The sequence below is a fragment of the Gracilinanus agilis genome, chromosome 1 (genome assembly GCF_016433145.1).
Source record: "Gracilinanus agilis isolate LMUSP501 chromosome 1, AgileGrace, whole genome shotgun sequence".
Lineage (NCBI taxonomy): Eukaryota > Metazoa > Chordata > Mammalia > Didelphimorphia > Didelphidae > Gracilinanus > Gracilinanus agilis.
Genome location: NC_058130.1, coordinates 132,915,533 through 132,984,268, shown reverse-complemented (window position 1 = coordinate 132,984,268; position 68,736 = coordinate 132,915,533). Strand labels below are relative to the sequence as shown.

The 68,736-nt window shown below is 41.6% G+C and overlaps 6 protein-coding genes across 9 annotated transcripts; 4 read left to right on the top strand and 2 right to left on the bottom strand.

The window, feature by feature from the left end:
• Positions 1-18,281: 18,281 nt before the first annotated feature.
• On the top strand, positions 18,282-26,201 carry CORO1A (coronin 1A). Of its 3 annotated transcripts, none has more exons than XM_044657066.1 (11): positions 18,282-18,362; positions 20,257-20,455; positions 22,400-22,522; positions 22,764-22,893; positions 22,992-23,176; positions 23,583-23,702; positions 24,134-24,235; positions 24,804-24,949; positions 25,043-25,100; positions 25,439-25,654; positions 25,928-26,201. In XM_044657066.1, the coding sequence occupies exons 2-11, from the start codon at positions 20,258-20,260 to the stop codon at positions 26,030-26,032; spliced, it is 1,383 nt and encodes a 460-aa protein (XP_044513001.1). In that variant the 5' UTR covers positions 18,282-18,362; position 20,257; the 3' UTR covers positions 26,033-26,201. The 3 variants fall into 3 exon arrangements, with proteins under 3 accessions (XP_044513001.1, XP_044512999.1, XP_044513000.1); XM_044657064.1 differs by having other exon boundaries at positions 24,131-24,235; XM_044657065.1 differs by lacking the exon at positions 18,282-18,362 and adding an exon at positions 19,044-19,095 and having other exon boundaries at positions 24,131-24,235.
• A 3,647-nt stretch (positions 26,202-29,848) lies between these two features.
• BOLA2B (bolA family member 2B) lies at positions 29,849-30,489 on the bottom strand. The gene is made up of 3 exons (XM_044657028.1): positions 30,358-30,489; positions 30,111-30,208; positions 29,849-30,015 (listed from the first exon to the last, which is right to left on the bottom strand). Exons 1-3 carry the CDS (start codon positions 30,418-30,420, stop codon positions 29,916-29,918), a joined length of 261 nt encoding a protein of 86 aa, XP_044512963.1. The 5' UTR covers positions 30,421-30,489; the 3' UTR covers positions 29,849-29,915.
• Positions 30,490-30,606: 117 nt separating this feature from the next.
• On the top strand, positions 30,607-32,636 carry SLX1A (SLX1 homolog A, structure-specific endonuclease subunit). 2 transcript variants are annotated; one of them, XM_044657018.1, is made up of 7 exons: positions 30,607-30,719; positions 30,984-31,186; positions 31,457-31,508; positions 31,637-31,951; positions 32,078-32,205; positions 32,306-32,396; positions 32,483-32,636. In XM_044657018.1, the coding sequence occupies exons 2-7, from the start codon at positions 30,990-30,992 to the stop codon at positions 32,510-32,512; spliced, it is 813 nt and encodes a 270-aa protein (XP_044512953.1). In that variant the 5' UTR covers positions 30,607-30,719; positions 30,984-30,989; the 3' UTR covers positions 32,513-32,636. The 2 variants fall into 2 exon arrangements, with proteins under 2 accessions (XP_044512953.1, XP_044512944.1); XM_044657009.1 differs by having other exon boundaries at positions 30,607-31,186.
• Positions 32,637-37,307: 4,671 nt separating this feature from the next.
• Positions 37,308-47,393, top strand: LOC123230802 (sulfotransferase 1A1-like). Its single transcript, XM_044656977.1, has 8 exons — positions 37,308-37,435; positions 43,897-44,045; positions 44,264-44,389; positions 44,932-45,029; positions 45,309-45,435; positions 45,528-45,622; positions 46,592-46,772; positions 47,068-47,393. The coding sequence occupies exons 2-8, from the start codon at positions 43,898-43,900 to the stop codon at positions 47,178-47,180; spliced, it is 888 nt and encodes a 295-aa protein (XP_044512912.1). The 5' UTR covers positions 37,308-37,435; position 43,897; the 3' UTR covers positions 47,181-47,393.
• A 101-nt stretch (positions 47,394-47,494) lies between these two features.
• On the bottom strand, positions 47,495-57,911 carry SGF29 (SAGA complex associated factor 29). The gene is made up of 10 exons (XM_044656989.1): positions 57,830-57,911; positions 54,995-55,090; positions 52,651-52,726; positions 52,476-52,548; positions 50,187-50,251; positions 49,175-49,304; positions 48,796-48,942; positions 48,583-48,618; positions 48,248-48,410; positions 47,495-47,742 (listed from the first exon to the last, which is right to left on the bottom strand). The coding sequence occupies exons 2-10, from the start codon at positions 55,067-55,069 to the stop codon at positions 47,626-47,628; spliced, it is 882 nt and encodes a 293-aa protein (XP_044512924.1). The 5' UTR covers positions 55,070-55,090; positions 57,830-57,911; the 3' UTR covers positions 47,495-47,625.
• A 7,153-nt stretch (positions 57,912-65,064) lies between these two features.
• Positions 65,065-67,412, top strand: NUPR1 (nuclear protein 1, transcriptional regulator). Its single transcript, XM_044657000.1, has 3 exons — positions 65,065-65,275; positions 66,754-66,903; positions 67,107-67,412. Exons 1-2 carry the CDS (start codon positions 65,164-65,166, stop codon positions 66,888-66,890), a joined length of 249 nt encoding a protein of 82 aa, XP_044512935.1. The 5' UTR covers positions 65,065-65,163; the 3' UTR covers positions 66,891-66,903; positions 67,107-67,412.
• The last annotated feature ends 1,324 nt before the right edge of the window (positions 67,413-68,736 follow it).

Here is a 68,736-nt window from a genome sequence, read left to right as displayed (position 1 = left end):
TAAGTGAACACAGACTAGTATACTTGTCAGATCTCTAGGAAAGGAAAGATTTTAAAACCAAGCAAGAGTTAGAGAAAATTACAAAATGTAAATTAAATGGTTTTGATTATATCTAAAAACTAAAAAGCTTTTGTACAAACAAAAACAATGCAGCCAAAATCAGAAGGGAAACAACAAATTGGGAAAAAATCTTTATAACAAAAAACTCTGACAGGGATCTAATTACTCAAATATACAAGGAGTTAAATCAATTATATAAAAAATCAAGCCATTCCCCAATTGATAAATGGGCAAGGGACATGAATAGGCAATTTTCAGATAAAGAAACCAAAAGTATCAATAAGCACATGAGAAAGTGTTCTAAATCTTTAATAATTAGAGAAATGCAAATCAAAACAACTCTGAGATATCACCTCACACCTAGTAGATTGGTTAAAATGATAGAAGGAGAGAGTAATGAATGTTGGAGGGGATGTGGCAAAATTGGGACATTAATGCATTGCTGGTAGAGTTGTGAACTGATCCAACCATTCTGGAGGGCAATTTGGAACTATGCCCAAAGAGCGATAAAAGAATGCCTGCCCTTTGATCCAGTCATACCATTGTTGGGTTTGTACCCCAAAGAGATCATAAATAAACAGACTTGTACAAAAATATTTATAGCTGTACTTTTTGTGGTGGCAAAAACCTGGAAAATGAGGGTATGCCCTTCCATTGGGGAATGGCTGAACAAATTGTGGTATATGCTGGTGATGGAATACTATTGTGCTCAAAGGAATAATAAACTGGAGGAATTCCATGTGAACTGGAAAGACCTCCAGGAATTGATGCAGAGTGAAAGGAGCAGAGCCAGAAGAACATTGTACACAGAGACCAATACACTGTGGTAAAATAGAATGTAATGGACTTCTGTACTAGTAGTAATGAACCAGGACAATTCTGAGGGACTTATGGAAAAGAACGCTACCCACATTCAGAGGAAGAACTGCAGGAGTGGAAACACAGAAGAAAAGCAACTGCTTGAACACATGGGTTGAGGCGGACATGATTGGGGATGTAGACTCGAAACTACCACACCAATGCAACTATCAACAATTTGGAAATAGGTCTTGATCAATGTCACAAGTTAAAACTAGTGGAAATGTGCATCGACTATTGGGGGGGGGGTGAAGGGGAAAGTAAGAGCATGAATCATGTAACCATGTTAAATTTTCTAAAAAATAAATATTATTAAATGTTAAAAAAAAATATTAAAATGCTCTTTATAGTTTCTTTTCTTTTTTTTTTTTTTAAACTCTTACCTTATTTCTTTAGAATACTGAGTATGGGTTCTAAGGCAGAAAAAGAGCAGTAAGGGCTGGGCAAATAGACTTGCCCAGGTTCATACAGCTAGGAAGTCTCTGAGACCAAATTTGAACCCAGGTGCTCCTAACCCCAGACCTGGTGCTCTATCCACTGTGCCACATAGCTGTCCCCAGTGTTTTTCATCAATAAGTTAGCTAAAGAGGAGTAAGCTCATCAAATTAATTAATCTCTTTGGGACATAGACTTATCAGGGACACTTAATTTCATTTTTCACTCTTAATTTCAGTCAAATAAAGTCCCTAAGTAGTTTTTCATAGGACTTCCATAGGCAAGTCTAAAGACCATTTGCTCAGTCTTTGCCCTTCTTTCTTAGGCTTGTTAACAAAAAAGAAAGTAAGGGTTTTAAAAAAATACACATCAAATAGGATAAAGTCAAAGATGGACCTCTGCCTGCAACATCTCTCCAGGTTGATACTCTGAATATGATTTTTCAACCAGCTCTGACTATTCCTAGCTGTACTTATGATTCATTGTCCAGACCATATCTCGTTCCCTCGTTCACATGGATATCTTGAGATATTTTCTCATGTCCCTTGCTAGAATCAAGACATATTGTTTCCACAGCATTGGAGAATGACCACATTCTCCAGGTCTACCAATCCAGTAATCTGATAAAAAAGGAAATCAGTTTAGTTCAGTATAACTTAGTGAATCTACAATGATTTCTAGGGATAACACTTTCCTTTCCTTTCCTTTCCTTTCCTTTCCTTTCCTTTCCTTTCCTTTGAGTCAATACTGTGTATTTATTCCAAAGCAGAAGAGCAGTAAGGGCTAAGCAATGGGGGTTAAGTGACCTGCCCAGGACCATACATCTAGGAAGCATCTGAGCTCAGATTTGAACCCAGGACCCTCTCTCTAGGTCTGGCTCTTTATCCATGGAGCTGTCTAGCTGCCCCATACCCTTTCTTTTTCTAAGTGAATTTAAAACATCTGTTCAATTGTCTGCTCTAGAATTTTGCCAGAGACTTACAATAGACTCACTGGTCTTTATTCTTTATTTACTCTTTTCAAAAATTGAAACACTTGGCCCTCTCCAATTTTTTGATACCTACTTCCATTCTCTAGAATTCCCCAAAGTGGTTCTGATTTTGCTGGCTTTCTTTCAGTACTGGAAATGTATTTTGTTGGGCTTGGAAAATTCAACCCATTTAAAGCAGCTAAGTGTCCTCTTCGCCTATTACAATTTTAATTTCTCTTTAACCATGATTGTTCATGCACTCTTTCTACTACATGTCACACTATTTCCATCTTGAAAATCATTCTCCTTGATTAAAAAGAAAAACAGAAGTGACATAAGATTGAGTAATTCTTCTTTTTCTCTGTTGTCTGTTAGCATTACACCATAAGCTCTAAGCAGAGGGCCTATCACTTCCTTGTTTTTATGGGTCTAAACAGAACTTAAAAAAAAAAAGCCATTTTATTGTTCCTTGTTTTCAACAACCATAAATTTTGAGTTTTGGCTTTTTTTTTAACCCTTAGCTTCCATCTTAGAATCAATATTGGTTCCGAGGTAGAAGAGTGGTAAGGACTAAACAATGTGGGTCAAGTGATTTGCCCAGGGTCACAAAGCTAGGAAGTATCTGAGGTCAGATTTGAACATAGGATCTCCCATCTCTGGTCTTGGCTCTCAATCCATTGAGCCACCCAGCTGTCCCCTAGTTTTGGCTTTTCTGACACATTCTTCTAGGACTATTTTTTCCTTAATCCTGTAGGTATTCTTCCAACTTCCATCTTTTGAACTTGTTCTTGTAAAATATCACCTCATTGATAACCACAATGACTTCTTCCAATTTTCTCTCCTGTCAGATTATGTGGTATTGGATTGTCATAGTCTTATTATTGGAGAGTTTTTTAGTTTATTTAGAGTTTATTATTAGAGAAATTTTTAAGGATAGAAATGATATTTTATTCTTTTTTTTTTAGGAGAATCTAGATCACAATACAGAATACAACAGTTTCTGATCACAGTAGTATGGTTTGCTCAGTTTCCACAAGAATGCAAGAGTGGTAGGGAAGCGGATTGTGGCTTTCTTTTCCATTCACATCATAACATCCAAGGTTGCACTATTCACCTTGTATGAACCCATATTCCCTTTTATTGTCCACTAACCACTTTGTCCATGGAATTACATATCTTTTCCTGTGGACTTTCTGAAATCTACTTTTCTAAAATTTCATTTTGATATAAATTCATTTGATATAAATTTTGATATAAATTTATTTCTTTGTACTTATATCCCTGGTGTCTAATACAGTGCCTGGCATGGAGTATGCACTGAATAAACCACTGATTGTTTGGATGACATGTTCCCCCTTCCTTCGCACTTTTAAACTCCAAGATTAGAATTCTCACTTTCACTTTACCAATTCATTCTTCCTTGTATAGAATTAAATTCAGATTAGCCATTCAGCAACGTATGAAATCTCAGTCTTCTAGGGACATATATGCATGCTACTGACATATATGTACATGAAAAAGTACATACAACCAAAGACAGTCTAGAATAAGTGTAAAGTGTATGGTAGAGCATTAAATAGCACAGGATTTCAAAATAGGGAGAAATCCCTTTGAACTAAGATAGTTAGGGAAGGTCTGGATGGAATGTAGAACTTGAACTTAGTTGGTTTTTTAAAAACCCTTATCTTCCTGGGGATATGATTGGGGATGTAGACTCTAAATGATCACGCCAATGCAAATATCAATAATGTGGAAATAGGTCTTAATCAATGACACATGTAAAACCCAGTGGAATTGTGTGTTGGCTATGGGGGGGGGGTGGAAAGAGGGGAGAGAAAGAACATGAATCATGTAACCCTGGGAAAATTATCTTAATTAAAAAAAATACAAAAAACCAAAACAAAACCTTATCTTCCATCTTAGAATCAATACTATGTATTGGTTCCAAAGTAGAAGACTGGTAAGGGCTAGGCAATGGCGATGAAGTGACTTGCCCAGGATCACACAACTAAGTTGAACTTAGTTTTAAAGGAAGAGGAGGATTTAGAGAGCTGGGAGAAATACAGAGGGCATTTGCATCATAGGCAAAAGGGTGGGAGACAGTGAATTAGGAGTAGTGGGCACTAGAAAGTATAGGAATAGAAGGGTCATTCCTCAAAATAATAAACAGTATATATTTAAAACCACCAGAAGTATCATCTGCAATGGGTACAATTTAGAAGCCTTCCCAATAAGATCAGGAGTGAAGCAAGGATGCTTATGATCACCTCTTTTATTCAATATTGTACTAGAAATGCTAGCAGTAGCAATTAGAGAAGAAAAAGAAATTGAAGGGATTAAAGTAGACAATGAGGAAACTAAACTATCACTCTTTGCAGATGATATGATGGTATACTTAAAGAACCCCAGAAAATCAACTAAAAGGACAGTGGAAATAATTAACAACTTTAGTAAAGTTGCAGGGCACAAGATAAAACCACATAAATTATCAACATTTCTATATATTTCCAACAAAACTCATCAGCAGAAGTCAGAGAAACTCCATTTAAAATCACTCTAGACAATATAAAATATTTAGGAATCTATCTGCCAAAACAAACACAGGAATTATATGAACACAACTACAAAATACTTTTTACACAATTAAAACTAGATCTAAACAATTGGGAAAACATTAATTGCTCATGGGTAGGACGAGCTAACATAATAAAAATGACAATCCTACACAAATTAATCTACTTATTCAGTGCCATACCTATTAAACTACCAAAAACATTTTTATAGAATTAGAAAAAATTATAACAAAGTTCATCTGGAAGAACAAAAGATCAAGAATATCGAGAGAAATAAGGGGAAAAAAAGTGAAGGATGGGGGCCTAGCTGTACCAGATCTTAAATTGTACTATAAAGCAGTAATCAAAACAATATGGTACTGGCTAAAAGATAGAAGGAGGGGGAATCAGTGGAATAGACTAAGGGTAAATGACCTCAGCAGTCTAGTGTTTGATAAACCTAAAGATCCCAGCTTTTGGGACAAAAACCCACTATTTGACAAAAACTGCTGGGAAAATTGGAAAACAGTATGGGGGAAATTAGATTTAGATCAACATCTTTCTTACACCCTATACCAAGATAAATTCAAAATGGGTAAATGACTTAAATATAAAGAGTGAAATCATAAATAAATTAGATGAACATAGATTAGTATACCTGTCATATCTGTGGGAAAGGAAGAAATTTAGAACCAAGCAAGTGGTAGAGAACAAGCAAGAGATAGTTGCAAAATGTAAAATGAATGACTTTTATTATATCAAATTTAAAAGTTTTTGTACAAACAAAACCAATGCAACCAAAATTAGAAGGAAAGCAACAAACTGGGAGAATATTTTTATAACAAAACTCTCTGACAAAGGTTTAATTTCTCAAATATATAAGAAACTATGTCAAATCTACAAAAAAATCAAGCCATTCCCCAATCAACAAGTGGTCAAGTGATATGAATTGGCAGTTTTCACAGGATGAAATCAAAACTATCAATAAGCACATGAAAAAGTGTTCTAAATCCCTCCTGATTAGAGAAATGCAAATTAAAGCAACTCTGAGGTACCACCTCATCCCTAGCAGATTGGCCAATATGACAGCAAAGGAAAGTGACAAATGTTGGTGGCAAAATTTGGGCACCAATACACTACTGGTGGAGGGCAATTTGGAACAATGCATGAAGGGCTTTAAAAGAATGCCTGCCCTTTGATCCAGCCACACCATTGCTGGGTTTGTGCCCAAAGAGATAATAAGGAAAAAGGCTTGTACAAAAATATTTATAGCCGCACTCTTTGTGGTGGCAAAAAATTGGAAAATGAGGGGGTGTCCATTGATTGGGGAATGGCTGAACAAATTGTGGTATCTGTTGGTGATGGAATACTATTGTGCTCAATGGAATAATGAACTGGAGGGATTCCATGCGAACTGGAATGAACTCTAGGAATTGATGCAGAATGAAAGGAGCAGAACCAGGAGAACATTGTACACAGAGACCAATACACTGTGGTAAAAATTGAACATAACAAACTTCTTTACTAGCAGCAATACAATGGCTGGGGACAATCCAGAGAAATTTGGGAGAAAGAATGCTATCCACATCCTGAGAAAGTACTGTGGAACCAGAAATGTGTTAAAAAAATATATGATGGACCATGTAGTGTGATAGGAATGTGATTAGGGTGTTGATGTTAAACAATCATTCTACTGCAAATATGAATAACATGGAAATAGGTTTTGAACAATGATACATGTATAACCCAGTGAAACTGTTTGTCGGCTTTGGGAGGGGGGACGAGAAAGCAGGGGGGGGGGGACAGATCATGAATCATGTAACCATGGAAAAATATTCTTAATAATAATTTGTAAAAAGGAGTAGTGGGAGACAAGCTTGGAAAGACAGATTGGAACCAAATTATGGGGCACCTCGGACTAAGGTATTTGGACTTTAGACAGCAGGGATTCATTGATAGTTTTTGAGTGAAATGATGAAAGTGGTGTCAGTCAACTAGAGAGTATCAATAAAATGTTTCTACAGCCTGTATAATAATAAGCACTTAAAATATAGGAAGAAATATAGTTGTTACTGAGTAATATTGACATTGACTTAATATTAGTGATATCATATGATTGCAACATGGGTTTTAAAAAGTAGAAATTTAAAATCATGACTAATATTTCAAGTCAAAATAAATAGGTTTTTTTGTTTGTTTGTTTGTTTTAATTTTAAACCCTTAACTTCTGTGTATTGGCTCCTAGGTGGAAGAGTGGTAAGGGCAGACAATGGGGGTCAAGTGACTTGCCCAGGGTCAGCTGGGAAGTGGCTGAGGCCGGATTCGAACCCTTAACTTCTGTGTATTGGCTCCTAGGTGGAAGAGTGGTAAGGGTAGGCAATGGGGGTCAAGTGACTTGCCCAGGGTCACACAGCTGGGAAGTGGCTGAGGCCGGATTCGAACCTAGGACCTCCCGTCTCTAGGCCTGGCTCCCAATCCACTGAGCTACCCAGCTGCCCCTCAAAATAAATAGGTTTTAAAGTGTTATATTAGAAAATGTCGTGTGACTCTGGGCAAGTCATTTAACCCCAACTGTCTAGACCAGTGATGGGCAAACTTTTTAAAGAGGGGACCAAAGGAAAGGAAATGCTCATCTGTCAGTCTGTTTCTAAGGCAACTCTTTTGAAGTTTCATTGGATTGTATCCTACTACTCATTGTATTCGTTAGATTTATTTGTCCAGTTGTATGACCCTGGGCAAGTCACTTAACCCCTACTTTCTAGCCCTTAATGCTCTTCTTCCCTGGAACCAATTCACAATACTTATTCTAAGATGGAAGGTAAGGGTTTTTTAAAAAATGAATCAAAAGGGGCAGCTGGGTAGCTCAGTGGATTGAGAGCCAGGCCTGGAGACGGGAGGTCCTAGGTTCAAATCCGGCCTCAGCCACTTCCCAGCTGTGTGACCCTGGGCAAGTCACTTGACCCCCATTGCCCACCCTTACCAATCTTCCACCTATAAGTCAATACACAGAAGTTAAAGGGTTTAAAATAAAAAAAAATTAAAAATTAAAAAATGAATCAAGCATTTTTTTTTGAGATCCAATTTTTAATCATTTACATACACACTCTATAAGTAGAAGTACTGCCACTGCCACTCGGATGGTGGACAAGTCCCTTTAACTCTCTGAACTTCAGTTTCCTCCCTAGAAAATGAAGGGACAAGACTATGATCTTTAGAAGCCCATCTAGCTCTAATATGCTATGATTCTATGTAACCATTCCAGTTTATGCACTCCGTCTAAGATAAAAGTTATTTACCACGAAGGTTATGAGAACTACAGGCAAGTGTAGGGGTATGAATGTGTCACACCTAGAAATGTAGCTTCTTCAACAACACAAAGAAATTATTGATGGATTTTGAACATTTGTTTCTAAAAATACCTGCTACATTTTAAAAACATAATATCAGTTGCTGAAAGTACAGCCTTTATTAAGATTGGGTATTAAGATTAAGCAGCCAGGTAGCTCAGTGGATTGAGAGCCAGGCCTAGAGATGGGAGGTCAAATCTAGCCTCAGACACTTCCCAGCTGTGTGACCCTGGGCAAGTCACTTGAACCCCATTGCCTACCCTTACCACTCTTCCACCTTGGAGCCAATACACAGTATTGACTCCAAGACGGAAGGTAAGGGTTTAATAAAAAAAAGATATGAATAGTAGGCATTTTGTGGAAACATCAGCATTATTATTATTATTATTATTATTATTATTATTATTATTATTATTATTATTATATTTTAAACCCTTACCTTCTGTCTTGGAATCAATACTCAGTATTGGCTTGAGAATTTGGGTCCCAGGCTTTTAGAGAGAGAAGAGAAGTTCCTGAATCTTCTGAATCTAGAGGAACAGTAAGAGTCAAATCTACAACATGAGGAAGGAAGGCTTTGCCATCCTGTACTAGTAGAATGAGGTACTAGGAATGGTGCAGGTCTAATGAGAAGAGAGTTGCCCATCGAATAGCTCCAGGTGTGCCTTCTGGGGAAAGCCAAATCATAGGGAATGCTGAAATGACCCAGTGAGAGAGCTAGACATTCACCACAACACCAGTTTTGACCCTATGGCAATTTTAGTTCCTTCTGAGGGAAATCACTACAAATTTATGTTTTCTGTATCTGTTAATGGTCTTCTCTGAGTCTTTTGTTCTTTCTGCAGTTTTGGTGGGATGAAATAAAAGAACCAATATAAATTTGTGACTTGGGATGCTTGTAGTGATCTGGAGATCCCTTTTCCCCATATTCATTGATCTGTAATTGGAGATTTTCCAGAGTAAATATTGATCCTCTGGGGCAGCTCCCAAGATTAGACCCTTTTAGTGTGAGCCAAGAGTCTTGGGGGCTCTGAGCTGTTGGTTCCAAGAACTCTAAAAAACAGATAGAGGCTCATCTGACTCCATCATGCTGGAGACATTCCAGGATCTGAAGAGACCTGAAACGCCTTTAGATAAAGCCTATTGCCATTTGTACTAATATTAACTCTTCTCTCCCAAGAAAACTCCCTGGAGGCCTCCCTTGCCTGACGTCAGTTATATTTGGGGAGCTGGTCCCAGCTTCCTAAAGCAAATTCTGCTTCCCCAGCTTAGCTATGAAAGGTATTCAGACAAAGCTGGATTCCAGGAATGAGTGCCAGGGCAATGTGAAGAAAGGTACCAACTGACATGCAACAGACAGGGCTGCCCCGAACACAAGAGAAGAGGGTTCTACGTCATTTGTCTCAGTCCTTGGAGATTCCATCAAAACTGAAAAAAAATAGTCTCAAACCAGTGTCATGAGGTGGAAAGAGCATTGGGCCAGAAATCAGGAGACCTGATGACTAATCTCAAATTTGTTCTGGGGAGTTGGAGAATAAGAAGAAGAATAGCTCCAATTTATGTAACCTGGTAAAATTTATTAAAGCACTTTTCTCACAACAACTTGGTTTACTTTAGGATACAGATATCATCCCTGCTTTGTAGAAAAAATTAAATGGTTTGTCCATAATCATGTAGGTACCTAAAAGGGAGTCCTAAAACGTGTCACTTAACTTGGCTAGGCCTTATTTTTCTCGTCTGTGAAATGGGAGGAAAGGGTTGAATTAGATGATCACTCACATCTCCCCCAGTTCTGATACTTTAGGGATTTGAAACAAGGCACTGCCAGCTAGGGTCGATAGAGGGCTAATGATCAGGATATTTGTGGAAAATTAGAACCTGCCAATTCTCAGTCACTCTCTATGGTCAGACGAGGACCTAATCTATGGGTTAGAATGCCCCATCTAGTGGCCAGAGTGAATGCTTCCTGGGCTCCGGCTTCCTATATATTATGAGGATGCATCAACCATGCAATGGACCCAGCAGTGGGCAGAAGTATTGACAAGGGGTTAGTGGCAAATAACAGGCTTGGTTTATAATTAGGAAAAGGTCTTTGGTCCCCCGAATGAGGTTCTCCAACCACTTGCAGAGGGTATACTCAGAACTCCCACAAGATTTTTTACTATTTTTCAGTGGCACAGAACTTTTATATTAGAAAAATTAAGAAAATTTTGATTAAACAATAAAGTTTTAAAGATAATAATAAAAGCAATGCACCTTGATGCAAGGTTATTCCAGTTTGTAATCACTGATCTCTGTTAATTGGGCAGTTAGGTAGCAACAGGCAGGCCTTGAGTCAGGAGGACCTGGGTTCAAATATGACCTCAAACACTTCCTAGCTGTGTGACCCTGAGCAAATGACTTAACCTCTTTTGCCTAGCCCTTGCCCTTCTGTCTTAGAGTTGTTCTCAAGATAGAAAGGAAGTTTTTTTTTTTTTTTTAAGAAATAGTAAATAATAGAGGGAAGAGAGGTTGCCCACCAATAACAAAATTTCTTTTTTTTGATATTATCAAATAAGCATTTTCCACTTATGGGTAGCAATTTTTGACTACTATTGACCATAAGAGTCACTTCAGTACTCTATCTCTAGCTAGCCCAAGGCCATTCTACTTTCCACTAGGACATCAAGGCCTAGCTGGTTCAGGCATCATCCCATTCCACTTACTCAGGGAATAATAATCAAATCAATATTACCATCGTTGCTGGAAAATGTATGACAATCTATTGCCTTCTGGTTCCTGTGAGACTTCCCATGCCCCCTCCCCTTACCTCCTCTCCCTGCCCCCAGCTACCACTAATAACATCTAGAACCTGATCCAGTGCCTGGTACGTACTAGGTGTGTGTTAAATGATTGCTGATTGGATCAGCCCTATACTGCATTTGGGAGTGGTGCATTTGGCACCATTATAGGAGGAATGTTAAAGTATCATTTGGAAATGAAAGGATTTGTGTTCAGAAATAAAAACTCAGTAAAACATGGCAAGAATTTTCTCCTTGAAGTATTCTTTAATGGTTAGCCTTAACTAAAATGCTTCTTTTTTTTTTTTTTAATAAGTTTTTATTGGGGCCTTCTGTTTCTTACATAACCCCCTGCGTCTTCTAGAGAGTTATATCACATAACAATTAGTATTTTTTTAGAGAGAAAAAACAACCGGAATAAAATACCTGATGGATACATTGAAAAGATCTGAAAACACATACAATGTGTAACATGTTTGGAGTCCCCACCTCTACAAAGAGGGTGGATTGGGATGTCTTCTCTTTATTCAAATCCTACTTGATTTTTTGAAAAAATTTTACAGTGGTTTGTGATTTTTGTGTGTCATTCTTTCCATTTGCATTGTTGTAGTTATCGTGTATATTGTTTTCTTGGACTGGCTTACTTCACTGCATCAGTTCATATTGATCTTTCCATGTTTCTCTGTAGTCATCACATTTCTATAACACATATGTATGTATATGTATATAATATAGTAAGTAATATTCCAAACCTGAATCCTTCTAGTAATGGGTTGCTCACTATTCCACAAGACAACTCATTTGTTCCATTGTTGGACAAGTCTAATGAGAAAGTTTGGAAGAACTGGTTCTTTCAATGGATAAATAGAAAAATTCTATGAACATCTCTTAAAAGAAGCATTGCAAATAATAAACAGTCATATGAGAAATACTGTTCCAATTCACTAATAATAAGAGAAACAAACATCAAGAAACCTTGAGGTTTCATTTCACTTCACACCCTGCAAATTGTCAAAGAAGACACAAGATGGGAATAGTCAATATTGGAGGAGTAGTGAGAAGGCAGGTATATATAATATAGTGCAGGCATATACAGGTAGGTATATACAGTATTGGTTGTGTTGTGAATTGGTTCAACCATTCTGTAAAGAAATTTGGAATTATGCTAAGAATATGATGATGTCCATACTTTTTGTGCCAGTTAGGCAAATACTCTGAGGACATCAAAGATAGAAAAGTCCCCCACCTTGCAGAATATTTATAGCAATATATTTTTGTAGTAGCAAAAAACTGAAATCAAAGTAGATGCCCATCAATTGAGGAATGATTAAACAGATTGCATTAGATAAATTTAAGATCATATTTCATTATAAGAAACAATGAATATGAAGAACACAGAGAAGGATATGAAGGCACCTGATGAAAAGTGAAATAAACAGAACTAGGGAAACAATAAGAGAAATTACTTTTTGTTTGTTTGAGGGAGTTCCTCAATCAGGAATTTCTTCTTCCATTGAAGAAAAACACTTTTCCTGGAACTTAGAAAGCTGGCTAGGATATGAAGTTAATTAAGACTGAGACAAGTTCCAAACTCTGATTTGAGTTTACGGGTCAGATTTTTTTATTCATTATACCAGTAGTTCTCTAACTTTTTGGTCTCAGGACCTCTTTACATCCTTAAAAATGATCAGAAACCTGTTTACATGAGTTACCTATACAGATATTTATTAAATTAGGAATCAAAATGTCATAGTATTATTATAGTTTTATTATGTATTTCATAGTATTATCAAAATAGTTTTGACCTTGTGGACCCACTGAAAGGAAGGGTCTTAAAGGGGTCTGTCTCCGGGACCAGAGTTTGAGAATCATTATACAAAACTACAACAATGTGAATGAACAAAACTAAAGAAGAAATGGACCATTTGTAATTATGATGATCAATTCTGATCCTAAAAAAAAGAGAAAATGCACCTTCCTTCTTCATAGAGATATGGGACTATGTATGCAGACATTGTATATGCCATCAGACTCAGTTGCTGTGTTGATTAGTTTTGCTGAGCTGCTTTCTTTCTCTTTTTTCTTTTTTAAAATTCTCTGTTATAAGAAATGGCTCTCTGGAGAGGGAAGGAAAGAAATTTGGAAATAAAAAGTGATATAAAAACAAAAGATGCCCATTAAAAAAGCATACAGACAGGGGGCAGCTGGGTAGCTCAGTGGAGTGAGAGTCAGGCCTAGAGACAGGAGGTCCTAGGTTCAAACCCGGCCTCAGCCACTTCCCAGCTGTGTGACCCTGGGCAAGTCACTTGACCCCCATTGCCCACCCTTACCAATCTTCCACCTATGAGACAATACACCAAAGTACAAGGGTTTAAAAAAAAAAAAAGCATACAGAATACAGAAGAAAAATGAAAGAAAATAACAGTTCTCATAATGCCCTCAGGAAAATCAGGACATAGCTAATGGTACTTAATTGAACAGTATAACAATAGTAGAGTAGGTCATATTTGCATTTCATATCCATTATCTCATTTGATTATCAAAATTCTGTGTGAGAGGCCAGGCAGTCATTAGCCTCACTTTACTTTTTAAAAAATCCCTCAATCATAGCTATATGATTTGGCAAAATTTCTCATATTAGCCATGTCTAAAAATGTATGCATATGTACGGTGCATTAGTGTTTCTGTTTCCAGAGGCCTGAACATACAACATTTATCATTTTCCTCTTTTGTCATCTTTACCAGTCCAATAGATGTGAGGTGGAACCTTAAATGATTTAGTAATTTTCTAATTACTAATGACTTAAGAGCATTTTTTTTCATACAATCATTGGGCACTTGGATATTTTCCTGTGTTCATATTCTTTGACCATTTATCAGCTGAGAAAAAGGCTTCCAGTCATATCAATTTAAGTTAGTCCCTAAGGGCATGTAGGTGGCTCAATGAATAGAGAGCCAGGCTTACAGATGGGAGGTCCTGGATTCAAATCAGATCTCAGACACTTCCTAGTTATGTGACCCTGGGCAAGTCACTTAACCTCAACTGCCTAGTCCTCACTGCTCTTTTCCTTGGAACTGATACTTAGTATTGATTCTATGGTGAGGGTATTTTAAAAATAATTAAATCAGTTCCTTATATATCTTAGAATCGAGAACTTTATTATAAGTGAAATGTCACAAAGATTCTACTCCATTACCTATTTCCCTTCTAATTTTACTATTTTGTTTGTGAAAAAAAATTTGATTTTATTTAATTGAAATTGTCTGTTTTATCTCCTGTAATCTTTATTACTTATTTAGTAATGAAATTTTCTCTATCTGTAGATACAAAAGGTAATGCCTTTTTTGCTTCCTTAACTGGTTTGTGATGTGACCTCTCATATCTACTTCATATATCTGTTGGACACTTATCTTGCTTTATGGTGTTGGTCTAAATCTAATTTCTACAAGTCTGCTATCCAATTTCCTCCACAGTTTTTGCCATATTGTGAGTTCTTTCCCCAGTAGCTGAGGTCTTTAGGTTTATGAAACACTATACTATAATGGCAGCTAGATGGAACAAATAGATATAATGCCAGGGCTGTAGTCAGGAAGAATTGAGTTAAAATCTCTATCTCACACATTTTGTAGCAATCCAGGTATACATTAATTGTGATATTATTTTAAGAAGTATTCAAAAACTTAACTCTTATACTGCTAATGATTGATCTCTGCAATCCTGAGTCAAATTGAATGTTGACCTTGCCAAATCCCTAGCCCTTCCCTAAGGCCACACTCCAGAAGAGAGTCAGTTATCTCAGTCTCCTTACTTTTCCTTCAATGATCAATTAACATAGGTATCAAACATCAGTAGATGCCTTAGGCCATATCCACCCTGGATCCTGATCTTAGCTCTACTTATTGTTTTAGGTTTTGGTAGTTTGCATTTTATGATGATTACCTCATAATGTTAACGTATCAGGCCACCAGCCTCTCCCCTTCCCCCCATACTGTTGTAACCCCAATAAAAGTGACAAGACATCAGTTGGCAAGAGAGCTCTCAACCATCAGAGCTCCTAACCATGAAGCTCTTGACCATCAGAGCTTACTCGCTGTCTGTCTACCTTATGCCAAAACTTTCTGTGTCTGTGTATCTTTATTCTCGCCTTATGTTCTCTTTCCATTAATCCTTGACCCGTAGCCCATTTTCACTCAGTCCTTGGTTCCCCTTTCTGAGTGTCCAACCCACTAGGAATCTTCGTGGAGTCGGTGGACGGCTTCACATTTACTAACTGTGTGATCCTAGGCAAGTCACTTAACCCTGTTTGCCTCAGTTTCCTCATATGTAAAATGAGCTAGAGAAGGAAATGGCAAATCCCTCCAATATCTCTGCCAAAAAAAACCCCAAAAACCTCCAAATGGGGTCATTTAGGACATGACTGAACAACTAAATTATTTAGCTCTGTATTTCTGCAAAAAAAGTATTTTATAGGCTTGGAGTCTAGAGCATCTGATTCAAATCTGATCTCTGATAGTTCCTAGCTGTGTGACCCTGGGCAAGTCACTTAATCTTGTTTGCCTGGTCCTTGCCTTTCTATTTAAAGTAGTTACAGAAAGTATTGGTTTAAAAAAAAGGGGGGGGGGGGTTTGTAAATAGATTCCTATAGTCCCTAGGTGAATGTTAGTATATAAGCCCCCATATATTTTATAGCTTCAGTAGTTATTTTGAATGGAATTTGTTTTTTCGGCTCCTATTGCTGGGTTTTGAGGGTTATATACAGGGATGCTCATGATTTGGATCGATTTATCTTACATTGTGCAATCTTGCCAAAGTTAATTTCAATTGATTTTTCAGTTGATTCTCTGGAGTTCTCTAAGTACACCATCATGTCTTCTACCCAAAGTGACCATTTTGTTTCCTCTTTGACTATGCTTATGCATTCATTTTTTTCCTTGTCTCACTTTACAGATGAAGAAATTGAGGCTCAAAGTGGGGAAAGCCATGAAGTAAGTGGAAGAAGTAGGATATCACAGATCTTCTGTTCTAATCCAGTGTTATTTCCATCATACCACATGATTTCCTTGTATAATCAACTGGGTCCTTGTACAAAATTCTGAACTCAGGAGGACCGGGCTAGTTCTGTGTCACCACCAATGGCTATGGGCTGGTTCTTGTTATGCCAACAATCTGTGTTACTTCTCTCTCTACCCTGAGAATTAGCATTATATACTCAGCCATTGGAGAAGATCTCAGAGGTTAACACATCCATCTTCCCTAAGGGCAACCTGAGTCTCTGACAGGTAGTTAGCCTCTTCTTAAACAATTCTAATGAAGAGAAACTCACTACCTGTCATGAGGTACCCCATTTGTTCCTACCTGGAACAGTTCTTTTTCTTTTTTTTTTTTTAAACTCTTACCTTCTGCCTTAGAATTCATGTTATGTATGGGCTAGGCAATGGAGGTTAAGCGACTTGTCCAGGGTCACCCATCTAGGAAGTATCTGAGGTCAGATTTGAACCCAGGACCTCCCATATAATCCACTGAGCTACCCAGCTGTCCCTGGAATAGTTCTGATTGTAAGAAAACCAACCTCCCCCAAAATGACCTGACTTTGAATTTCTATTCTTCTTACTACCAGGGTGATCTCAAGCAGGTCACTCTCTGAGTTTCCTGACCTATAATATAAAGGAATTAGACTAGATGAACTCCAACTTACCTTTTAGCTCTAAAACCTACAATCCTAGGAACTTCTACTAACTGATTCTGCCCTCTGCAGTGACCTGGAAAGAAAAAAATCTAATCCATCTTCTCCCCATTCACCCTGGATACCACCACCAGGACACCTGAAGATGCCCCTAGCTAGCAAGCACACACTGAACTTAAAAAAGGCCCCCCAATCTTTCTCTTGTCAACATTAGACCTTCTAGGTCTCTGCTATCCTTTTTTGTTCTAAGGCACTGCCACAGTAGATAAGTAATCGATAGGAAATGGCACTCCAAGTTTCACCCAGTTTTAACATGGAAATTATCAGACAATAAGAGAGAATTATATTCTATAACTAAATATGGGTGTGAGACTGAACCACTTACCCCTAGAGATAGCCCTCAGCAAAAAATCTCTGTCGAGGCTACTGACCTAGAGGAAATGGACTGGAGATGCTGTCAGAAAGATTGATGATAGGTTTCACGAAAGCCTCCCTGGTTGTGACGGAGTGGCTGTGTGAGGGCAGTACACTTGGGTATCTCTCGGTATAAAAAAGGCTCTCCTCTTTATCCCAACTATCCAGGAGATCTGAGGTGGAGGGGGATTAATCAGAGAAAGGGATAGTATAGCTCCAAGAGTCCCTGGGAAGATAGAGATGAAATTGTTGATCCTACAGCTTTCTGCAGAAGTTCAGGAGCTTCTTCCTTCTCCTTTAAATCTTTCTTCAATCAATCAACAAACCCTTAAGTACTTACCGTTAGTTCCAGATTTTCCTCACTAAGTCAGTGGTAGAGACCTGGAAATTGTTATTTTGACTGCCAGACTAGTGTACTTTTAACTGTACTAGGCTCAGGGCCCAAAACCTGGAGAGCACAATATGTATCTAGGTTAGGGAGATGGTGGAATAAAGACATTCAGAACTCTCTGCTCTCTGGGGAGCAAAGAGGGGTTTGAAAGTGCTTTCCTCTACTTCACATCCTGGGCTGGAGAGGAATAGAACAGGTCCTGTCTTGGGGAGCTTGCTATGCCAACCAATGAAGAAAGGCAGACCAAAGGGTCTCATTGATGTTAAAGACAAGACAGTGGGAGGCAGTATGATGGAGTAGGATGAGCTCTGATCTGTGAGGAACTGGGGTTTAAATTCTAGTTCCATTTCATGTTGAGGCCTGCTTCTTGCACAGCCTTGGTTGAGCAAGTCAACCAACATCTCTGGGCCTCAGTTTCCTTAGTGTTAAAATGAAGGGATGGCTCCAAGGCCCCTTCAGGCTCCAGCTGTAGGATGGTCTATAACAGAGCAGAGCATCCCTGGCTCGCCTAGAAAGGATGGGAGGAAGCTGCCCTGGGGGGAGCGTCCCCAGCAGTTCCGTCCCCAAAGCCCCCGCCCCTCCCCATCTCTTCCACTCTCTGGTGCCCTTTGGCTGGGGCAGGATGGGGGGAACCGAGACCCAAAAACCGCTAAGGAAGAGTAGTGGGCGGGCTCCATTTAATGGCCCTGCCCCCTTCCCTCCCCAAAGGGGTGCTGCCGCTCTTAAAGGGGCCGGCCCAAGCCGTCTGCTTCTCATTCATTGTCTTGACAGGAGCATCCTTATCCGGGCGGGCGGTGGTGTCTCCCTGGCTCCAGCTCCAGCTCCTTCTTCCTCGTCAGGCCTGGCCTTCCTGCATCTCACCGGGCATCAGGTGAGGCTGAGGGACTCGGGAGGAAGGGGGGATGCGCTACTGGGGGAAGCGTGGAGGTGGCTGGGTACCGGACCCTCTTAGCCACCTGTGGGTGTGGGGTGGAGTGTGGGGGGAAATAGAGGCTGCGGGGCCAGCGGGGATGCCAGAGGTCTCTCTCCCTCAAGTGTTTGTGGGATTATTTCTGGGTCCGTGTGGGTAGGGTGTCTGAAGAGCATTCAGTGCCAGCCCCGATTCCCTGTGGAGGTCGAGTTGGGGGGATGGGAAGGGAGGAGCTTGTGGGTGAGAATCTGAGTTCCATCCCCACCCCCACCCCCTTCCATCTCCCCTGGACGAGGCCAAGGGAAGAGGCCTGAGCACAAATCCCCCAGAGCATGGGAGTTGTTCAGCAGGGCCATAGAAGGCATAGGGATCAGCAGAAAGCTCCGAGCTGGGAGACAGGAAGACGTTTCAGAGAAAAACAAGAAAACCCTAAGTTCCCCTTTCTGTGGTTTCTGGGCCCTGCTGGGTACCTGGGGTGGGAGGGGGGACTGGGTGGGGCAGCAGCTTCCTGCCCTTCCCTCCCCCACCAAAAGAACCCATTAAATCAACCTAGGCAGGGGAGCTCTCCTTCCCTAAGCCAGAGACAGACAATCAGGGTCCTCAGCTCTGAGTTGGGGGGAGGGGTGGAAAAGGGGTCAAGATCTAGAGCAGCAGCACCTGTGCCCTTCCATCCATGGCATCCCTGCCCCCTGAGGTAAATAGTGACACAACCTGTTGCCCTTGCTACCTGTGCTCTGGTTCTTCTGGTTCAGGCCCATGAGGCCTAGTTTGCCAAAGCACAGCATCCCAGGAAGAAGATGTAGGCCAGGGAGGGCTGGAGATCTGGGATCATGAGGTGTATGGAGTTAAGGAAAGCAGACTGTGGGTCCATCCCGCTCTGGGCTGAGCAGGTGGCACAAGGGTTTGGGGAAGAAGGCACAGGGTTGTGCTCCAGGGGAGGTCTCGGCCTCAACTGGTCCTGAACCTTGCCTGGCCCAGGAATGGAGGAGCTCTTCCCAACATGGGAGGGCTTACAAGAAATAGGCATCAAATGTAAATGAAGCTTGGCCTCTCCTTTATGTCTAGTCTTCATGGCCTCCTGGGGAGATACCTGCACCCTCTGAGCCCCTGCTCTCTGGAGGACCAGGGGACACAAGCTGTCTGCTGGGAAGAGCTGGGGAGCTGCAAAGGCTATCCCCACTTCTCCCCTGGCCATGGTTATTCACTCGGGTCTCAGAGATCACCCACTTTGGGCCAAGGGCTGGGAGAAGTAGAACGATGCACGAATCCAACCCTAACTCTGCCCTCATGCAGGGTGTCAAGTCAGGAAGATGAAACATGGAAAGATAATTAACAAATGCCAGATGATGCATAAATGCCAGCTGAGTAGCACAGACAGCAACAAGCTGTAGGAGTTGAGAAAAGAGATCACTGTGCATTCCATGTGTGCAGATGGAGAGTGGGGAGATAGATGTCAGGCGGAGGGACGGCACTGGTACGCATGGGACATAACGGGGAATGGAGCCCAGGGTTTCTGCAGTGTGGGAGGTACACAGAGGAAAGCAGTGCGAAATCAAGACTGGAAAGGTAAGCTAATGGAAGGCTTTGGATATCAGGATGAGGAATCTGCATTTGATTCAGTAGTCAAGAAGGAATTATTGAAGGTTTCTGAATAAAGGTGGTACAAGGAGGTAACAGAATCGATGCTGTGCTTTATAGGAATGTTAGAACTGATGGCTAGCATGGCCTGGAAGAGGGAAGACTAGAAGCGGAGAGATCAGTTAAGAGGCTGCTCACTTCCTGTGACAGAGTGGAGCTGGGAGGTGGAAAGCTCACAGGAGCCCCTTTAATTCTCTTTCCTTACATCTGCCCCCAGGATGAGCCGACAGGTGGTCCGAAGCAGCAAGTTCCGACATGTATTTGGACAACCAGCCAAGGCTGACCAGTGTTATGAGGATGTTAGAGTCTCCCAGACCACTTGGGACAGTGGTTTCTGTGCTGTCAACCCCAAGTTTATGGCCTTGATCTGCGAAGCCAGTGGGGGTGGGGCCTTCCTGGTGCTGCCCCTGACCAAGGTGATGAGAGATGGGAGAACCTAGAAGGGGAAACCTTCTATGGGAAAGGGGCTAGTGAAATAAGGGCATCCCTAGCCTCCTGAAATCCCCAGGTGGTAATAAACTATCCATGTTCCAGGGTTTTAGAATCCCGAAATCTTAGGCCTTCAAGAGAAGTGAGAGATCTAGTCCAGCTTTCTTAGAAGAGGAAAACAAAGCCCAAATCCAGGGCCTGACTCATTGAAGGCTATTGTTATTAGCTGAACTAGATCTAGACCCTGTCTAATTTCCTATCTTTTAATTTTCTTCAATTTCTTCAGTGGCCTCCCTTTAGGGACATCATCTAGGGGAAGGAAGGCTCCACAATGGATCAGAGGAAACCTAGAGGGCCAGCAGAGAGTATCCTAAGAAATCAGGCCAAAGGGACAGAAAGAAGATACCCCATATTTCCCTTCCCATCTCATAATCTATGAGTCAGCTGCTCTTCTGCTGCCCCCAAGGGCTCTCATAGAGACCTACTGGGGCCTAAGAAGGAGGGTAGTCCCTAACTTAAGGGGACTGCTCCCCCTGGTCTGACTCCCCAGTCACCCTCTTCAGCCCTGCTTCTGCTCCTTGGGCTGGGGGATGGGAGTAGTCTAAAGTCTGAGGTTGTTACCTTAAATGGGCTGATAGAGACAAACAGAAGAGGAAGTGGTTTGGGGTGCTGGGAGCTCAGCCCCTGGCCTCCCCCACCCAACTCCCCACACCGGAAACTCTGCTCAGCCTGTAGCCCCCGGAAGAATGGCCCTGTTTCCAAACCTCCTACACCTTGCCTTAGAGTAGAGGGTACAGAGTTGGGGTGCAAACACCTTAGCCCTTTCCTTCTTCAACAGTCATCCAACCTCTCACTCTCCAGGGTGTTTCTCCATCCAGCTTCAAGGTTCCAGCCACAAGGATCCTCTCCAGCCTCTTTTCCTCTCCCCACAGTCCAGCTTCCCTTCTCAGATTCCTCCCCACCCCTCCACAAAGGAAACAGAGAAGCCTCTGGTCTTCAGGGGGGAAATTACCCTAGATTATGATCCCTTCCTCATCCCCTATTCTTTCAGGCTTGGAGGGAGGGAATGGAAGACTCTTCCTCATCTCCAATAGATCTCAAGAATAAGGTACACTGCAGGGAACTAAGGGGAATTCTAAAGTTAGACCTGAAAGTACCTTAGAAATCCTCTCATCTATCCCCTTCATTTTTTTTTTAAACTCTTACCATCTGTCTTAGAATCATGTGTTGTTTCTAAGGCATAAGAGTAGTTAGGGATAGGCAATGAAGGTTAAGTGACTTGCCTAGCATCATACAGCCAGGCAGTGTTGGAGATCACATTTGAACCTAGGATCTCCCCAGGCTCTCTCTCCACTAAGTCACCCAGCTGCCCCCCATCCTCTTCATTTGATATAGATGAGGAATCAGGGAGGAAATATAACTACCCCTAGGTCACACATCTGTTGAGTGGCAGAACTGAGTCCTAAATCTCCTGACTCACAGCTACCTTCTGGGTGCTCCTCTTGACTGGACATTCCTTCCCACCCATTATCCACCAATTCACACAGCTTCCTTTGACAAAGTAATCTGTGGTCATCAAAGGAGCATCCCACCTAAAGGCACTGTTCTCCTGTCCCCTCATGAATTTATAGGCACAGCTGTTTCCTCCACCACTGCTGTGCCTTCCTGCCAAAGAAGATACCCCACATTTCCCTCCCCATTCTCATAATCTATGCGTAAGCTGCTCTACTGCTGCCCCTTTAGACACACCCAGTTTGGTATTTTGGATTACCTCCACTTTCCTCCTTTCATTAAGCCCAGTTGTGGAAGGATGGGGAATCTGGAGGACATACTCCATAGAAGAGGTCATGTGGCATACAGGGTCAAGCCTGGGCTCCAGGTTGGTCTGCTGCAGGAAACTCTGACCTCCTCTCTCACCTCCTACCTCTCAGACTGGCCGGGTGGACAAGAACGTGCCCACTGTCTGTGGTCACACAGCTCCTGTCCTGGATATTGCCTGGTGTCCCCACAATGACAATGTCATCGCCAGTGGCTCTGAGGACTGCATGGTCATGGTGAGTTATAGGGCTAGAAAGGGAAGTCTCAAGGCTGAGGCCAAAGGAGGCAGAGGGGAGGAGCTGGGAACCTGAAGGAGGAGAGAGCCAGAGAGTCCAAGGATCCGAAGGACAGAGATGGGAAGAGAGACTGAGAGGTAGAGTCTGTATGGGTCACTCTTTAGAGCAGAAGAATAGATGACAGCTGTTCACAAAGGAGGGGGGAATCAGAGAAAGCAGGATTCCTTCTCTGTCCTCTCAGGTATGGGAGATTCCTGATGGGGGCCTGACCCTGCCTCTCCGGGAGCCAGTGGTCACACTAGAGGGGCACACCAAGCGAGTGGGCATTGTGGCTTGGCACCCAACTGCCCAAAATGTGCTGCTCAGTGCAGGTATGAGGTGGGCATGGGCCTGGGGACTGGTACAGCCATATGGTGGAACATGGGATAGCAGTCCTCTAGGTTCTCACCCTCTTCGAAATTTTTCCTAGGCTGTGACAATGTGATCCTAGTGTGGGATGTGGGGACTGGGACTGCTGTGCTAACCCTGGGCCCAGATGTGCACCCAGATACCATCTACAGTGTGGAATGGAACCGAGATGGGGCACTGCTATGTACCTCCTGCCGGGACAAGAGGGTCCGGATCATCGACCCCCGAAAGGGGACAGTTATAGCTGTGAGTGGCCACAGGCTGACTTTCCTTCCTCACCCCCATCCACTGAAAGCATCCCTATGTTGAGCAAGAGTCTTGGTTCAGAGGGAGCATTCTCTTCCTAATGACCTTGGCCCTTTATCTTTTTTTTTTTTTTTAAACCCTTACCTTCCATCTTGGAGTCAATACTGTGTATTGGCTCCAAGGCAGAAGAGTGGTAAGGATGGGCATTGGGGGTCAAGTGACTTGCCCAGGGTCACATAGCTGGGAAATGTCTGAAGCCAGATTTGAACCTAGGATCTCCTGTCTCTAGGCTGGCTCAATCCACTGAGTTACCCAGCTGCCCCCGGCCCTTTATCTTCTGACCCTTGAAGTTTCTCCTTGTTGGATGAGATAAACTGGACCCATCCCACCTCATGTCTCCCTTCAGGAGAAAGAGCGTCCTCACGAAGGGACTCGGCCAGTTCGTGCTGTGTTTGTATCAGAGGGGAAGATTCTTACCACAGGCTTCAGCCGAATGAGTGAAAGGCAGGTGGCCTTGTGGGACATGGTGAGTGAATCACCCTGGACAAAAATTGGGGGAAAGAAGCAGGTTGAGAATGTGAGGGAGTATCTTCCCCACTCCCAGGAGGCCTATGAGGGAGGAGGATGCCATAAGGACAAAACAAGGGGGATGAAGCTTAGATACAAGGAAGAACCTTCTGACTATGAAAGTCTAGTCTAATGATCAGAGGCTGGGAAGAGGCCTGGGTTCTAGATCCAATGCTACTAAGAATTTCAGGTATCAAGTCACTTCTTTCCTCTGGGCATTAGCTTTCTCCTCTGTAAAACAACAGTTGGACTAGCTGATATCTAGTATTGCTCAGCTCTTAGCGGGGCTAGATTGTCAAGAGAAGCTCTTGGTTATTAGCAGGGGAGGGATTCCTTGGGGCCTGTCCACGAGAGGCTGAGGTGTCCCCTCTGTTTTTGTCCCTGCAGCAGAAGCTTGAGGAACCTCTGTCCCTGCAAGAACTGGACACAAGCAGTGGGGTCCTACTTCCCTTCTTTGACCCTGACACCAACATCGTCTACCTTTGTGGCAAGGTGGTTTAGGCTGATCTGAAAGGTTCTGGGGACTGGGCTGAAGGGGAAGGGGCAGGAGGACCTGAGTGAGGAAGCCCTGGACCAGTGATGGTAAACCTTTTAGAGATAGAGCACCAGGTCCTGCCCCCATCCTTCCCCAACAGAGGGGAGGGATAAAGTACTCCCACTGGACTGGTAGGCAGAGGGTGAGGTGAGGAATGTCCTCATAAAGTGTAGAGATTGGGAGGGGAGTGGCCTGAGCGCTCTGCTCCCTTCCAGCTCTGCCACCTGTGAGCTGCTCACCTTCCCCACTGTGCAATCCCATTGGGCTGCTGGGCAGAGGGGTGAGAGATAGGAAAAATATCCTTAGGCACAGTGGAGAAGGGAAGGGGAGCAGCTCTGCTTGAGTCCCTCTGCCTTTCTAGTACTGAACTCTGGGGTATGGGGGAAGGGTGGCTGTGTGCCCACAGAGAGCACTCTGTGTGCCGCCATTGGCACCTGTGCCACAGGTTCGCCATCACTGCCATAGACCTTGGAGATGGGAATGTGGCATTTCTCTGGGTTACTGACTTCCTGCTTCCACCCCTAGGGGGACAGCTCCATCCGTTATTTTGAGATAACAGCAGAGGCCCCATTCCTTCACTACCTGTCCATGTTCAGTTCTAAGGAGTCCCAACGAGGGATGGGCTACATGCCTAAGCGAGGCTTGGAGGTCAACAAATGTGAGATTGCCAGGTGAGGGACCTTGGCCTGGTTGCCCCTTTCTTTTTATCCCAAGCCAGCACTGTCCTCTTGGCAATTTTGCTCACTAAAAATATGTCCCTACAGATTCTACAAGTTACATGAGCGCAAGTGTGAACCCATTGCTATGACTGTGCCTAGAAAGGTGAGATCCTATTCCTCCCCTATGTACCTTTAACCTAGCTTTACATCTTTCCTTGATCCTCTGGGTCCCATTCCCTAGGAAACAAACCTTTCCACCCAGCTAGGTATCAGGATGTCACAGATTAGAGTCTAGGAAGATGGTCCTAAGTTTCACATGGGGTAGAAATGGGGGTAGGGGTTGGGAAGTATCCTATATCCAGAATATCAGAATGATTTCACACTCAAGGTAACAGAAATGAGTTTTAGGTTCTCACTATCCCCAAGAGCCAATAAGTGGTAGCTCTGTGTGAGGTGAGACCCTATCCTTGACTCCACCATCTCTGCATCTTACTTCCACAGTCAGACCTTTTCCAAGAGGACCTGTACCCACCTACAGCTGGACCAGATCCTGCACTCACAGCCGAGGAATGGCTGGGGGGCAAGAATGCAGGGCCCCTACTTGTGTCCCTTAAGGATGGTTACGTGCCCCCCAAAAGCCGGGAATTGAGAATCAACAGGGGGCTGGACAGTGGGCGAAAGCGTGGCACTGTAGAGCCCAGTGCAGCTCCTAGCTCGGTAAGAGTGCTCTCCTAATGGGAAGAGATGGAGAGGGGGGTTCTGAGTACACAGCCCCAGCGTAGAAGAGGAGGAAAAAGGAAGGGCCAAGGATAAATAAGAAGTACAGCAAGCCAGGTATAAGGACTGGGCCAGAATGAAGGAGAAACCAGGAGAGGATAAAGGGTCAGCCCTCGGGGAGGGGAACCCAAGAGGAAACTAAGGGATGAGGATAGTATTCTAGGGAGGGGATCAAGACCCAGTACCTCAACTCCAGGCTGCCTCTCTTCCCAGGAGGCCATGGCACGGCTGGAGGAAGAGCTTCGGCAATTACGGGCCACAGTGCAAGAGCAACAGAAACGCCTGGATGAACTGGAAGAGAAAATCATAGGGAAGTAGCTTGGCCCCAAGACCTGAGACCTGGCTAGGTCCTGCCCCATGGGCAGAAGTTACTTGTCAAATTAAGCCTGTGAGAGTACTTCCCTAACCCCCTCCCATGTCTCCATACCTTATGGGATGGTGTGGACCTTGCAAGTAAAGAAAAATAAAATGGTTTTATTTTCTGATACCTCCAAGACTCAATACCTTTGTGACTTTCTCGAGGGAGGCTGGGATGTCTCACCTCAACAGAGATGAAGAGACTCTGAGGGCATAGACCAACCACAAAAGCTGACATCCAACTTCCACAGTTTAGGCAGATTAGACACCAGAAACCCCACCTTAAAGTTCTGAAGAATCAAATCAACCACAGGATACAGCCAGAACCAAAGTTTTACCATAATTCTTTCCCATAAGGCACTGCTTAAGTCATATCTAACTATCTTGTGAAGAGATCTTTAGTGACCTTGTTAATAACTGTAGAGCAGAATACTAAAATGTCATAAATAGAGACTAGGACTTAAGAGAGAATCTGGCCAGATCCCCTCATTTTATAGATGGAGCAGCTGAGGCTCATCTTACTCATAGTTTAATATTAATTAGTGACAGACTCAGGTCTAGAACCCAGGTTTCTTTCCCCTTAAACCCAAAGGCTTTTCAGCCACACCATGCTGTCATGATCCGTTATTTGAGGGTTGATATAAAGTAAGGCCTACTTCCATCCATTCCGGGAGTCCAAAAACCAACCTCCAACTCTCAGGTTAACAATTATCCTTTCCTCTGTCTGTTGTCCCATTTCAAAGCAGTTGCTCTAAAAGGTTATTCTTCTAATTACACTCTCCTGCAGGGCATTTAGCCCCAAGGATATTCTTTTAGACCTCTTCCTTCAGTGGCAGTAGATCTTCAGGTTCTGAAGGTGAGTTTGATTTCTGAGTCATTCAAAGACAACACCTGATTAACAAGGCAGGTGGGCAGGAAGTTAAAGGAATTCCACTTTTGGTCACAAATGAAATAGAGATGAGTTTCCTTCTGTGTAGTACAAATTCATAGCACTTTCCAGAAATGGGAACTTGAAACCAAAGAATCTCAAAGAGGAGGGATCTTAAGTTCATTTAGTCTGGCCCCTACCTGGACAAGAATCCTATGATACAAACTGACAAGTCATTGCCTAGTCTCTGTCTGAGAACCTCTAGAAGGGAAGCACTACCTCCTAAGGCAGTTCATTCCACTTTTGAATAGCCATAAATGTTAAGAAGTTTTTCCTGACCTCAAGCCCAACTTCATCTCTCTACAACTGAGGCCAATAGGACTAAGAACAAGTCTAATCCTTCTTCTACAAGACATAACTAAATATTTGAAGACAGCTATCTCCTACTATTCCTCCTCCCCCTAAAATTTTCCCTTCCCCATCTCTTCCTTAAGCTGTACATCATAGAGCAGACTCAAGGACCTTCACCTTTAGAGTTGAGCTTTTACTATTGACTAGCACAAGAGTTCATAAGGCTATAATGACATACTTTGATACGACCTAGAAAAACTGTCTCTAGCATTCCTCTGACCTATTAGTTTAGTAAACCCGACAAAACAGGGAATAAGGTTAGTCTGGTATGACCCAATGTTCCTTGTGAGTCATGCTGGCTCACTTCAATCACTGCTTTTTTAGATACTCACTGTCCCTTTAATAATGAATTTTAGAATTTCAACACAAATAAAATCAAGGTCAACAGCTTATAGGTGTATCTACATACTTATGTATTTATGTGCATACCCATACACAGAGGATTTTGAGAAACATTGTTTATTATAAAATGATAGTTGGACTAAATGAACTCTTAAAGTCTTTTTCTAGCATTCTAACATGCTAAGAATATATATTACCTCCTAAGTGGATTGACTTGAAAGAATATGTTGGGCATATGAGCCCTGGGATGACTGTCAAACAATTAGCCTTACATTCAGTTAACACTGAGAATTTGAAAGCTTCTGGCATAAGGATTCATGCTAAAAGTCTTGTTAGACACTCATCTCAAATCTCAAAAGGAAAGGGTTGGCTCATATGGCAGTTGTTCCCAAGGCCTGGCACACAGCAAGAGAGCACGTTGTTCTTTCTCTTCATATTTCCTTCAATCAGGCAGCAGTAACATGGAGCATGGTAGAAAGCACATAGAGTGTAATCAAAGACCTTGACTTTGGCACTGCCTCACTGTGTGACTTCAGGTAAAGCCTCTCACTTCACCATACTTAAGACCTGATTTTCCTTCTCTATTAAATGAACAAAAATTTGAACTAGGTAACCTCTTGAGTCCCTTCCAGCTCCCCAAAATGTTGATTTCCCTATCTTAGTGGAACATAGTAGAAATGTTTCCCAGCTGAGTATCCCAGCTTGGATTCTAGAAGCCAAGAATATTCTAGAAAGATCATGAGTGAGTGATCACTGTACCCATTGTTATTTTTAAAATCCAAATGGCAATAAGTTAAACTATAGCATTTTAAGTTGCCAAGTATTTCACATATTTTTTATCTGATCCTCATAACCACCTTCTAAGGTATGATTATACTCATTTTATAGATGAGGACACCAAGATTGAGGGAAGTTAAATGCTCTGCCCAGGATTTCAGGTTTTTCTGACTCCAACTCCAATGTTGGGTCTACATATCATACTGCTGGTTCTACCAGCTTTCCTTGTCTCTAGATTACTCAGAAGGCCTTTTCTTTTCAATCTTATTTTAATTGATATCTTTTATTTTTACATTATTTTCAGTTCCAAAGATTAAGAAAAAAAAGCAATTCAGCAAAACTAACCAATACAGCAAAGAGGTTCATTTTCTGATTTCTTCTTGAGGGGCAAGCCTGGATGCTACTAATTACACAAGAAGGAGGGTAATTTTTGGGAACACTTTTCCTTATCATGTTAAAGAAACTTGTGGAACTAAGAGTGGTTTAGGACCTCAGAAGGTGGCCCATGGAACAACTGGATGAAGCCTGAATAAGTGGAAGTTGGCAGGAACTCAAACTCACTTTTCCAGATGACAGTATGGGGCAAAGGAAAGATTGAGTCAGGAGACCTGGGTTTTACTCATGGTTCCATTAATCTGCTTTGATACCAAAGAAAATCTGTGGGTTTGTTTCCTCTTTAAATAAAGGGTTTAGTGTAGATGATTTCTATAGTGTATGTAGATGGTGGCTTTCAGTTCTGATATCTTATACTCAAGGACATTGAATGAAAAAAGCCTGGTCCTCTACCTCTCCAGGTTCAAGAGGAGAAATCCCAGGCCACCTCATAGTTCTCAGAGCTGTTACAACATTAAGAAACCAAGCATATGATTTCTGGAGTACAATGAACTTCCCTTAAGAATCTTCAGCTTTCTAGGCAGCTGGAAAATCCCCAATGAGGTATTATTTCTCCATAAACCTGTGAGAAACTCAAGCTTGAGGAAATAAACCTATAAGGAGTCAGGGCTGAAGGTAATTCCCTACACAGTAATCTGGAAGGAGAAACATGGATGACTCCTCGGGAAAGCACCAAAACACAGTCCTGGCCCACAGACAGGACCCCCAATAATAGGGATAATCCACACAAATGCCAAAAAGATTCTAGAACCAGAGCTGGAGGGAACTTAGGGATGTCTCCATGTAATCCAAAACTCTTATTTTACAGAGGAGATAAATGAGGCTCAGAAAGACTGAGCTGCCAAGGAGAAAAATGGGCCAAACAAGGCCTAAAACACCAAAGTCCTGACTTGACTCACACAAGCCTGGTGGGCTTTAAAGACATATGGACACACACAGAGGGAAGGATGGATGGATGGATGGATGGACGGAGGGACACACAGGGGTCAAGCCGCAGATGAGAGATTTAATGTCTTAATGTGGAAGTGAGGGCCTCTCAGCCTGCTCCGTGCCTCACTTCTGCCGCTCCTTGTCCCACTGCTCAGGTGTCAGGGTCTTCTGCTCAAACGCATGGATGTGGGGCAGTTCTTCTGCCAGGCACGAGTTCACTAGCCTAGGAGAAAGCCAAGGTGAGGTTAAAGGTCATCCCCCCGGGGGACTATGGGGGTAGGGGAAAGGTAGTCGTTCAGGGCCGGGGTTCACACTCACCGGTGTCTCTGAAGTAGCGGCTTCCCCTGGAATTTTGAGGAGACCACAAGGACTCGGAAACTGGCAGCGCAGCGGGCGGGGGTCGTGTCCTCCACCTCCTGCCCGGAGCAGGAAAGGTTAAAAAGATGCCCAATGGGCGCCAGTCCTCCTCCCCTATCCCTCACTCCAGCCACTCCGACCCAGAACTCACGGGGAGGAGGGGAGGTGGACAGCACCACCCTCGCCCCAACTCCCATCCCGCACTCACCACGTGTTCCGCTTCCAGTTCCCTCAGCAGCTTCTCCCGTAGGGACTCAGCACTTAGTTCCATCTCGACCGCCGAGTCCAAGACAGGTACCAAAAAGACGAGCCCACGCCTCTTCCGCCCGTACTATCGCCACTTCCGAGAGACCTGCCTTTCCACAGCAACTTCCGCCCTTAACACAGCTTTGTCACTCCAGTCCTGAACGGGTCATTTCCGCCCTTAAGATATGTTTCTCGTCGCCCTTCTGGTTCGGTTTTCCCTTCTTCCGCCCTCCCTTAATCTTCAACCAATCGGAGCCTTCGCTTGGCCTATACCGGAAGTTCCGGTGCTGAACTTTGGTTGGTGTGGACTCTCTTTTCTTTTCAGTAAGCACTCATTACTTAAGATTTTCTGGCCCAGGTTCGGTGTCTCAATCAGTCGCGGCAGGTTGAGAGTCTCTCCCTCATCTTTCTCGCCCTCAGTCTCCTTTGCCCTGCGCCTCAGGCAATATTACCAACCCCCCAGAAACGAAGCCTTGGTCGGAGAAACGACCACATGTGGGTCAGAGGCTTCAGAAAAACCGTGTCGTGGCCACGACAACTACTTCCCGGCCTCTGGGCCGCCCCTGATCCTGTTTCCATCCTCTACAGGGAACGATGGGGCCCGCGGAAGCCACTCAGGCTGTAAAGAAGCCGCAGCCATTCTTCGGGGTCTATCTCCTGTACTGTCTCAACCCCAAATACAGAGGCCGTGTCTATGTGGGTTTCACCGTGAATCCCTCTCGGCGAATCCAGCAGCATAATGCCGGGCGCAAGAAGGGAGGAGCGTGGCGGACTAGTGGGCGGGGACCATGGTAATAAACCAGGGGCTGGGGCTGGGGCTGGGGCTGGGGCTGGGGCTGGGGCTGGGGCTGGGGCTGGGCAGGGCAGGAGTGCAACCTCCCTGTTTCCTGCCTGGCCAGGGAAATGGGCAGATGGGAGGTTGGACCGAAGGATAGCATTTTACCCATGTTAGAGTTGGTCCTCTCATACTCCGCAGCCCCCAGCCATCCCTGGACCTTAGCCCTTATGAGGCCAGTTCCCTTGAACACACAGTGCCCCTGACTCCCTTGTGGTTTCTGCAGGGAAATGGTCCTCATAGTCCATGGCTTTCCTTCTGATGTGGCTGCCCTTAGGGTAAGAGAATGAGAGGAGAGGGTGGGCAGTGAGGGTGAGGGAGAAGGGATAGATGGAGAACGAAGAGGATGAAAGCCACAGCTTCTCTGCCCATGACACAATGTCCTCCATCTCTCTCGATCCTTCAGTTTGAATGGGCCTGGCAGCACCCGGGGTCCTCCCGACGTCTCGCTCACTTAAGTGGCAGAACCAGGAAGGAAGGAGCCTTTTTCTTCCACCTCCGGGTCTTGGCCCAGATGCTGCAGGTGGCCCCTTGGAATCGGTTGCCCCTCACCCTTCGTTGGCTACGACAGGACTTCCAGCAGGAACTCAGTCCTCCACCTCCCCAGCACATGCCTCTAGCTTTTGGACCTTTGCAACCAGACCTCACTCAGAGGGGCAGGGGAGGGATGGGCAGGGAAGCAGATGAGGTCTTCTGTTCTCTCTGCCAGCAGTTAGTCCAGGTGAGTTAGCCCAGCCTTCTCTAAGGTACTACAGAGGGAAAAGCCCTACAGTGATATGAGGACAATCAGGCAAATATAGCCTTCTCTTATAATTATCTTCACTCTTTTACTCCTGTCTAACTGCAGGATAAGAATGGACCCCTCTGCTGTCCTCACCCCAGTTGTCCACTGAATGCTCACCTGACTTGCCTGGCTGAGGAATTCCTACAAGAAGAACCTCAACAGCTTCTGCCCCTGAAGGGCTGCTGCCCAGGGTGAGTGGGAAGCTAGAAATTCTTGGAGATTAGGAAGAAAATGTTTTTAGGTTCCTCTTCCACTAAGTCTCTTCTTTTGGTCCACTTCTTTTTCGTATAGCTGTAAGAACACTTTGCTGTGGGGAGACCTCATTCGTCTACACCAGGCATATCCTAGAGGTCTGGATGAGGTAGAATCTGACCTTGAAGAGGTGAGAAGTATGTTTTGTGATCTAGACTAGTTCTTTCTCTTTTCTCATCCTAAACCCAACTCTGACTCTCACATTTGTCTCCACAGACACATTGGACAGATGAACTGAAGACTTAAATGGCCACTTTTTTATGCCTTAAAGGACCTAAGCTTCCAAGAAAGCTAGCTTTGTATTCCATCCCCAGCAGGTGTGGGGTGGGGTGGGGTGGGGAGGTTAAGTAATTTTTAATAAATAGATGGGAAAAGCTAGATTTAGAGTTAAAAGAGCTAAATTCAAATCTTGGCTCTGGTACTCATCAGCTATATCATACTAGTGCTAAAGATTTATTCATATAAGTAATTATGATAGAGTCTAAGCTAAATGTTGGGCTTCTTGGGCTAGGGAAAAAAAGGAAGAACCTAAGGTGGAAGTCACAGAGACCAAATGTGTTTTCTTACACATGGGATTTAACTTGAAGGAGACAGATAAAAACAATCAAAGAAAGGGAAAGGAAGATGACACAGACTTTCCCTGCCTATAGGTAGGAGTTTATTCTAACAGAACAAATACTGCAACAAAGGCAACAGTTATAGGCACCTGACGTTAGGACTCCTGTGCTTTTAGGATACTACATTCTCTACATTCCCGACCTTGACTTTGTTTTAACTCCCTTAGTGCTACTGACCAAGGGAGAGCTCATAGCAACTTGGAAGAATTTAAGGAAGAAGGAAAAGAAAAAAAGAACTGGAGGGAGGGAAAGGGAAGAAGCTTGTTAAAGTAAGATCTGATTCATTCACTTATTCATTCATTTAATACCTCATCAAAACTCCAGATATATTCACCAGCCATTTCCACTTGGATGTTTTACTGTCAACTTGAAAGATGAAGGAAGGAAAATCTTCCTCCTGCCTCCTTCTCCCTGCACAGATATCCCTTGGGTTTCTCCTTCCATTTTTATGATCTTGCTAGACACAAAACACCCATATTCTATCTGTTTTGGCATGAACATGGTTATTTCCGCCACTTCAGTGAGCAATCTCACCAACTACAATCCATCTGGACTTTACCCTTTCTTTGCTCAGCAACCATGCCCTAAGGATCACTGGGCCTTACCATCTGCAGCACCTATTATTGTGTCCTAAGAACCCTTGGAACTTGCCATCTGCTTTGCCTCTGAATTATGTGTTGTCTCCCCTAATTAGAATGGAAGCTCCTTGGGAGCAGAGATTGTCTTGATTTTCTTTTTGTATCCTCAGCACCTAACAGAGCTTGACACACAGTATAAGCACTTAAACTAAATGTTGTTGTTTTTTTTTAATTCATTCATGTACTTTCAATAGTGTTTCCAAATTCTTGACAGATGTTAATCTTCAGGATTTGGGAATGAGAAATTGGAATTCACAAAATCATGTTCTGTATTTTAAAGAATATTTTATTTACAGGTTTTTAAGTAATGACGAGTGATCATAATAAAGAGTGAATCATTTTTCTGTGATAGGGTAATGCTAATAAAAGTTTCAGGTTTTCTGTAAAAAAAATTTATTTTTTTTACTACAAACCAATATATTGTGTTTGACTTATAACATCTGTCAACAAGATTACTAATTTCTTTTAATTTTCATAAAATATTTCCAATGTTCTTTATACTCTGCTCATTATTATGGATATCCTAAAGTTTGCTGAATATAAGAAATATTGTAGTATTTATAAAGAAAAAACTAAGCATGAGCAAATATTCAAACACTGGAAAACACCAGTGAATACTGCTGAGAAACAATAACACAACATTAAGTTCTATCAAAGCTAAAAGTACTACCCAGAATGATATCACAAAATGGCCAATGTTATAGAACCCGATTTTGCCTCCAATTTTTTTTTAATTAAAAAAAATTTTTTTTAAACCCTTACCTTCTGCCTTGGAGGCAATACTGTGTTTTGGCTCCTAGGCAGAAGAGTGGTAAGGGCTAGGCAATGGGGGTTAAGTGACTTGCCCAGGGTCACACAGCTAGGAAGTGTCTGAGGTCAGATTTGAACCTAGGACCTCCTGTCTCTAGCCCTGGCTCTCAATCCACTGAGCTACCCAGCTGCCCCTGAAAATTGTTATTTCTAAGAATTCCACTTATTTAAAATTTGTATAAAGTATGTTATATATACAAATTTATTAATAAGTATGTGCAAGAATGACTGTCAGCAGCAGATAGGGCCACAAATACAATCATAACATGGCACCAAGACCGAGTGATTTGACTGAGTGATGCCATTGCTCCTATGTGGACCTTACCCTTCATTTCCATCTGTCGAAGTTTTCTGTTTTTACCTTTGACTTCACTATCAGTGGATTCTTTCCAACCAGTAATGTCTCTGTTAATGAATAACCTTTTAATTCGCACAAGAGAATCATCATACTTTCTGATTTTTCAATTGATCTTTCTCAGGATTTATTAGGCACCTACAATCTTGCACTGTGCAAGAGACAGTCCCTACCTTTATGAACCTTACATTTCTAATAGGGCAGAATCACTCCCCACTCATTCTCTCAACTCCCATTTCTGCCTATGACACAACCATTCTAGTCATTTCAAGACAGAAACCTTGAGGTCATATTTGACATCTTTATCCTGCCTCCTAAGGTGCATGATATCTTTGCCAAATGAACCTGGTCCATTTTTCCTTAATAATTCCCTTATTCTCCATTTCCATTACTACCATCCTAGCCTACATTTTCATTAATTCACATCTTATTCACTACAAAAAAGGCTTATAGCTGAACTCTCAGACCCTTAAGGGCTTTGGGGACATTAGATCCCTACTCATGGAGTCCTTTACCCTTCGTGCTTGTCTTATGTTCCCTGAGACATGGCTTCCCTAACCCTCCCCTGTAAGAGGCTCAGCCTAAGCATAGCCTTGAGAAGCTGATGCTTATCTCATCCTGAGGCTACTCTTTAAATATTGTAAATATGAACAATCTTTGCAAGGACTGTTTAGGCTCTATAAAAGCAAAGGTAATTCTTCAATAAAGCTGCCTTTTGCTTGCAACCAGCAACAGTGACCCTCCTGACCCAGCTGTGTTCTCTTATTTTTCTCTCATTCTTCTTACTACATCTCATTCTTCTTATCACTGTTAAGGATCTCCAGATAGGTTAATCCTGACACTCATTCATCCTACAAAGAGCTGCACTAATGAATGAAAAAACATCTATTTGGCTATGCGCCGATCGCTGGGAATACACATATAAAGGAGAGTCTCAGATCCCAAGAAGTCTACATTTTAATAGGGACAGATAATACAATAAAAAGGAGAATCATAAATTGGGTATTTTGAAAAAGCATACATAGGGACAGCAAGGTGGCTCAATGAATAGAGAACCAGGGATGGAGACAGGAGGTCCTGGGTTCAGATATGATGTTAAACACTTCTTAGATGTGTAGCCTAGGACTTAACCCCAACTGACTAGCCCTTCCTGCTTTTCTGCCTTGGAACCTGTACTTATCAATTCTAAGACAGAAAGAAAGAATTTTTTAAAAAAGAAAGAAAGAACATATATAAATAGAAACTTCAAGGTTGATTAAATATAATGGAATGAGTAAAAAAAATAAAATAAAATTGGATGGGGAGAGATAAAATGGAATAATTATCTCATATAAAAGAGGCATGAGGGGCAGCTGGGTAGCTCAGTGGATTGAGAGCCAGGGCTAGAGACAGGAGGTCCTAGGTTCACATCTGAACTCAGACACTTCCCAGCTCTGTGACCCTGGGCAAGTCACTTAACCCCCATTGCCTACCCTTACCAATCTTCCACCTATAAGTCAATACACAGAAGTTAAGGGTTTAAAATTAAAAAAAAAAAAAAAAAAAAAAGAGGCATGAAATGTTCAAGTACTATTATTATTACAAAGCTAAGACTTGTTTGTTGTTCTCTTGGCACTTCTAATTGGAAACATACCCAAAACAATAAAAGATAAAAGTGCTATTATGCAAGAACGGAAGAAAAAATTAATTTTTGACTGCAAAGATCACGGAAAGTTTCACGATGACATTAGAGCTTAGCCTTGAACAACTGGTAGAATTTTTTTATTTTTCTCAGGAAAGTGGTCCAGCACCCTGTTCTATGTACAGGAATGAAGTGTATGAGATGTTTATGGGAATAGCAAGTAGTCTAGTTTGATTAAATGCTACAATTCAATTCATAGTCAAGTATTTATCATCTCTTGAGTGCCAAGCATCGTGCTAGGGGTGGGGATATAGAAATCAAAAGTCAAGAAAAACAACCAATCTCTTCTCTTAAAGAATTGGCAGGGGGTGGCTGGGTAGCTCAGTGGATTGAGAGCCAAATCTAGCGCCTGGAAGACCCTGGTTCAAATTTGGCCCCAGATACTTCCTAGCTGTGTGACCCTAGGCAAGTCACTTAACTAGCCCTTACCACTCTTCTGTCTTAGAACCAATACTTAAAAGAAGAGTTGACATTGTATCATCTTGATTTCTCTTCATCCTTACACAGTCCCTTATACAGGTTCCTCAAAACATTGTAAGGTATATAGTACTAGTATTAACCCCATTTTTTCTGCTAAGAGGCAGAAAGGTTAACTTCCTGGTCACTGAAACCAGGGAGAAAGACCTAGTCTATCAGATCCTGAATCTGAGGCCAGCACCATTTTAAAAGGAGAACACACAAGGGGGAGCAATGTAAGTATGGGTGGTATTTGTGCAAGGGAATCTGAGATTCCTTCATTAACCCCAAATGTTCTAATATCAAAGTAGCACCAAGAATTTTAAGAGTACTTCATTTGTCTCCTGCAAAACACTGACATCTTTCCCTGCCCCCTTTATTCCTCATACTCACTTTTTATATCCCTTTCTAAGTCATATTAATTGGCTATCTCCTTTCCTCTTGCTCCTCCCTCCCTTCCTCTTCAGATAAACACATCCTAGAGTTAGTCCCTTTCATACTCCTACCCCACCCACAGAGAGTCTACAGAACCTAATAATCCAGAAGCATTGGATTTTTCTCTCCACACCCTGATTTAACTACCAGCACAACTCCAGATCCCGGAAAACTCAGGTTAGTAGAGAAAGTGAGGGGAGCTCCGAGGGAAGTGAGACCGTGAAAGGATGGCTAAGAACCAGCCCCTCCCCTCCTTTTGGATGGGCTCTGCATTCTTCTATCCCTCCCAGGAAATGGCTCTACCCCTCCTCTCTTCTCTCCTAAAACACTTCAACACTGTCCAGGTTATTCCAACAAGAATCTCTTCCTACCATTTGTTCTTCCTGCCTCCAGTGTTTACCACTACTCTTGCTGTTCAGGTTTGCTTAACTTCGTGATTGTTTTCTCTTACTTTGCTCTTTTGTTACCTTCCCAAATCCATAGGGTCTGTAATTCGATTCACAAGGTTTTTTTCTTTTTCTTTTTTTTGTTTTTTTGGGCTTTGTTGCTGACTCAGTCTTGGATTAAATCTGTTTCGTAATATTGAACTCTGACCAGAAAGGACTTAATTCGTTATGCTCACCCTGAAAGGAATCGTGCTGGTAAATGTTTAACAGCTGGGCTCTCAAAGAAAAAAAAAATGGAGTATAAGTATATCATACTCTGAAATTTAGTCTGCATTACATTTTTTTCTCCCACTTTAAGTCTAGACAATCAAGAAACAATACATTAAGTCCTGATTTTGTAGTGTTTGCTAATTTCTAAAATGTAAATGCACATACTGAAAATTTAACAATAGGCTCTCTTCTTTGAGCTAGCTTCAGTACACATCTAGGTAGAACCCCTTAAGGCAACCCAGGAATGAAATGATGAAGAGAGGAGTGGGATTTAGTAGATTAGATTTATGGAAGTAACTAATCCCCCAGAAGCCAATTTGAAAACATATATTGGAGAGGGGGTGGGCAAGACTCTCAAAATCTAAGGATGGACTGAGAATGGAAAGAAAAACTCCAGGATTATTGAACTAGATCATGGGAATGTCATAGATATAATTTACCCAGATTTAACATTTGACAAAAGATTTCATCCTATTCTTGTGTACAAGATAGACAAATGTGGTTGAAATAGTAATACAAATGGCTCCATTGAGAATTAGCTGAATGAGTAGATGAAAAAAGTTATTAATGGATCAATTTGTCAGAGGTGTCCAGTGGAAGGCCGAAGGAATCTGTGCCAGATCCTCTGCTGTTTAATGGTTTTTTTTTTAATTTTTTTATCAGTGACATACATAAAAAGTAGAACTCATGTGATTTGCAAATGACCCAAAGCTGAAAGGGATAGCTAAAACACAAGATGCCAGAGTCAGATTCTAGTAAGTCAGTCAAAAAGCCTTTATTAAGCACCTGTTATGTGCCAGGCACTGTGCATCGTTACATCTCAAAATAGATCAAGAGACCTCCCATAATTATAACATAAGCCCTGGGGATACAAAGAAAACCTAAAACACAGTCCCTGCCCTCAAGGAGCTCACATTCTAATGGACATAACAATATGTAAAAAAATTTTGAATACTAGACATATGCAGTGTATAAGGGTTAAATTGGGGTTTTGACTAAATAAGAGAGTTATAAATTCAATGTTGTGGTCGCTGAATTTAAAATATTATCCCTAAGCCAGAAAAAATTGTTAGCAGCTTTTATTTATAATGAGGAACAGAAAGCGCTGAAGTATGAAATGTAGGAGGGAAAGAAGTAAGGAGCTGCCTACCCTACCCTTAGTGCTGATCTGATGAAATTCTGCTCACTCCCGAAAAAGTTCTAATCTCTACATGGAAGTCCAAGTCACTCCACCAGCAAGCTGATGCAGGATCCTAGGAAAAGAGTCTTTCCACAGACTTCACACTGAAGGAAGTGTCCCACCAAAGCACCAACAAGCAGAGAGGGTCTCCTTGAAGAGCCACCAAGGCAGGAATTTCTCCAAGCCAGAAGTCCTGGTGGTGTATTTAGTCAGGATTCTACCAACTCAGCCTCCTCCAAAGTCAAAGCAGGAATCTCTGCAGTCAGGAAAGGAATGCTGGGAACCAATCTCTCCAAACACCAGGAAGGGAATGAATGCTAGACTATGTTAGTCTCTTTTTACACCTCTTTTTTCCACGTCACTTCCTGTCACTTTCTTCTTCACAGAAACCAATGGCAGTCTTTAAACTTTCCTAGAACTGCCCGAGGAGGGTGGGGGGACAGTGGCCTTTGGAGTTATCACTTACTCTAGTAAGTGACTTGTGAACTCTCATACTTAATGGTAAATAGGGGTACTTTAAGTTCTTGATTTGATTAGCTAAAAATAGGCAAGGGAAGAGTTAATCTGATCTTCACAATCCCTCCTGTGATTCTTTGGGAGACTAGTCTCCCCAATAAATCATTTAACATAACTAGCTTATATCTCTAAAGATCTTTTAGCGAAAGGTGCATACAATGTTGCACTTTCTAAGAGGAAACTACAATATTTGGAGATAAGAGGGAAATAAGAGAGAGCAAAACCAATGACTGGTAATCGAACTGACAAAAAGCCAATTAAGGGGCAATCCCCTTCGGCAAAAGTGTTTACATTCAGAATAAATGTGTTCAACCCCCCTTTAGTTCACTCAATACATCCCACAGTTCATTCTGGATCTTCTGATGCAGTGTAGGTTTCTTTTAGATTTTTTTATGGTACCTTCTCCAAACAGTTCATTTTCTTGATTTAAGGAGTTAATGATCTTTTCCTTAAGTTTTTTCTCAAAAAAATTTTTAAGTCTGGATTTTACAAAAATTATACGTGTTAATATAGTGTAATCTCAGAAGGAAGGTATTATCTATTGTTGGTGGGCACTACACTAAATTCTGCAGAAGTTAGGATTTGAGCTGGGTCCAGAAATAAGCCAGGAGTCAGAAATGAGGGGGTAGGGCATGCCAAGCCTGGGGACTGAAGCTGCTGAAAGTGCATGGAGGCCAAAGATGGAGTGGTATGTGTTCCAGGAACAGCAAAAATGTTGTTAGGATAGTAGAATAAATGAGGAGAATAAAATCAAAAGACTGGAAAGATAGAAAGGGGCCAGACTGTAAAGTGATTTAAAAGCAAACCAATGATTTAATATTTGATCCTGGAGATTAAAGGAAAACACTAGAGTTTACTACAGTATAATGACCAGAATAGAATTCTAGGAGTCAGTTTGGAAGCCAAGTAGAATATGGATTGGAAGGCAAAAAGATATGAGGCAGGAAAAATCAACCAGAAGGCTATTGAGCTGATGAGGGTATGCTAGAGACTAGTAGTTGTGCTGGAGAGATGTAAACTAAAAATGCTGTGAAGATGAAAACTAAACTACTTCACAATAGATTGGATATGTGGAATAAGTATCAGTGAAGAGGTATGGCATAATGGTTGAAAGTCTAGGTCGGGGGGCAGCTGGGTAGTTCAGTGGATTGAGTCAGGCCTAGAGATGGGAGGTCCTAGGTTCAAATCCAGCCTCAGACACTTCCCAGCTATGTGACCCTGGGCAAGTCACTTGACCCCCATTGCCCGCCCTTGCCACTCTTCCACCTAGGAGCCAATACATAGAAGTTAGGGGTTAAAAAAAAAAAAGTCTAGGTCAATTGTGAAGCCCTCAAGAGTAATAGGAAAGGGGAAGAGCTGGGTGGCTCAGTGGATAAAGAGTCAGGCCTGAAGACAGGAGGTCCTAGGTTCAAATCTAATTTTAGACACTTTCTAGCTGTGTGACCCTGGGCAAGTCACTTAACCCTTACCTATCTTCTGCACTAGAACCAATGCATGGTATTGATTCCAAGACAGAAGGTAAGAGTTTTAAAAAATAATAATATACATTGTAAAAATAAATAGGAAAGTTGGGAAGAGAAGAGAATTAGGTGGGAAAAAATGAATTGTTTTGGATATGCTAAGTTTGAAATAACTATGGGACTGATGTCATATTCAAGAAGGAACAAATGTCCAAGAGGAGAGGCAGTGAGTAACGTATGACTAGAGGTCAGGAGAAAGACTATGCTTTATGCAGAGATTTGAAAATCATCTGCACATAGATGATCATTGAATCTACAGGAACTGATGAGATTGCTAAGAGAGAATATAAAGGGAAAAGAGAAGAGGGCAGAGACTTGGGAGATGTCCTCAATTAGTGGGCAATGACCTAGATAAAGATCCAGCAAAGGAGACTGAGAAGGATTGGTTGACAATGAGATCCAGGAGAGAACTTTGTCATGAAAAACTTCCTGCCTCAGTTTCTCTAATTTCCATTCTCACTTCTCTAACTGCTTTCAGACAGCTCCAACTGGATATCCTTAAACAACATGCCCAAAGCTGAACTCTTTCTTTCTAAACCTTCTTTCTATCTTACAACCTTCCCTATTATTGTAGAAGGCAACAACACTATCCTTCCAGCTCCTCTGGCTCACAACCTAGGAGTCATCCTGGCTTTCTCACTCTTTCTCTCACACTATGTTTTGCCAAGATCTGAAGATTCACCTTTGCAACATCTCTTGAAAATGCTCCCAACTAGGTAGCACAACAGATGGAGCAACAAACCTAGAGTTGGGAAGACCTGGGTTCAAATTTGGCCTTGGACACTCTTGGACTCTAACCAGATCACTTAAGCCCATTTGCCTAGCCCTTGCTGTTCTTTTGTCTTAGAGTTGATACTAAGAAAAATAAAGGCTTAAAAAAAAAAAAAAAGGAAAAGTGCCCCCTTCTTTCCTGTGATCCAGCCAGCATAATAGTGCAGGCCCTCATCACCAAATGCCTGAACTATTACAATTGTCTGGGCCTCTCCACTCCAATCCATCTTCCATTCAGCCACTAAAGTGGCTTTTCTAAAGCACATTTTTGATCACGTTGCCCCCTTCTCTACTCAAAGAACTCCAGCTTCTTGTCACCTCCAGAGGATCAAATACTAAAATGCTCTATTTGGTCTTCAAAAACTTTCATAACCTAACTCCCCCCACCTTTCCAGTTTTCTTACACCTCACTCCCCCTGACACTCTTCAGTCCTTGGCCTTCTGGCTATTCCACAAATAAGACATTCATCTCTGAGAACCAGATATTTTCTTTGGCTACCCCCATCTCTGGAGTGCCCTTTCTTCTCTGCTCCACCAACTAACCTCCCTGGCTTTCTTTTAAGTCCTAACTAAAATCCTATCTTCTATAGGAAACCTTCCCCAACCTCTCAATTCTAGTGTCTTCCCTTGGTTAATGATCTCCTTTTCTTCCTATTTATAGCTTGTTTTTGTTCGGTTGTTTCTTGGTCATGTCTGACTCTTGGCGACCTTATTTGGGGTTTTCTTGGCAAGGTCCTGGAGTGGTTTGTTGTTTCCTTCTCCAGCTCATTTGACAGATAAGGAAACTAAGGAAAAGAAGGTTAGGTGATTTGCCCAGGGTCACACAAATAGTGTCTGAAGTCACATTTGAACTCTAGACTGAAAGTCTATCCAACATACTATCTACTTAGCTTCATGCAAGGTCTCATTAGACTGTAAACTCCTCAAGGGCAGGGACTATGTTTTGCCTCTTTTAGTATTTTTACTGTGCAGCACTGTGCCTGGTTCATAGTAGACACTTACTGACTCAGGACCTGATAGCTCTCTTTAAATCTCTGAAAGAAGTCAGATTAGACTTGCTCTATTTGATGCCAATAGGCAGTCAGTAGCAAGCAAGAAGTTCCAAAAAGGCAAGTACGGGCTCGATACAGGAAAATGCTTGAACAACTGGACCTGTCAGAAACAGTGAGTACATGAGCATACCCTGGAAGTCTTAAAAACTGAGTTTCAATCAAATGGGAAATGGCTAAACAATTTGTGGTAATGTTGGTGCCTAGAATACTATTGTGCTATAAGAAATGGTGAGCAGGATGATTTCTGAAAAAGCTGGAAAGATCTACATGAATTGATACAGAGAAATGTACACAAAACAGGGAGAACTTTGTACACAGTAACAGCAATATTGTATAATGATCAACTGTGAAAGACTTGGCTACTCTCAACAATACAGTGATCTGGACAAATTTGAAGAACTTATGAAAAAGAATGCTATCCACCTCCAGCAAAAGACCTATTGCAGTCAGATGCAAATCAAACATATATTTCACATTAATTTATCATGGTTTTATATGATTATTCTCTTACAACAAAGGCCAATATGGAAGAATGTTTTGCCTGATAATACATGTATAATCCAGATCTAAATGCTTACCATCTCTTGAGAGAGGGGAGGGGAGGGAGACAATGGATCTTATAATATCCAAAAATGTATGCTGAAAATGGTTATCACATATAATTAGGAAAACATATCTTTGAATAAAAAAGAAAACTGAGGTTCTTTCACTACTCATTGAGTGCCCAAGGATTCCTTTTAGGCATAGGTTAGACTGAAGGCTCCAAAAGTCCATCCCTCTATAAAATTATACCAAAGGAGCACATTCACATGGAAAAAACAGAAGAGGAGAGAAAAGCAGCCACAGAAAGGGAAGATGCACGCATGCAAAGGAAGGTTCAGGGAACCAAGTTAACTGATAGCTAGCTCCCAGATCTGATCTGATCTGATCATTAACCTTACAGTATGGAGCTGATCCAAGATGCCACCCGGCCACCTCTGGTGTCTGTGAAGGGTTATCCACTCATCAAATACTTTGCTGAAGCTCTTGAATCGCTGAAGAATTTTCAGGCCTGGCCGGATGATGTCCTCATCAGTACCTACCCCAAGTCTGGTGAGAAAACACTCTAGAACTGTAACTTCTGCTTTCCTTCTCAGTTCTCTAACTGCTGAACTCTAGTCAGTAACCAGGGTCTTTAGCCCTCGAGTACTTTTTGCCTTCAGAGATCTACTCCTGTATAGCTTCTGATATAACTGAGAACTTGAAGCAATATTCTTATGTTATCAGAAATGAGTTTCTCCTACTCCCTTTACATTGCATTCTCATTGCAGGAACAACCTGGGTGAGTGAGATCTTAGATATGATCTATCAGAAGGGTGACGAGAAGAAATGCCAAAGAGCCCCAATCTTCATTCGAGTGCCATTTCTCGAATTCAAGTGTCCAGGGGTGCCCTCAGGTAAATGAGCTGCTTATGTGGTAGAGGGTAGGAAGGGCTAGAGAAACAGGAAAAGTTAAGGAGTGAGAAACTAAAGGATTTAAGGAGGCAGAAAATGTACTAGTGCAGTGATGGAGACCTTATGCCATACCTCACTTCACGTCAGAGACTGAGTGGGGCCTGTCCAAATCCACCCTTATGCCAGACAGGGAGAAAGAGAAGGGAGTGGCTGAGCTCAGGGAGGGAGTAAGCACTTCCATTGGGCTGCTGGGCAGAGGGGCAGGGAAGCACAGTGGAGAGAGGGAAGGGAACAGCTTTGCCCAAGTCTTTCTGCCTTTCTAATAACAAACTCTGGCAGATGATAGTGCACATGCTCACAAAGAGGTCTCTATGGCACATGTGCCACAGATTTGTTATCATGGTACTAATGGAAAAAGGAAGTTGGAAAAGAGAGAGGACAGTTAGGATGAAGCCTGCTGCTTGTAATGTTTGATGAGGCAAGAAATCCTTTGAGAAACGATGTCTCTAAGCGCCTCTGCCAACTCCACCCATTCTCTTCTTAGGCATGGAGTCTCTAAAGGAAACACCTGCACCACGTCTACTTAAGACACATCTGCCTCTGGAACTGCTCCCCCAGACTTTGCTGGATCAGAAAGTCAAGGTAAATAGGTAAAGATACAAGGCAGAAAGAAAGAAGCAGGGAGTTCCCAACCATACCAAACTCCCAGGGACAGAAAGAGGGAAGTGGGAGCTGAAGAGAATTAGATATACCTAATACATGCACTTCTTCCAAATAGTTTTTCAGAGCAGGGAAGGGAAGCAGAGTAAAGGATTTGATTACCAATCTGTATAGTGCAAGAATAATTTGGACCAATAGGGAATGCCAGAAAGAACAAATCTCTTCTGACTAGGCTATGAGACCATCTCTTTCATACTCCAGATCATCTATGTGGCAAGAAATGCCAAGGATGTGGCAGCCTCCTATTTCAATTTCTATAAGATGGCAAAGGTGCACCCTGACCCCGGGACCTGGGAGGAATTCCTGGAGAAATTTATGGCTGGGCAAGGTAAGATATGAATTACTGGGGAGTAAGAAAAGATGGAGTAAACGAAGGAGCAGAATTGGGCCAATTTTAGTTTTTGTTTTTCCTCTTATCAGTATCATATGGCTCCTGGTATCAGCACGTATCAGAATGGTGGGAGTTGACCAAGCGGCACCCAGTTCTCTACCTCTTCTTTGAAGACATGAAAAAGGCAAGGCTTTCCCCCTCTTTCTCAGTAACATCTTCCATTCCTGCCCATGTCACAAGAAACATACTTCTTACCAGGAAATCCTCTCCAAGCCCACACCCTTACTGATCATCAAACTATAGGTACTGGGAGTTTAGGGTAGGTACAAGAAGAAAACCTATACACTTCTCACACTTTAAGGACCTGACAGCCTAGGATGACCATTCCAAGATTTCCATCTTAGTCTTCATCTAATAATTACATTCTTTTTCAACCTCTACCTTTTCCAAAAGACTTTCTAACCAAATTGGGTCAGGGAGTTTGTTATGGCTCAAAAGTAGGACTAATATTGAGACTGGCTGGCTGGACACTGACATTAATCAGTATGGGTTACTAAGAAGGACCCAAATGCTCTAGTCTTTATCAGAATAATTATGTAGTGAAAACTGGAGTTCTTCATCTTTTTTTTTTTTTTTTTTGGGGGGGGGGGTCACTGACCAATTTGGCAGCCTGGTGAAGCCTAGATTCCTCCTCAGAAGAAAGATGTAATTTTTTTTTCCCCATCCAAGTTCATGGATCCCCTAAAATGTATCCACAGATCCCTTTAGTATCTACTGTCTTTACAGCCCAGGTTAGAATCCAAGTTAAAAATTAGGGGAAAAAAAGGAGAGAAATCAAAGATGTCATGACAGATCTTAACTTTAGTTCAGTTCACATCATCATTACAGATGAGATAATGTGGTAGGGTACAGAGAGATGGCTCTTGAGTTGGAGAACTGAGTTCAAATCACACCTCTGATGCTTATTATCTGTGTGACTTTGGGCAAGTCGATTATCTCCCTGAACTTGTTTCATACGTAAAATTAAAGGCAAAGACTGACTCCAGGATCCTTTCCAGCTCTTGTTACAATCCTACCATCCCTACCTGCCTAGATTTCTCCAACACTACCCTTTTCAAACTCAAATTCTCCTTCAACTGTCATCATTCTCCAGGATCCCAAGAGGGAAATTCAGAAGATCACAGAGTTTCTGGGAAAACCACTACCAGAGGATATCCTAGATCGAATTATCCAACAGACATCTTTTAAGAAGATGCGAGAGAACCCCATGACCAACTATACCACTATCCCCGCTGATATCATGGACCAATCCATCTCCCCTTTCATGAGGAAAGGTAAGTTCTATGAAAGGGCCAATGTACTGAAAATCACCTAAGAGTAGGAAATGGAATCAAATAGAACCTAGGGTTCATTCCAGGAGAGGCTTGCATTCTTAGGCTTCAGATAGACAGGAAAGTGATTATAATATAGAGTAGGAGGACCAGAGGGAAGATTCTAAAACAAAGCAGCTTGAGATAGAAAAACAATGGAAACATATCTATCACTGCCTGTCAAATTTGACATATGCAAAGTCTAAAGGGAGAGAAAGTAGCTTCCAATTATGGTATATCTCATTCTATTCTCTCATAGGTGCTACTGGAGACTGGAAGAACATTTTCACTGTAGCCCAAAATGAGAGATTTGATGCCGACTATGAAAAGAAGATGGCTGGTTCAGACCTTCGCTTTCACACTGAGCTCTGAAGGGCAACAAGGAGAAGGGTCATCAACTCATACTTCCGCACTGGTCCCCAATTTTTCCAGCCTTCTAAATCTTTTTTTCAGCATGCAAAACTAGCTTCCCTATATTCTAGTAGGAAAAAAAAATCTGACCCACTCAGTATTATTCTGCCTAGATATTTTAGACTGAGACTAAAAAAATAAAATGATTTACCCTAGATCATGGGGCACTCAATACCAAAGAATTGTATACACAGCTCTACCATTCTAACTTGGGAAGGGGTCTGAAGTCTGAGGAAATTGAGTCCTGGAAACAGATTAAAACCTCACTGCTGATGTGGGGGACAGGGCTGTATATTTATTAGTCCGCAGTGAATGATACATCAATTTCCCCCTGAAGAGGGCATGGCAGATGAGTCAGGTAAACAAAGGCAAGTCAACGAAGTCCATGATTCAGCCAAACCGAACCTCATTTCTTCTTGGGTTCCTTGCAGGCCACCACATACCTCTGGGCCACATTGAGGGGAGGAGAGTAGCCATCTGCATAAGAGGTATCTTCAAATAGGACAGAGTAGTCATCCTGGGGCTACAGACAAGGAAATAAAGTTAAATAACCACAACTCTGACCATCAAGGATTCATTATATCTCACTATCTGTGCTTCAGTATAACTGCTTGTTGCCCCAACTTGGGTATATGGGAAGTTAGTATGTCCTGAAGAAACTCCTTTATAAAAATTAGAAGAACTCTTAAATGGTAGAATAGACTGTCACAAAGTTACTAAAGTTTCAAGGCCGGACAAATAACCATTTATCAAAAATGCTGCAGAAGGGATTCCTCCATTGAAGACCACCTCCAAGATTCTTTCCAACTCTGAAATTCTATTAGAAGCCAAAGGTAGTATATAAAACTATTTGAGAAGACACTGTAGTATGATTCCATCTACTCATTCAAGACAAAATGAAAAAGACCACCCACATGAAAGTTCTCCCTATTCTTTTAGAAACCCTAATATTAGGAACTAACTAGGCAACTTAAGATCTTTCTTACATTAACTACTGAAGTTCTCAGACTCATGCCATCATTTCTTACCCGTTGTGGAGGAGTGTGGATCAAAGCCCGGTAGAAGCAGGTAGTTTGGGGGTACAGTGCCAGAACAAGCTGATCCTTCTGGAATAAAGCTTCAGGATCTGTCTCAGGATTGGCCTTCCATTGTGGTAGTGGGATGATGCGTCTTCGGCTTAAGGTGTGTCTTCTGGTAGGGGAAAAGACAGTAGGTATGACTCTGCCCTGAAAATACGCAAGAACTATTTCCCAGGAAGCATTCCCTCTACTCTCCCTCTTCCAGGATCCATTTTCACTGCTTTCTGCCTTGATCCCACATTCCTCCCTCTCCTCTGTAGTCATGCTTTCAGTAGGATACTTACTCTTTACCTTCCTCATCAATGTCATCAACTTCATATCTACAGGGGGAAAAAAAAAGAAGAAACCTCTGATTTAGTTATTCTCCAGAAAACAACAGATGATGACAATGTAGTAAACAAGGTTGAAAAAAATATGAGTTAAGAAGGCTAACGCTAATAAGAGAAACCCAAGAAGGAAACAAATTCTAGAGGAGGAAAACACATTTTTTCACTCACTTGTTGGTAGCATGACTATAACTGACCACTTCTGCCAGAATCCACTGCTCATCCCCATCCACAGCTTTCACCCGAGCAGCCACCTTATCACCTGGCTTTGCTACGTAGTCCCCTGAAGCTGGAATGGCCCCACAGAGGGGTGGAGGCCTATGGGGTAGAAGGGCTGTGTTACAAATCCCTAGCTCAGAAGCATCTCTCCATGACCACAATCCCCTGCTTCTCTCACAGATCTACCTTGGATTGAACCCACAGATCCACATTCTTAAAGTATACTCCTGATCTCCACTCTCACCCTCAATCCTGAACTCTTAAAATCCTAAACCACCACCTTCCAGTCAAATCCTGCCTGACCTCCTTTCCCCAAAGTCCCTGGACTTACTTGTCCCCAGGTTTCCCAATCCATAGGGGCAATGTCATGGCTGACTGTTGCAACAGTGTCATCAGCACCCCTCGGCGCATGGTTTTCCGTGGAGGTTCTGAATCATTGTACAATCCTGCGATTTTAGCCGCTGGGGTAGGAGAAGAGAAGAAGTGAAATCCCATACTACATGGCAAGAAACATATTCCTCTTTCCTTCCCACCCCCTCTGCCAGATTTTACACACAATCACCCTAACAATGCTTTTAAATTTAAATCCTTCTCTAGTCTTAGCCACTGGCCCTTAATTCTCAAAGCCTTTCATACTCCAATGAAGAAAACTCTGGGAATGAGATTCCTTTCAAACCCAAGGCGAATCCTTGACATTGCCCCTTTCTGTTTTTATGCTCTCAAGTCTAGGATCCTGTAAGTTCCTTTTATATATCTATCTCATAGCCCAAGGCCTAGCACATAACAGGCATTTAATAAATGCTTAATTGACTGAAATCTAAAGACAAAAATCTAAAATAGAAGCTCTGGAAGAATGGAAAGAACTCAAAACATGAAGAACTATTTTACTAAATATACAAATCATGTGATTGCATAAGAATAAGAAGACCAATAGGAAATCCAGCCCATGGCATCTCTTCAGACCTCCTCCATCAGACACATCACTGAGTGGACACAAACTGGGGGAATAACAACATCAATTTTCAACCTTGCAATATATCTACAGAGCAGTCCTAATAAGGTAATGTTTGCTAAAATCTTTTACTTGTTCACCAATAACTACACAAAATGGGGACAATTGCTTCCAAAAAATGGGGTAAGGAGAGTGTGAAAATTATGCAGGAAGCAGTGGACGCCAGAAAAACTGAGAAAAGCATTGTCCTCAACACCACTCCACCAACAACAAAAATCATAGAAACCTCCCCTGGAAATCAAAGGTGAGGTGGCACAAGAACAAGCAAGCACGGCCACATCCCAAGGTGGTCCTCTCCCTCTCCATGCACAGAACCAAGGCCCCAACTTACCAATACGCCTTTCTTCCAGGAGAGACTTGATCTCAGCAATCTTATCCAGAGCTCTTCGAAGAATACTAAGGAAGGGAAGCAGAGGAGAAGTAAAAACAAACTCATGGAGGCAGGTAGTTAGAACTGGGGTTTCTAGGACCCCTTGATGGAGCTCCCACCACACTGGACAACTATATTATTTTAAGTTGGGCATTTGGGGAAAGAAGAATGTCTTGGATTTCTTATAACTTTCTTGGCCCAATACAGGCTAAAACATCTTATCTTCAGGTGATCACAATCTACTTGTGAAATACATTAGACTTTCTAGATACTCTGAAATCACTACTTGCCCTTGGCCTTGAAGCATATAACCAAATTCACAATCTACAAATCAGGAATCTCCTCAGAGACTTTCACCACCTGCTGACTTTCTAAAAAAGGCTATAGTGCATTGTTTTCTATCCAAATGAACTGTCAATTCTATTCTAAGACAATTTTAAGGTTCAAATGTTATCACCAAAGATCATGAACTCTTGATTTTCTCTAATTTGCTTTCACTCTAGACCACTTGGACCACTAGAGGTCCAAGAATACCAGAAATAGGATGCATATTTTATGCTTTGAATGAGGATGGAATCTTTACTGAAATTATGGCCTGCTGCAGTTTATAAATTTGATAGCATTTAGCCATTAAAAATGTTTAAAAATTATACAACTACTTTAAACCTAAGTCTTCTGAACTTTAAATAAGTAATAACTTGTCTAGAGACCTGGAAGGGACACTAGGGAGGCCATATATTCTAGACCTAACCACAATTTACAGATGAAGAAGCTAAGATCCATATTTATATAGTGCTTTACAATACACTTTCCTTACAAAAACCCTCAGGGTTTATTGTAGTACAAGTATTTATTATTTAGCAGATAAATGACTTATCCAGAGTCACATAGCTAAGTAACATGGATAGTATTGAAATCCCTATCTTCTAACTTTAAGTCTTATGCTTTCTCCTTCCCTCCCCACCCCCCAAGTAACCAGTATTTTATTAATTTATTTTTCCTGAAATTCCCAACTCCTACACTGAAAAAAAAATTTAATACCTCAATACATATCTACCTAGTCTAGCAAAACAAATTTCCACATAAGCCAAGTCTAAAAACTTTATCTTTTTTTTCTACTTTAAATTTATCACCTCTCTTTCAGGAGATGAGTGGTATGATTCATCTTCATTCTTTTGGTCTATCATGGCACTGACATCCACTCTTTCAATGGCATAATGCATACTTCTCAAGACAAAAATCCTCACCATTTCTCTCCTATAAGAACTATTATAAAGATAAATAGGAAGCTGCATGACTTGTTGGGGGGGAAAAAAAGCTGAAATATGGAAAGCTTGGGTTTTAATTGTAGTCCTGACATTAACTTCTTTGGACTATACATAAATCTATTCCCTCTCTGGGCCTCAATGTCTGTCCTCAAATCTAAACAAGTTTGAAAAATATTTAGATAACTGTATTTCAACATAATTGGTTTCCGGGGGCAGCTGGGTAGCTCAGTAGATTGAGAGCTAGGCCTAGAGGCAGGAGATTCTGGGTTCAAATCTGGCCTCAGACACTTCCCAGGTGACACTTCCCTGGGCAAGTCACTTGACCCCCATTGCCTACCCTTACCACTCTTCTGCCTTAGAACCAATACACAGTATTGATTCTAAGATGGAAGGTGTAAGGGTTTAAAAAAAAAAAGAAAAAAAAAAGAAATAAAAGTCCATCTTCTAGCAGTGGAATATAAGGTTTCTTCTTTGCTTTATCAAAGGAACAAGAATTATCTCTCTCATTCAGAATGTCAGACCAATTCTAACACATTAAAGTGTCAGCCATGGCATTAAACTTCAGTTTCAAACTTTAGGAAACAATGAACAGAAAACAAAAGGGAACAGGCATACAGCAATGGCAAGGGAAAATGGACAAAAGATGAAGGAAATGTTGATGACAGGGAATAGGCATATAAAGCAAAGGGAAATCATGGACAAAAGAAGAAGATCAATATAATTGGAGGGGGATGGACCATGAATGGCCTAAATGAAAGAAGCAGCTTGATGTGTAGAATGAATGAAAAATAGCCTGAGAGCAAGAAGAGGAGGAATAATAATTATAATGGGATGTAGAATAAGAGAATTTGAACTAGTAAAGAATGGCGCAGTGTGAAAGTGGTAGGAAAGCTACAGATGTGAACTACATCTTTAATAAGTTTAATGGAACTTGCAAGAGACAAAGACAAGAAAAAAGAATCTTGTGTACAACCACACTCACTTGCACTCTGCCTCTGCATCTGCCTTGGCTGTGGTGTAGAGACTTCGAAGCTTAGTCCGGAAGTAGGGAGAGACTGAAGAATAACACAGAAACACAAATCAACAAGAAAGGTACAGACCTGGTAACATAGTAGGCTAACTTCTCTCTCAAATGCTCCTTTCCCCCCATTTCTCACTTTTGTTTTCTGTCTGCATTCGCTCATGTGTCTTCTGGATGTTGATCAGGTTATGTTCACTTCGTGATCGTTCTTCCTATGGAGGATGGAGAGAAGGCAGATGAGGAAGAGAAAGAGAAGTTCGGTCCTGCTAAGCAACCTTAGTGCCTCCTCCCTACTCATTCCCCTTCATTCTCTTTCGCCTAAAATGCTCTTCAAAAAGTTCCTGCACAAAAACTGGAAACAACAAACTCCAATGGCTCCCTATTATCTCTGGGATCAAATATAAATTCTCCCACTGTTTGTCTTGGAAGTTCCTTCACAATCAGCTGCAACCTATTGTCCAGCCTCATTTTTTATACATTATTTTTCTTCCTGAACCCTATACTGTGGCAAAAAGGCTTCTTTCTCCCTGGCTGATAATGGCTGTACCCAGGCCTGGAATGCTCTTTCTCTTCAAAATGCAGATCAATCACCACTTTCAACACAAAGCTTTTCCTGATCCTAGCTGCCTATACCCTAACTACCTTGTATGTCTTCTATAAAATATTTATAAATGTTCATGTTGTCTTCCTTGATTAAACAAATCCTTTGAAAGTAAGGATTATACCAGAAAGAGTAATATGCATGCCTGTAATCCCTGCTTACTGGGAAGGCCAAGATTAGACTTTCTGAGGTGCAGTGTCCTGATCCTTGTCTTGTGTTTGTTCCACATCCAGCACTAATGAAAGTCATCCCCCCCCAAAGTCCTAGTAAGGTGTTAAGAGTGCACTAAAGGGGGCAACTAAGTGGCCCAGTGGATTGAGGGTGAGGCCTAGAGATGAGTCCTATTCAAATCTGACCTCAGATACCTCTTAGTGGTGTGACTCTGGACAAGTCACTTAATCTCCATGGCCTACCCCTGTTCTTCTGTCTTGGAACCAATACTCTGTATTGATTCTAAGATGGAAGGTAATAGTTTTTTGTTTTGTTTTGAAAGAATGCATTAAGACTTTTGGGACACCCTATATTGTGAGTAGAGAGCCATTCAACTTGCCTAAGGAGTGTCAGTCAGAAACATATCGTGTCAGTCAGAAACATAGCATGTCAGATCAGTGGTGGGACTGAACTAGTAAGAGCACAGAGCACCTAGCCTAAGTAACATAAGTAAACTCAATCTCCAAAGAGAAGCATGGAGAAAAGAAAAAAGAGTGGAGAGAAGAAAAAAGATGTAAAGATTGGTGGGGGAAGGGAGTGGGAAGAGAAAAAGGAGAAAAAGAGTAGAGATTTGTTTCATTTTTTTTCTATCTGATAAATGATTGCTAATAAATTGAAATGGAAGCACTACTTGATTTGGGTCAAAGCTCTAAGAGCTGGGAAGGACCTCAGAGGTCAGCTAGTCCAACCCCCTCCCCTTTTATAGAAAAAGAAACTGAGGCTCAGATACATGACTTGTACACAAAGTCACACAGCAACGGCGACAATTTGAACCTGGGTCCTCTGGGCTTCTGAGCCAACACTGTTTCAACTATGCTTCGGGGCTCTATCAGATGCAGATGGGGGCAGGGGTGTGTTCAGATCTGTGTGTTGGTTGGTTTTGCTCAAAATTTTGATAAGGGAATGGGGGGTAGTGGTTAGGGTTTTTACCCATTTTCATCAATAAAATTTTGCTTAAAGATGCATCTCTCTACACCCTGTGCCATACACATAGTTTCTCCAACATTTATACTTCATGCATGTTTTGCTTACCTATTTTTAATGGTATAGGAGGAAAAAAAATATTAATAAGAGGCAACCAGGTGGTTTGATGGGGAGAGATGGGAGGTCCTGGGTTCAAATATGGCCTTAGACACTTCTTACCTGGGTAACTCTGGGAAAGTCACTTAACACCCCTGGCCTAGCCCTTACCACTCTTCTGCCTTGGAACTGACACTATTAATTCTGACAGACAATAGACAGTAAGAGTTTTTAAAAAGAGAAAAAAGAATAATTAAAACTCAAAAACAAAAATAAAAACTTCCTGACTACATTTCATTTCCTTTATTGTGACTTGTGAATATCTCTAGTCTCTACTTTGAATACTCAATACAATATTACAACTAATCAACATTTCACAATAACACAGTTAATATACGAAAATCCAATTCAGTTGTAATTTTAATTGTTCATCAGATTGTTCAATGGCCTCTGTCCTCTGCTCCCTTAGTCTTCTGTCCCTCAGGCTAAAGTTCCTGTACTCTCATGCAACTACCTGGCCTGTCATCCAGTCTTTTCTCTAAAGGCCTGGACTTCTAATCACCTAGATACTTTATACTCAATCTTTGTTACCCACTCTTAATTTTTACAAGATCATCTCCTCATCTCAGGGAACGAGTGCAGGTACTACCTGAGTTTGCTTGATCAGTTGATGGAGCTCCGAGAGTAGTTCAGCTATTCGTGAATCTGCTGACACCAAGGCCATGGCTGTGGTAAAAATGGCTTCCTGTGAGAAAGGGTAATGGAATGGAGCAAAAGAATGATCAAAAGCCTCTGAAAGGGGAAACTACTAAAGCTTTAGGGCCAACAACACCATGGCATTCAGTAAATTTAATTAATTCAGTAACAATTTAATAAGTACCTTTACCTCCTAAAAGTATAGCAACTGAATTAACAATGAGGGAAATAAAAAGCAAAATTGGTCTTTGTACTCCCTGTGCTTACATATTATTTAGGAAGAAATGCTTCCGTGAGGTATAATGAGGAAAAAACTGGATTTGGAGTCAGAGAACTAAGTTTTGAATCCTAGCTATTCCATTCACTACCTCTGTAAACAATGCAAATCTTTTCTTTTTTTTTTCCTGGTTCTGTTTTTTCATCTATAAAAACAAATGATCTCTAAAAACATCTCTAAATTCTGTGAGACTAATACTAAGAGCAACAAATAACCATGGATTGTAACTTAGTTATAAGTTACTGAACAAGCAAAATTTATACGTTCCCAAACTACAGATAGTATTAAAGGAAATTCAAAGTAACAGAAATATAAATTTGGGATGAAGTTGTCAGGCAAAAATGTCTTAGCCAAGGCCTTAAAGTATAGGATTTGTATTGTTAGAGAACAGGGAAAATTCCAAGATAGAACAGAGAAAGAACTGTAGGAATAGAAAGGCAGAAGAAAAACATGATCGATTGCATGGTTTGATGGGTATATAACTGGGGATTCTGATTTTAAATGATCACTCTATTGCAAATATTAATAATATGGAAATAAGTTTTGAACAATGATACATGTATAATCCAGTGAAATTGCTCCTCAACTCTGGGAGGGGGAGGTAAGAGGAGAGGGAAAGAACATGAATCAAGTAACCATGGAAAAATATTCTAAATAAATAAATTTTTTAAAAATAATAAGGAAAACATTTCTGACCAAAAAAAAAACACAAAAAACAAAAACCCCAAACCAACCAAACAGAAAAGAACAGAAAGGAAATAACATGTGCAGAAAATGTTAAGATAGATATGTTTAAAGCAAAAAGGTTATGTTAAGAAGCAAATGATGGGGGGGAAGCTGGGTAGCTCAGTGGATTGAGAGTCAGGCCTAGAGACGGGAGGTTCTAGGTTCAAATTTGACCTCAGACACTTCCCAGCTGTGTGACCCTGGGCAAGTCACTTGACCCCCATTGCCTACCCTTACCACTCTTCTGCCTTGGAGCCAATACACAGTATTGACTCCAAGACAGAAGGTAAGGGTTTAAAAAAAAAAAAAAGCAGCAGAAAATGACTGATAAATCTGAAAAGACACAATGAGGCAATTGATTAGAGTCCTGGAGAATGTGGACTTCATAGGGCCTAGTTTTTACAACCAGATATAGGACCTCAGAGATCTGTAGGCCATTCTCCTCATTCCAGATGAGGAAACTGACACCCAGAGATGCAAAGTCACTCTAACCCAGTCACAGACTTAATAAGAAAAGAGTTAGTATTTGAACCCAAGTGTTCTGCCTCCATATCTAGTGTTCTATTTTAATAATATGATGGATTGGGAAGGAGAAAAAGACTAAAGGCAAGGAAATGAGCCGTACTTGTAAACTCTACTCCTTGTAACTTGTAGAGGTTTGTTTCCATACTTTTTCTCCCTTTCTTCAAGGTAGAAATCAGAATATTTGGGTTCTAATCCCACATCTGTTCCTTATTATCAGAGCAATTTACTACTTGAGCCCTTAAGACAAGTCCCTTCACTTTCTTGTACCGCAGCCTCGATTTTTCTAATCTGGTAAATGAAGAGATTAAAGTAGATGATATAATTCTATAATCTTTAACCTCTCCCTTTACAATGGATTCAGCCCCATTGCCTTCTAACGCACACAAGTCTCCATATAGAAAAACTCTTCATTTGGGCCAGCTGTTAAATCATACCAAACTAGAGGGCCTTAAATGCCAAAGGAATTTGGATTTGACCTTATAGGAAAAAAGGAAGTTAGGCAAAGGTCTTTCATACTAAAAGGTGTATTTTTGGAAAATTAGTCTGGTTGAGGCAGAGGAAGTAAAGATTGAAATATTCAATCTGATAATAGCCTGAACTATGTCAGAAACAGCAGAAATGCTATGAAATGGGGAGATGGGGTAGGGTTCCTTGGGCAACTCGTGATACCTCGTGATGTTGTTTCCTTCTCCATTAACAGGGTGCTACTTGCCCTACCTCCCTCCCAGAGTGGCTGTGGAGAAAGAACTTTGCAAACTAAAAGCCTGTGCACAAAGGTTGTTAACTATTATCTGTAAGATGGAGGTATTCGCTCGCACTACCGACCTCGTGAAGCTTTAATAAGGAATGTTCTAAAGGGCTTTCTAAATGTCCGCTATCACTACTATTGCCCTCGGGGGAAATACCCTTCGAAGCCATGGTCTCCTTCCTCGCTGGCCGCTTCTCCTCAGTTCCTCTCACCAACGCACGTGCTTCTAAAATGCTTCGCCCTCCCCTCCCACGTGCTTCTAAAGGCCGCCTCCTCACGTGATTTTCTTGGAGCAGCCCAAGCGAACAAAGAACCCTCCGCGGCGGGCGCGTGACCTCCCTGCCCCCCTTTCCCCGAGCTTCCGCAGTGTGCGCATGCGTACTTTTAGTGTCTTGGGGCACCACAGCCTGGCCCAGGATAGGGGGACCACAACGGGTGAGATGTTGCCGCTCCCCTCTCCCCTGCTCCCCTGGTTCGCCTGAGGCCCATGGCTGCTACCCAAACCCACCTACCGAGGACGAGCCAAAACGAGTCAACTGTGACGGCAGCGATGAAGACCGCAGCGACAGCAACTGCAACACCCCCCCTGAACTTTTTTCATCCTCGTTCCCGGGCTAGGGGATACTAGTGCGCTTGCGTGTGCGCACCTGAAGGTCCTACCGGGAAATGTAGTCTTTTCTTCCAAGTGCTGTGGAAAGGCATCTGGAACTCGAATCGTATGCTTTCCTCGACGTGCGCTTAGCTGGGAAATGTAGTTTTAATTCGCGGTTAACGTGCTTCAGAATCTTGTCTTTTTTTCTGTTTCATGCTCCCATTTAATTCTGGATTCTGGGTTCTTCAATAAAGGATAAGAACTGCAGAAACTTTGGCTTTCAGGCCTTCCCCTTAATTCCTATAGACTAATTATAAGTGTTTTCATAGCAATTAGTCAAATCAACTACTTAGTAAATATTGTCACTAATGGGATGGTTGCCAATGATGACTGAGAAGTGTTATGAGTAGGTACCTGTGCTAAGACTGACAGTGACAGACACTTAGAGCTGAAAGGGAATTTAGTAATCATCCAGTTGAACTTCTTCATTTAATAGGGAATGAACCTAAGGCAGAGAGAAAGTAGGTGATTTTTTTTCCCCCAAGATCATACAGCTTTTTAGTGGCACTGGAACCTTACCCATTTCGGGCACTTTAACATCACACGGGCTTGCCTCTTCAAAAGGGTTACATTCTAGGTGGGAGAGATGAGAGATAGAAAAACATTAAAGAAACCTGGCATTTAGTCCTGGCCCAACTACGAACTTCTAATAATTTTGGAGCTTCAATTTCCTCCTCTATAAAATAGTTTGGATAGTTGTTTTTTTTTTGTTACCCTTTGCTTTCAATTTCTGGGGATGCATGTAAAACCACAGAGCAAGCAATACCAGACAAACCTCGAATTTACATGCCATTTAATTATGCTTTCCTAAAGGAATCTAACAATCCCTTCCTAATAGCTAAGTGGATAAAGCACTGTACTTAGAATGAGAAAGATGAGTTCAAATCCTATCTCAAACATTTATTAGCTAGGCAAGTCACAACCTTTTTTTTGCCTCAATTTCTTCATTGGTGAAATGGTACAATACTAGCTTCTATCCTCCAGGGTCCTAGCAAGAATAAAACTAGATAATATTTGTAAAAAACTAACTATAAACAATTGTTATTCTCTAGCATTTTGCTTAAACATTTTAAAACATAAATTTTTATTTATACTGTATTTTGTTTTCACACATCACCTCAATTTCCCCTTATATTCTTCTCCCTCTTATTTTCCAGACAGCCATCATTTATAACAAAGAATTAAAAAGAAAAGAAAAATAAAAAGAGAAGAAAAGCAAAACAAAACCATTTAATACATCTGAAAACATACTCAGTGTTCTATACCCAAGGATCCCTTACCTTTGCAAAGGAATAGAAGAGAGAGGTGTCTTCTAATATATCTTTGGGGCCAAACTTATGTTTGAATATTTTCAGTGACAAGGAGCTCATTCCCTCACAAGGAAACCTGTTATATTGTTGGGCAATTCTAGCTGTTAGAAGTTACTTCCTACCTCTTTGCCACCAAGGAGAAATCCCTACCAGAGACAAAAAAGATTTTAACAGTATTCAAATTTTATTATTTATAATAATGATAAGTAGAATGCTCTAGGGTTTGCAAAACAATTTAAGAATACTTCATTTTATCCTTATAACAATCATGGGAATTAGGTACTATTATTAGCTCTATTTTTGAGCAAGACAAAGAAGCAACATGCCCAGGATCACACACTTAGTGTCTGAGACTAGATTTGAACTCTTAACACCAAGCCAAATGCTCTAAGAAGATTTCTAAAATGGTAAAAATCATAGACAGCATTAATGTTAGAAAAAGTAATCATGAAGATATTAGGGGGACATAGTTAGCCCAGTGGATAGAGAGCCAGGCCTGGAGACAGGAGGTCCTGGGTTTAAATTTGGTTTCTGGGGGGCAGCTAGGTGGCTCAGCAGATTGAGAGATAGGCCTGGTGAGGGAAGATCCTAAATTCAAGTCTGACCTTAGATACTTCCTAGGTGAGTGTCTCTGGGCAAATTACTTAACACTCATTGCCTAGCCCTTACCACTCTTCTACCTTAGAACCAATACACAGTATTGATTCTAAGAGGGAAAGGGAAAAGTTTAAAAAAAAAAAAAAGACTTCAGATACTTTCTAACTGTGTGACCCTGGGCAAGTCACTTAACCCCAGTTGCTTAGAGTCCTAGTGGCTCTTTTGTCCTAGGACTAACACTAAGGCAGAAGGTGAGGGTTTAAAAAAAAAAAAAAGATACTAGGAGCTAGCTATATGTAATCCTCTTTTTCACCTATGTTGAGACTTTAAAAGAAAAATCTTAGCACATAACAATGGGTACTCTTGATGTAAATACTTAAATAGAACAAATAGGCTTTCTTCTCCCATTCCCAATTATTTTTTTCAGTTACATGTAGAAACAATTTTTGACAATTGTTTTTTGACATTTTAAAATTCAGATTTTCTCCCTCCCTATTCCACCCCCACTTCTGGAGGGGGTATATAGTCTGATGTAGGTTATACCCATACTTTCATGTAATACATATTTCCGTATTGCTCATATCATGATAGAAGACATATATACAAGTAGAAATTTCACAAAGGAAATATAGTGAAAAATGATGGGCTTTGATCTGCACTCAAACTGCAACAGTTTCTCCTTTGGCTGTGGATAGCATTTTCATCATGAGTCTTCATCATTGTATATTTCTGTTACTCTATATATATCAGCTACTGCCTTTCAGAAATGATTCTCTGTAGCCAACCACATCCTCAGAGTTGTAATATCACTTGTGAGGTAAAATGAATTCAAGGGACTTCCTCTTACCTTTCCTCTCTTCATATACCTAACTCCCACCACATACTCTTCATTCCAGTAATACTGGCCTTCTTACTATTCCATGGACAGGCTATTTTCTTCTTTGGTCTCAAAGATTTTCTATGGCTGTCCCTCACACCTGAAATGCCCCCATCTCATCTCTGCCTAATGTCTTCCCTGGCTTCTTTCAAACCTCAACTAAAATTCTATTTTCCACTGGAATCCTTTCCCAATCCCTCTCATTTCGAGTACCTTACCTTATTTTCTATTTTTCCGTATATAGTGGATTTGTGTATATTCATTTGCTTGTTGTCTTTCCCCTATTAGATTGTGAGCTTCTTAAGGGCAGGGAATTTCTTTTGTCTTTTTTGTATCTCTAGCACTTAGTACAGTGCCTGGTACATAATGTATTCTTTCTTTCTTTCTTTTAAATAAAATCCTTACTTTCTGTCTTAGATTTGGTACTAGGTATAAGTTCCAAGGCAAAAGAGTGGTAAGGGCCAGGCAATTGGAGTTCTATTGGTGCAGGGACAACCCATTGAAGAAATTCCACTACCAAAAATTAGGACTAAAATTATAGGCATAAACAGTTGTATAATACTGACAAGTAAAGTAACTTCTCCAGGGTTACACACATCAATCATGTGTTAAAGGCTGAACTTGAACCCAGGTTGTCCTGACTCCAAGGCCAACTTTCTTCCTTGTATTCATGCTTCCCCTTATTGTTGTTATAATGACAATAAAATCTAAGTTCTTTGAGGGAGAGGGAAAAGCATTAATGTGATGCTTACTATGTATTGGAGATTTGCCAAGTATTATTTCATTTGATCAATCCTGCAAGATAGGTATCATTATCACTCCTCTTTTACAGTTGAGGAAATTGAGACAAACAGGATACTAAGGCAAACAGAGGTTAGTTAAATGACTTGTCCAGGATATCTTTTTGTGAAAATGGAATTAGATCACCTTTATTCATTCTTTAGATTTTAGTCACCAGGAATATGTCACCCCACCCAACTTAGAATTAAGTGGGGAGGGGGGAGATCTATGACCCACATGTCCTAGTAAGTGACAAATCAAAAACAAATAGCTCCCCCCATGGGCAGTCCAAAACAAGGTTGAGGCTGCCTGGACTAAGGAAGTGACAAAAAGAACTATCTTTTAAATATGATGGTAACTTCCTTTGAAGGGGATTTGGCCTTTTGAACTTGGCCTTGAAAGAGCTCTGGTTGAGACCTCAGACTGCTTCTCTTTGAATTGTCATGTGGGTAAGTTAGGCTGACTCCCTTTCTTTTCCCTTAGCATTTCTGGAGACCCTAGCCTCAAAAGAGGCCTCTCTCATCTTAGAGGAGGCCTTGTGGCTAGAAGCCTTATTTAATTAACTTCTGTGCCCCCTTTGTTGGGGCCTCTGAAGCCTTGCCTGGTTCAGGCCTTCGGACCAGGCCAGAGTTACTCTCTCTCTCTCTCTCCTTTTCTCTCTCTCTCTCTCTCTCTTTCTCTCTCTCTCTCTCTCTCTTTCTCTCTCTCTATTTCTCTCTCTCTCTCTCTCTTTCTCTCTCTCTATTTCTCTCTCTCTCTCATTTTTCCTACCTTCACTCTTCGTATTTGTAAATAAACTACTATAAAAGTCATCCTGACTTGGATCTTTAATCTGGAAAGCGTGTAATCAATTTCCTGGTGACCAAAACTCTTAAATATCCAGGCCAACCATAATTTTTCCCCTTTTACATTTTACAAAAAAATATTTACTTCAAATATGTAGGAAGAACAAATTTATAAAATTTATTTTCCCCAGTCCTCCAAAGTATACTCTTCCCTATACCACCTTGGTCTCTGAAGGAGTAGGCTCAAAATTTAGCTCAGTTTCTATGTAGCATTGGTCTCATCAAGTTCACATCCAAATATAGCATTGATTCTGGATGAAGCCTTATTTCAGATTATATTGGCATGGATCCAAAACCTCCTTGTTCCATGGGGCATCAATACTGGGCTGGTGGCAACACCTACCCTGAAACCTAGGTTCTAGAATGCTAGGATAACGGATGTCTTTATGAAATTTTTTTTAAACCCTCACCTGCTATCTTAGAATCAATAATAAGGTCAGCTCAAAGGCAAAAGAGTGGTAAGGGCTAGCCAATTTGGATTAAGTGACTTGCCCAGAATCACAGAGCTAGGACATATCTGAGACCAGATTTGGAGCCAGGACCTTCCATCTCTAGGCCTGGCTCTCTATCCATGGAGCCACTTACCTGCCCTCATGATGACCTTTTGAACTCTCAGGATGTAAGGCTTCATTTCCTTCACCTAGACCAGAAAAAGAATTTTTTAAAAGTCCAAGCTCATTTTTGTCAGAGCAGGGTTGAGGAGACGTATGGCCTTAGAGAAAAGATCTTAAGGCCATCCCTCTTACAGATTGGTTTATTACCAGATCCTAGTGTAGAAGCTCCCCATGATGCTAATGAAGCAAAAAAGCTGGTTGAAGCTAACTGAGGTTTTTGTTTTTTGTTTTTTGTTTTTTTTTAATTCTGACAGCTCTAGATATGAGGCCAATTGAAAAAAAAGGTTCCTCCTAACCATGTGCTCAGCCAACTAGAAACATTTACCTTTTGTCTACTCATGCTCCCCTGGAGTTTTTCCAAGGCATATCATCACAATTTTCCCAGATGCCATTTCTCCAGTTTCCTTCATGTAGAGAAGTTAATCAACCAAGCAAGCTAATGAGGTCTGCATGTGTATCAAACCCCTATTTATGTATAATTCAAAGGTTCCTAATTATCCTTGTCTCCCTCCTCTGGAGCCACCATCAACTCATTAATGAGTAGTCGGAACTAAGTATAATATTCTAGTTAAGGAAACTAGCTCACCTGGGCAAACTATTCAAAGAATGTTTCTCTCTGGAATTGTGGGAATGAAGGAGGCTGGATACAAATGTTTCTCTGACTGTATTCCATGCTTGGCTCTAAGTATCCACAAACCATTCTAATCTAGATTCAATTAGTTACATACCATTCACTGCCACCTGAAAAAAAGAAATTTGCATCATGAGTTTGTCACTGTTCTGTCAGAAGTTGGGTTTTGATGGTCTTCTAGAATTACCTCCACCACACTTATTCTTTTCTCATTGCCTATACCCTCCTCCTTCTCTATCGCCTTCTATCCAGACTATTCTATTCTTTTTTTTTTTTTTCAAACCCTTAACTTCTGTGTATTGGCTCCAAGGCAGAAGAGTGGTAAGGGTGGGCAATGGGGGTCAAGTGACTTTCCCAGGGTCACACAGCTGGGAAGTGTCTGAGGCTAGATTTGAACCTAGGACCTCCCATCTCTAGGTCTGGCTCTCAATCCACTGAGCTACCCAGCTGTCCCCCAGACTGTTCTATTCTTAAAAGCCCAGCTCAAGTCCTATCTTCTCCACAGAGCTTCCTCTAACTATTATCCCTTCTGTCTATCCCTGGAATACTGTGTTTGGACCTCTCTTATAACCCTGAGCATATTCTGTCTTATAATTATTACTCTAAAGACTTGTTCTGACTCCCCCAACTAGTTGGTAAACTTCCCCCCCCCCAACATTTCTATACCACTGTGAGTTTATAAGGTGCTTTCATCAGAACAACCTTGTAAGAGGAGTGCATATATTGATATCCCTTTTATCGTATGAGGGAACTGAGATTAAGAGAGTTTAAGGAATTTACCCAAAATCACAGCTAGTAAGTTGTAGAGTTGGGATATTCTGCTCCTCTCCCTGAAGGCTGGGACAATCTCTAACATGTCTTGGATCTCCTTCAGTGCCTGGGTACAAAGACCTTACAGATGATTCACAAAGAATGTTTGTCAAAGGAATGCCTAACATGGACTCCCTCACACTATTGACAGACTTCTAGCTCTCTTTTTGGTATGTCAACGGGAAAGGGTCAAAGGAATTTTTGTCCTGTTCTTTCCTTCCCACCTTCTTAAGCCACCAGTCCAGAGCAAAAGCTAAAGCAAAGTTTTTTGGATGAAGAAATATCAGGGCACTAAATTCTACTCAGTCTTAGGACATTGCTTGTCTTGGATGCTCCTTCTCCTTTCCCTTTCTTTCCTCTTCTCCTCTTCTCCCTTCTCCTGCTTTTCTCCTTCCAGAGACCTCAGGACCCTGAGAAAAACAGAAAGAAGAAAAGGAATGACTTCAGGGAGAGGGGGAGGGGAGTCACGGGACAGAACACTTTTCCTGTTGTGATTTCATTTCTGTTTATACTGGACTCTAAAGTCTTGGGAGGGGGCCAGATTGCATCAGACAGGGCCAACGTGGATTGTGTGCACAGTTTGGGGGAGGGAACCTAGCCCTATAAGTGTTGGGAGGAGCTGTCCCAGGGGGAAGCAGAGGAGAGAGACAGACAGACAGAGACAGAGACTGATTCACAAACAAGAGATCAGATAGACTAGTTACTGAAATAATAAAGTTCTCCAGTACCAATGGCTACAGCTCCGTTAGCTGCTCCACCACTCCAGCCCCTGATCTTGGAGGACGAGGAGCAACAGTTCTTGGACCAGTATGACACTTACAGCTTTACAGATTCTTACCTGGGTGAGAGATGTGGCCCTACTTTCCTTACCTAGACACCCCCTCACTTCGAGCTCCTACCTCTCAAACCTCTGGTTTGAGTCTCTCCCCCTCCCCCCATCCAGACTCGGCCCTATATTTTTTGAATCTTTTTCCTTGACATTTCCAGGCTGCCCAGTGGATTTTATCCTCTCCATCACTTGACCCTCTTCCCACTTGACCCTCTTCCCCACCTTCTGCCCTCTTAATTTAATCCTAGGTCCTAGCCAGTCCCACAAGCAACCTTATAAAATCCTTTACAGTATCTCCATGTTAGCCTCTCAGAATCCTTATTTCCTATCAAGGCTCAGTTTGGTTGCCAATTTGTTCTTTTTTTTTTTTTTATTTTAAAGAAACCTTACTTTCCATCTTAGAATTGATATTAAGTATTAGTCCCTGTGGCAGAAGAGCAGCAAGGGCTAGGTAATTGGGGTTGAGTGACTTGCCCAGGGTGACACAGTTAGAATAGGACCTCCTATCTCCAAACCTGATTCTTGATCCACTGAGCCACCTAGTTGCCCCTGACAACTTGTTCTTGAAACCTTCCTTACCCCTCCAGGTTTTAGATCTCTTGTCTACTTTGAATTACTTTGGATTCATTTATCTGTGTACATGTTGTTTCCTCTCTAGAATGTAAACTTTTCAAAGGCAAGGACTTTTTTTATTTTAGTCTTTCTAACTCCAGTATCTTATACAATGCCTTGAATATTTGTTTGTTTTTTTTTTTTGTTTTTTGTTTTTTGTTTTTTTTTTATCCTGGGACTCCATTCTAGGAGCATAGGGCCACAACCAGTAGGCAATTGGTCACCCAGCTGGGAAGTGTCTGAGACCGGGTTTGAACCTAGAGAACACTTTCGTCTCTAGGCCTGGCTCTCAATCCACTGAGCTAGCCCAGCTGCCCCTACTTTAGGTTGCAGTTTCTTTAGCAGTTGTAGTTTTTACAGGGTGGGGTTGCTAGCCCCACGCCCAACACTCCTCCTTTTTCATCCGGGCTAGGGACCGTCCTTGGCCCAGGAGTGGTAAGGGTGGGCAATAGGGGTCAAGTGACCTGCCCAAGGTCACACAGCTGGAAGTGTCCAAGGCCGGACTTGAACCTAGGACCTCCAGTCTCTAGGCCTGGCTCTCAATCCACTGAGCCACCCAGCTGCCCTTGAATGTAGTAGGTACTTAATAAACATTTGTTGAAATTGAGTCATACTAATTTTTGAAATTGTCTGATTCAAACTCTGAATTTTACAGAGGGAGCTGAGGTCTAGAAGTTTGCCCAAATTTACACAGCAAGTTAAGGACAGATCTAGAACTAGAGCTCAGGTCTCCTGCCTCCAGTCCAGTATTCTTTCCACTGCCCTCCTCATGTCTTTATCTCTGTTTTCTTTGGTTTATACAATCTCAGCCACTGAATGGCTTCTGCCCACCATGTTCTTTGAGCACCTCATTCCTATGACTACTACCTTCTATTTCAGGAAGAGGCAGCGGTAAGGGTCGTAGTAAGAGAGAAGCTGCTAACCATACCAACCGGCACAGTCCAGGTGGCCATGAACGGAAGCTGCTGACCAAGCTTCAGAACACAGAGCAAAAGAAACGTGGAACTAGGCCCTGAGCCTAGAACTGAGGTGAGGGAGCCCAGAATCCCCAAACATATCTCTCCTAACCTAATTTATGGGCTGACACTAGTAAAAGAGTGGGATTGAACCCAAAGCCAAAAAGCCAGCTGGGAGGTATAATCTCTATAGCCTAGGAAAAAACCATAGAATCTTAGGAAGGAGATCCCCTAAAACTTGGAGGCTTAGACTCACTGGATCTCTTTTCCTATCAGGCTGGGCCAGAGCATTGATACCAGGATCACGGCCATGGATATAGGGCATCGGCAAGGAAGACAGGGCAAGAGAGATAAGATCTTAATTTTCTCTGATACCCTTCTATCAAGAGATGTACCCTCTCCAGCCTGGCTGGAGTTTGGAGGGGCCCAGCAAGTGACTTCCTTTAGCACTTGCAGTAAAGTTGATGAGAAGCAGATGGTAGGAATGAATGTGCAGAGAAGAGCAAGGGGCAAGAGGGAATCTACCTGAAGAAACGGAATCTATCAAAGAATAATTGGTACAATAAAGAATTAATCAGAGAATTTTGTATGTGTATGTGGTTGATTTTTTTTTTTTTTTTGGTGCTTACTGAAGCATTCCCTCTCTCCTTTTCCTCCTTTCCCCTAGAGCTCTCCAAAATGATAGAGGGCTGCTTCTTCCCACTCATACAAAGCTATAAGATCCATCCTCTTCAGTCTTTATTTACATCATATGTTGGATTCTCTGTAAGACTGATGTCAGGAAAGGATTTGCATCCTGGGCCTTTGTGAACATTTGTTTTATGACTATTGATAGACAACCTGGGGAAAAGACAACAAGAATTCTCAGCACATTAAGAAAATTGGTACCCTCTTTAAACTCATACTTATAAGCAAGGAGTTTGGAACTGTGAAGAAAAAGTATATAAGGAAGAGGATATGAAAGTAGCAGTGGGGTATAGTGGATAGAAAGCTAGCCTTCAATCAGGAAGACCTGGATTCAAGTTCTCCCACCACCCAATCCCTGCACTATACTCACAAGAACTAGTCATATAACCTAAAGGCAAGTTTTCTTTATCTCCAATGTGCCAAGAGACTCCCTAAGACTCTTAAGTTTCAGAGCAGATGCCACCCTGCAAAGATGGAAGGAGTTTTCTTCCTGGGAGTTCCCTATACCAATGAAATTATAGATTCAATCTAAAAAATAGGTGGTTTTTTGTTTTTGTATTTCGTTTTAAGAAAAAACTATATGGTCAACTTAGAATATTTAAAGAAACATTTTGCACCTAGGGCAGAACATTCTAGAATGACAGGGAAACAGTTAATCAATATTTATTAAGCACTTCCTATGTGCCAAGTGGAAATAATAAATTTTTATTGACTAGAAGCTAGGTGATGAAATGGATAGAGTACCAAGCCTAGAGTCAGGAAGGTTCATTTCCCTGAGTTAAAATCTGGCTCAGATACTTACTAGCTGTATGACATTGGACAAGTCACTTAACTCCTATTTGCCTCAGTTTCTTTATCTATAGAATGAGCTGGAGAAGAAAACTGCAAAACACTCCAATATCTGGTACCTCAATTAGGGTCATGAAGAGTTATTCAAGACTGAAAAGTGACTCAGCAACAACAAAATGTGCTAGTCACTGTGCTAAACACTGCAGATACAAAAAGAGGCAAAATGGTCTTTGCCCTCAAAGAACTCACAATCTAATGGGGGAGACAACATGCAAACAAATATATACAAAGCAAGCTATATATAAGATAAATAGGAAATAATTAACAGAAGGAAGGCACTAGGATTAAGAGAGAGAGAGAAAGAGAGAGAGAGAGAGAGAGAGAGAGAGAGAGAGAGAGAGAGAGAGAGAGAGAGAGAGAGAGAGAGAGA

What these genes read in the sequence shown, in the direction of transcription:
- SGF29 (XM_044656989.1), bottom strand. Translation starts at nt 55,069, where the DNA reads ATGGCCTTGGTGTCAGCAGATTCACGAATAGCTGAACTACTCTCGGAG. An exon ending in AACTGATCAAGCAAACTCAG is followed by an intron (nt 52,727 to 54,994) that starts GTAGTACCTGCA and finishes CATCCTCCATAG; the next exon opens with GAAGAACGATCACGAAGTGA. An exon ending in AATGCAGACAGAAAACAAAA is followed by an intron (nt 52,549 to 52,650) that starts GTGAGAAATGGG and finishes GTTATTCTTCAG; the next exon opens with TCTCTCCCTACTTCCGGACT.
- LOC123230802 (XM_044656977.1), top strand. Translation starts at nt 43,898, where the DNA reads ATGGAGCTGATCCAAGATGCCACCCGGCCACCTCTGGTGTCTGTGAAG. An exon ending in TGCTGGATCAGAAAGTCAAG is followed by an intron (nt 45,030 to 45,308) that starts GTAAATAGGTAA and finishes TTCATACTCCAG; the next exon opens with ATCATCTATGTGGCAAGAAA. An exon ending in CTCCCCTTTCATGAGGAAAG is followed by an intron (nt 46,773 to 47,067) that starts GTAAGTTCTATG and finishes ATTCTCTCATAG; the next exon opens with GTGCTACTGGAGACTGGAAG.
- BOLA2B (XM_044657028.1), bottom strand. Translation starts at nt 30,420, where the DNA reads ATGGAACTAAGTGCTGAGTCCCTACGGGAGAAGCTGCTGAGGGAACTG. An exon ending in AACTGGAAGCGGAACACGTG is followed by an intron (nt 30,209 to 30,357) that starts GTGAGTGCGGGA and finishes TGCTCCGGGCAG; the next exon opens with GAGGTGGAGGACACGACCCC. An exon ending in CCGCTACTTCAGAGACACCG is followed by an intron (nt 30,016 to 30,110) that starts GTGAGTGTGAAC and finishes GCTTTCTCCTAG; the next exon opens with GCTAGTGAACTCGTGCCTGG.
- CORO1A (XM_044657064.1), top strand. Translation starts at nt 20,258, where the DNA reads ATGAGCCGACAGGTGGTCCGAAGCAGCAAGTTCCGACATGTATTTGGA. An exon ending in AAATGTGCTGCTCAGTGCAG is followed by an intron (nt 22,894 to 22,991) that starts GTATGAGGTGGG and finishes AATTTTTCCTAG; the next exon opens with GCTGTGACAATGTGATCCTA. An exon ending in CTATGACTGTGCCTAGAAAG is followed by an intron (nt 25,101 to 25,438) that starts GTGAGATCCTAT and finishes TTACTTCCACAG; the next exon opens with TCAGACCTTTTCCAAGAGGA.
- NUPR1 (XM_044657000.1), top strand. Translation starts at nt 65,164, where the DNA reads ATGGCTACAGCTCCGTTAGCTGCTCCACCACTCCAGCCCCTGATCTTG. An exon ending in CTTTACAGATTCTTACCTGG is followed by an intron (nt 65,276 to 66,753) that starts GTGAGAGATGTG and finishes CTTCTATTTCAG; the next exon opens with GAAGAGGCAGCGGTAAGGGT.
- SLX1A (XM_044657018.1), top strand. Translation starts at nt 30,990, where the DNA reads ATGGGGCCCGCGGAAGCCACTCAGGCTGTAAAGAAGCCGCAGCCATTC. An exon ending in ACTAGTGGGCGGGGACCATG is followed by an intron (nt 31,187 to 31,456) that starts GTAATAAACCAG and finishes TGGTTTCTGCAG; the next exon opens with GGAAATGGTCCTCATAGTCC. An exon ending in TAGAATCTGACCTTGAAGAG is followed by an intron (nt 32,397 to 32,482) that starts GTGAGAAGTATG and finishes TTGTCTCCACAG; the next exon opens with ACACATTGGACAGATGAACT.